Below are 72,089 nucleotides of genomic sequence, written 5' to 3'. Positions count from 1 at the left end.
GGCCAAGCTGTGCTGACCGCCTGACACGCTTGTGCTCATTTTAACTGGCTCTGTTGGCAAGCAAGAAAAAAACCAACCAACTTTGTTCTTGCAGGTCCTAAACAGTTTGCAGCCAAGGGCTGGAACAGAGACTTCTAACGGTTTTGAAACGTCTCCCGTCTGGGTGATTTTATTTGCAGCTGGTGCACGTTAATGTAGTACCGTTAGAGAATCGCTGTTTCAGAGCAAAACCAAACCACAACAATTCTCCACATTCGGCCCTTGCTGGGTTCAGTGACTGGGCATGTGTCTGTCCCCACTCTTGAAAATAACCCCCTCCATCTTTTTTAATCCAGCAGAGTATTTAGGGGCAAACCTGCGAGCAGAGAAGCGGAGAAGTACGAGAGCAGAGAGCAGAAAGCCTGTAAAATAAACAAGCTACAAAATGCCTCCAGGTTGCTCTAAATTATGCATCTTTCCTGTTGGGAGATGTTCAAGGTTGTCTTTTTCTTTGAACGGCTCTCCTCCTGGATATTCACCTTCATTTTCTGGGACGCCTCTGCTGTGGGTTTACGGTTACTTTTCCTTCCCTTTCGCTGCCTTTTAAACAATTTCTTTGCTACCTTTTAAAATTCAGAACGTGATGAGTGAGGTCCCCCTTCGGCTGAGCGGTGGGGGAATGGGAAAGAGATAAATGGTCTCTAGTAAGAGGTCGGTGCCTGCTGCAGGGCAAGCATCATCACAAGCCCCTCGCGGTGGTTTCCTCCTGTTTGAGCCCAGGACAGACAGCCGGTGTGGTGTCTGCAGGGACCCTGCACAGCCCTGGTCCATCGCTTGTGCAGAGCCAGGAGCTTCACTGGGACAGACGGGAGCTCCCTGCCTCTTGCCAAAAAAACATGGGGGCTGTTCTGGGAAAAAGGCTGAGCTGCTCTTTTCCTTAATGCAATTGGTTCTCGGTTCGGTTATGAATTTCATTTTTAAATTGTAGCTTCTACTTTTTTTTTTTTTTATTAAAACCTCTAAATTTCATTAGTTTGCACTTACAAAAATAAACCTGGCATCAACTAGTGAGCTCTCCTGAGATTGTGTCATCAATTTACCCTGCCACTGAAGCAGCCCCGTGTCACGCCTGGCACGGTGACAGCACCCAGCTTCAATACTGCGGCTGCCTGCAGTCACCTGCCCTGCCTGGAAGCGACGAGGTACTTTCATGGACTTTTCTGATTAGGAACTTTGGTTTCAAGGTTTCAGGGGGAAAAAGAAAAAAAAAAAAAAAAAGGAAGTTGATTGTAAATTTAATTCCTGCATCTTAGTCATTTCTGAACCACGGGTCATTAACCACACATTAGTACTGCTAGCCATTTTTCATAGGGGTTGCACCAGCGACACAGATTGCGGCTGCTGCATCCTGGAGCATCCTGCCTGCGACCTGTGGGCATCTCGGGGTGGTGGGGGGCACTCGTAGCCTGTGGGCTTGACAGTTTTTTACCAGGCAAATCCCAGAGGAGAGCCAGAACGGTGGCAGTCCTGAGTGCGAGTGTGACTGATATAGCATATAAACGTCCTGGGAGTGGTGACTTCTCCATATTTTACATTAAAACACCTCCTTGTCTTACAAAATATCCCAGCTCCGTTTCTTATCCTCTCCTTATTAACCCTTGCAGCCAGGCAAAGGTTAAACAGTTTCAGACTTCAGGCGTGTGGTCAAGGCCTCGTCTGGCCCTAACAGAACAAGCGCTATTTGTTGCCAGCATAAACTGAGGTTTTCTTTTAATGAAAAAGTCGCGTGTGTCTTGCAGCATGAAAGATAAATCTGTGAGCATGCGAAAGACCCGTCCGGAGACATGCTGCGCTGCCCGTGCTCAGCACCAGCCAGGGTTGCCCGAACGCTCACGATGTCAGTCTGTCCGCAGGCTTGACAAACAGCCCAAGGAAGCCGGCTCCTTTAATAGGCTTCAGGGTTTTATTTATAGCCCCTTTGAATAAGTGCAGCAGATACTTAAGATCGGCACATTTAATGACAGTGAGCTGGCGAAAGGCCAGGTCTGCAAATAGTGCCACTAAAAGTCTTCTCCACCATAAAATTTGTTTAATGTAAGAAATCATATCGTGCAGGGTTTTGCCTGCCATTTTTATAATTAGCGGGAGAAATCTCCATTTCGCTCCTAAGAGCAGCCAGCACTTTATGGGACGCGGCTGTCTTTCAGTGGCGGTTTTGAAATTTATCTCTGCGTTTGGAGGACTCTTGTGCTTTGTGTCCCACGGGAAGGGGACCTGGCCCACCCCGGATCTCCTCATGCTTCCCCAGAGATGTGGGGAACAGAAAAGAGCAGCAGGACCTGTGCCAGGTCCATGTGGTGGCTGATCACGGAGGAGGAGGATCACACCCCGTATGTGCCAACCCCCAGGACTGAATCCTTGCCGAGGAGCTGCCAGCCGGTGCATGACACCCCTCTGAGATTTGACCAAAACCCCATCAAACTAACCAGAAAAGCAGCTTCTGGGCTGGGCAGACAGGAACGGGGCAGTTTGTGATCTGTAGACATGCAAAATATATTGAAACCGCCACACTTTGGTCTCGCTTTGTCGATGTTTGATAACTTTGCGATACTTTTCTCTAAAGGGCCTTGTTAGATTTTTGCAGCTATTCCCACTTTTTACAGACCTCTCGATCATATACAAAATCCCCAGCATATTACCTCGAAATGAGTTATTTTATTCCCTTTTTTTCCTTCCTCTAATAGAACAGAAATAAGCTTTGGTGGTTTTCCTTACTAACCACAACAAATGACTCTAACAACATATAGAGGAGCGTACCACACCTTATGGCCTGGCATCGTCCCTGGCAGCATCGGCGCTGACGGCAGCGTGTCCCTGGGAGCAGTCTTTGCAGGTGAGCATCTGCCCTGTGGTTTGCAGAGGGACCCCAGGCTGTGCTTGGGGAAGAAGGGAGATCTCCTCTTCCAGCCCAACCCACAGCCCACTCCGCTTCACAAAAGGCTTTTTTTTTTGGTGTCGTACTGGTTTGCCCTCTCTGAGGGAGCGGTGCAAAAATGATGTATTTAGGATATTAAAAAGCAAGCCAAAGGCTAGCAAAAATCAAAGGGTTGGAAATCCCATTAGGTTTTGCATTTAGATGTACAGATGCATTTCAGGAGCTCTCCACCTGTGATCTAGATACAGTGCAACAGCAAGGAGGTCACCCACTTTCTCTTCACTTTGGTCACCCATCCAGCCTCCTCCATCAGCAGAAGAGCTGAGAAATAGTTTTTTGCTCATCTTATTTTCTGAGGGTCCCCTCATGGTGTGTCCTCTACCTGCACACCTCCAAGCAGCCATCACCACTCGCCTGGGCAGGTACGTCTGTCCCGAGGTGGCCCATGGGGCTGCAAGAGAATCTGGAGAAGCTGGGATTATTCTGGGCATCTTTATGGGAATAGCTTTCCCTGGTGTTTGCACTGTATATATCCTCTGGACCTTCTGCCATCTCAGCTATACATAGATTTTGGTCCAGCTCCCTCCTATTATAAAGATTAACCATGGGTGAGCCCCGGCCAGCTCCATGATTTAGATAACCCATTTCTGTAATGGACTGAGCACTTGCCTGGCTGCGAGATGGGCTGATATTTATAGACACACTCTGGATCCCAGATAAAATGCTGTGTCTTTAGTTGAAGATGCGAGAGATGATTAGTGTCCTTTCCATGGGATGTGATTTCAAGTTGAGGTACTTCAGGAGTGCCTTAATGCCTTGCTGACCTGGGACCTACATTCAGAGGAAGCTTTAAAATTAAAAAAGGCAGGGGAAGGAAAATAATTGGGTGGATTGTGCTGAAAAAGGTGCTAGGTACGGCTGTTCACTCTATCTTTTTTTAATTTTTAGGCTTTTCCTATCACATTTTCCCTCCAGGAGGATGAAAAATTGAAAGAGCCGGGCACACGGTATCTTCTCTTCAGATACAAGAGAGAAGTACACACACGGACATTTATTTACTGGAAGGAGGATAACTCCATCACACAGAGAAGTGAACATGTCTCCTTCAATTGCCTCTGCACACACAGGGCCCGGGAAGTCACAGGGGGAGCCGCCAGCACGGGGGTGGTTCAAGCACAGGGAAAATGAAGCTCGTGCCCTTACAAGACACCACGTGCCCTATTTTCAGGTAACAACCGGGTATGAAAGAGGCACCTTGTTGGCTGTACATGTGTTTAGACCTGAATTTCACGCTTCGTTAAGTCTTAGGGGTCCCTGGAGGCTCCTTCGTGCTACTTGGGGGGATTTGACCTTGGGAGAGGTTTGCTGGTGCTGTGCAGGGCAGCTGCAGGCTGCAGCTCGCGATGCCTCCTGCGATGGCAGGATCCGTGCTGTGCCCGCCGGGATGCTCAGCTCGGCTCTGCGTCGGCCAGGGCGCAGCTGTGAAATCCCCTTTGGGAGAGGTTAGCGCTGCTCAGGTGCAGCCGCTTTGCGGTGGCATTTAGGAGCGATGCTCCAGCACGGCTGATAAATGAACCCTCCCCTGACACTGTGCGGTAAGTAGGGCCAGGCAGTTTTGCTTTTCACCAAACGCCTTCCTTCCAAATACACGCGAGAGGTGTTTGTAGTGATGTGATTAGCAATGGAGGCTGGCAGCTGTATTTTGAGCCCCATAAAGGTCTTTCAAGATTTTGAAATGGACTGCCAAAATTCTCCGAGAGACCTGACCCCCGAGTGACCGACGTGTAGCAGCTTCAGCAACCCTACTTTCAGGACACCGACTCTTTCTCCTGCTCTCAGTTAATGCTACAAATCCAGAGGCTTTTCCCCCAAAATGTATTAATTCAAGTGAGTTCCCTGTACTGTTCTCACCCATGATCCAAATCCAGCGATCAGGAATGTGCTCTTCCCACCCCGTGTATACTGGGGCAATGCGAACCCACCCGCAATTGCTCTGGATGGGAGCGGGAGCTCCCAAAAGGATTTCAGGAGCTTTCTGGGGTGCAATGACTGATCCTGCACCCAAGGAGGACGATGTCCCCTGTCCCTCTGTGCTGTCCTGCAGCCGACATGCACCCAGCAGAGATCTCCGACGTTTGGTTACTCAGTCACTCTGGTACATGCAGACTCACGGGGTGATTTCAGCAACTGGGGACTGTACTGATGTATAAAAATTGAAACTGTCTATTTAATGGAGGGCAGAGGGAGCAAGCCAATGGATTATTCACAAAGACTCAATCCTGGTTGAATTTTGACAGAGCCCTGCAGTAGCCCTGTCCCACACACCCGAGCACTTCTGCTACACAAACAGATATCATAAAAATGCGTCTGCAACATGGCTATCAGTACGGGCAGTTGAAGTGAGCTCTGGTCGCATTGCTACCCGGCAGAGGAGGAGGAGGAGGAGGTTTGAACTCTGAGCTTCGGACACCGGTCTGAACATGCCTGAGCTGCTCATCAGGACGTGTGCCCAGGGGCTTATCCCTGCGCAGACACCAGCGCATCGCATGTCCCATGCAAGGCACTGGTGCAGGCTGAGTGTTAGCGATAAATGGTTGCATCGAAATAACACATTTGCAAACCAAAAGTGATTTTGCTACAAAATCTACAATTTCAAGCAGTGAAAGCATCTGGTCAGAGCATGTTATGCTTTGCTAGCATACAAATCATGAGCAGAAGAGGGCATTTCACTCCGTAAAGCTGCAAGTTTTGAAATAACCTGAACGTTTCTGGCCCAAATTACTAATTGCAAATTATTCACCCAGTTCTGGTAGAATGTCCTGTTTTTGCTGAACTAAAACCAACTGTGTAATACCCTCTTAGCCTACTGGGCTTATCTCCAGAGCTCAAAGCTGTTCAACTTCCTTGTCTCTCTTTTCCCTCTCATTTATTTTCCATATGATAAATAATAAAAAAAGGATTTTTAAACCAGAATAGGAGAGAAATTTTCTTTTTTAGTGCACGGTTTGCTGGGGCATGGGGGGAAGGCTGGAGAACTATTATCAAGAATGCCACTCAAATTACAATATAATTGTCTGGAAAAAAAATTCTGGCAGCTAATTCTGATTGCAGTGCACATTTCTGTGCTTGTGACAAATGATTTCTAAAGTTAGACTCAAGGACACCAAGCTTCCAAGAGGTCACTCATCTACGGTGTTTATTTTATTTGCCATACCAAAAGAAGTTTTAAAACAGCTAAATTAAGAGGAGGGAAAAAAAAACAAAAAAGGGAAGAAAAGCATGGATGACCTGAAAGATTGAAGTGTTTTGTTTTAAAAGGACTGATGCTCGGAGCCATAAAGTATGAAATACAGGAGGGAAAGCAGATTTGGGGCTAACCTACAATATCACAATAGACTTTAAAGCTGTTCCAACAGACTAAGCATTTGAGAAAGAATCAGAGCTGTTTGTGATAAGTTGCTCCTCTTATCGGCAAACTGTCATCTGTCTTGAGTGAGAACATTTTGTCCACCCTACCAAAACAAGTCAGAAAAATTGGATAAAAACAAAAATATAAATCAGAACGGTAGCTGGGAGCAGAACTGAAATGATGGCAATTTCCTGGCAAGGATCGCTGTACAGCTAAATGTCAGACGTGGCAGAAAGAATTATACTTTCGACTTGAGGTCAGGAATGATGTGCGAGCGTGTGGTGGCCAGACCCCCGGCCAGCGCAGCCACCGTGGGACCCGCGTGGCCTCCGGTGACAGCCACGGTGGCCCCGCGGGCAGCGGTGCCGGTCCGTGTCCTGGTTGCAGACCGGCCGCAGCTCTCTCCCATCACAATCCCACCGGAGGCTTTGCTCCTTTCCTGGCTGTGGCATAGCCCAGCTCCGCGGCACGAACCTCCCATTGATTTTGGCAGGGTCCGCGCTGCTGGATCAGACCCTTTCTGCTCACAGCCAGGAGCAGAAGGTCGTGGTGCCTGCAGCTTGCTGAGGGTCTCAAGGCAATCTTTGCGACTGGAGCTAAATGTCGCCGGAGCCACCCTGCCCCGTGCCTGGCTCCCTGCAGACGCTTTTCCATGGGATAAGTGGCTTGCAGATAATCACGAATTAAGTGCTCCCCAGGCTCTTTCTAAATCTAATCATTTCACTGCATTCCCAAAGCACCCCTGGAGCTAGAGCAGTGGATGGAGAATGGAGGTGCACCCTCTCCCCGGGTGTGTGCACGTGTGCGGGGTCGGGGGACCAACAGCACCTGAAGTGCCGGGCTCCTCCTCTCCTCTGGGTCTCCTGCAGGGAAACCCCACTCAGGTCCGGGGAAATCATCAGGGTACGACCTGCTCCTTGGCAGTGATAACTACGGACAGCCTCTCTGTCTGCCCTCCCCTTCTCAGCCCCGCGTGGGGAGGCATTTAGTTGCACCCACAGTTCTCAGTGCTTCATGTCCTCAGGCCAAGGGGACGGTGCACAGGGATGTCACGGGTGCATATGCGCCTCCAGAGCACACATATCTAAAATATCTAGGGACATGGGCAGGATATCATGGCAGCACCTTGGCATTTGAGCTGGAGGCAAAGCGGGGTGTCCGGCGATGAGCCGTGTTCATCGTCTCCCAGGCAGAAGCTCGGCAGCCCAGGAGGGCAGACATTGCTTGGTGCTCAAGGCATGCACCAAATTTAGACGGGCAGCAGTGGGAGGCCCAGGGACCTCGATGTCCAGGGCAGCACGGGTGGAGGGGAGCCAAGGTGCAGCCTGCCAGCCCCTTCCCCGCGCGGCACCTGATACTCCCAAGTGTTTTTCTCCTTCACTTCAACACCTTTAACACCGTGTTCCCGCCGCAGCAGCCAAGCTGATACCACTGGTGGCAAGACCTGAATCAGATCCTGAAAAAATCAGCTATTTGGATGCACCATAGCTGCTGCGCTCTTGGCAGCAGTTAAACCACAAGACACCCAATTGCAATTTGGAAACAGAGGTACAACGAGGGAAGATTTGGAGACATCCTTTTACAAAATCACCAAATGGGAAAAGAGAGATGCTGGGCAGAAATGAGATGTGTGGTCCGTCAGGTTGTGAGTGGTAAAGAAGTGGCGATGTCAAAGGCTTGCACAGCCTGGGACGGGGAGCAGCACCTTTGAAAGCAGGTGAGGCAGGAGACTGTTCTCTGCCCCTAGTAAACAAGCAGCTGAAGAGGAATTGCTGGAAAACTCCCCAAAACCCTTTGCAGGTGTGGAAGGGCGAGCTGGAGTTGCTACAAGGTCTCACAGACACCAGCATCACTCCCTGCCCAACCTGCCCCAAGGTCACTGCACCCCAGCACCCAGCAAACCCCTTCCCCGGCCCCCGGCGCTGCAGGAGTGGAGCATCCGATACAGTGGGGTTGTTGGGGCTGTGTTACGGTGAGCTGCTCTGCTTTAATTTGGATTTTAAAACTTTTTTTTTATACTATTCATTTTGCAACAGTTTGGTGCTCAGGGCACTGCAAGTGCTTCTGTAAATCCAGATGAATGACCAATAGCTGAGCCTTTGCTTCAACCCAACTGGTAGCAAAACATCGTAACACAGGAAGGCTGGCTTACCGGGTACTGCAAAGCCCTGGTACAAGCGCTGACAGCAAGTGCCCATCTCAGAAAGACTAAGCGGTTTGTAACAGGGGGACTGGGATAAGGGACAACAATTTATTCCCTTTTGGAAATATCCCAACCGCAAGGACATCAGAGCTGCCCTTTAAGCAGAAGCTGCTGAGAGGCTGGTGCTAACTCCTCTCCTAAGAGTATCATTTAATGCACATTTTGTTGCAAGAGGAGGGGTGACTCAGGCGAGGGTTAATCAAGGCTGTGCTGTGCACCTAGCACATATGCACGGCATTTGCGGCAGTGTGGGTGCATATCTCTCTCTCTCTCACATATACAGGTATTTAGTTATCTATGGCATGTGGGCTGGGGAGCAGACAGGCTCTCCTCTCACCACGGTGGGGTGTGGGATGCCACACAAATTCTCTCCATTGCTTCTCTGGAAATCCTGGCAAGCCCGGGGGAGTCTGCAGTTAATCAGCGCTGCGTCGCTGTGCACCGCTGCGGGCAGCGGGACTTCACTGCGGCGTTTCGGGATGCCCTGGAGCAGCCATAGCCCAGACAACCACATTCCCCCCAGCACCCCAGGGACGGCTGAGTGCTCAGCCCCTCCTGGGCTTCATCTGCAGGGTCTTGCACTTGCTGACAAGACCTTTCAGTCCCATTTAGAAGAACTTTATTGGCTTTTTTTTTTTTGCATTGTAATGCCCTGACATCGTGGTTGGTACGAAAGAGCTGGAAGATCAGCCAGGTCACGGCCAGTCCCTCTCTACTATCAGACACACAACGGAGCTCAGCTTCTGCTTTGGTTGCTTTTGGTTGTGCTGTTTGTTTGCTTGCAAGGATTATTGTATTCTCTGCCTGTATTGCACCACCAACAATAAATCCAAAGCAATCGGGGCCCGAATTTTTGAAGAGGTTTCCCGAAGGGAATGTCAATTACCTTTCCCTTCCAGCACCGCCGATGTCCTCTGGCACTTACAAATCCCAGTTTTATTTTGAGAAATGCAGCCACTTGCTCTACTTATTCAGCCTGCACTCTGAGGCAAGCAAAAAAAAAAAAAAAAATTAGTAGGTGAACTTGAAAAGGCAAGGTTTAAATGGTGGTTTAAATTGGTACGGTTGTGATTCCAGGCATGAAGAAGTACAACCCCTAACAAAGACAGTCTGTGTGTATGAAATGGTTTGTGTGTGAAAGTATGGAAGGAGTGGGAGAGCATTGTAGACTAACTCTTGAGGTCTCATTTTGGGTGACGTTCCCTTCTGAGGCAGCTGGGATGGCTTTTGCTGCTGGGGATTTGGTTAGAGAAAATAATACCACAACCTGGATCAGTATTTCTCTCTCTGCCCAGCACAGTTACTACATTCGAGCCCACTGAGAGCCCTATGCTTTCCTGTGCTGGTGGATGTGACATCATCAGCTTTGGAAGGGGAAACTCGAGAGCCTTTGGGTCCAGAAGAGGATGGAGGAGAGACTTCCTTCCCTGACCTGCCATCACCACAGGGATCAAAGGGTCCTCCTGGTGCTGGTATGGAAACGCAGGGAATTCCCCAGGGAGGAACTGTCCTCCTCTGTCCTTGGGTGACGTGTTCCCCTCTCAGCACTTGTCCTCCAGGTGCTTCGTCTCACTCCATCCCCACCCCTTCCCCAGCTCTCTCTTCATGGGCTGCCACACTCCTTCCACATTTAGATGCCAGTCTGTCCTTGCTCATTGCTATTCTCCACCCATCTCCTTAGCTCAGCCTAGTTTCAATCGTGAATGCTTTGTCAAGGTGCCAGGATCCCCCGGCAGAGGTGAAGGTTGGTAGATCAATGCCATGAATGCCTCCCAGAGCATGAGCGTCTCTGCCTCTCTTGTGCCTGGAGAGAGGGACCAGCCCTGGGCCTTGGAGGTGCTGAGGACCCCCCCTGTAGCGGCACTTCCAGATTTGCAACCCCACCTCAGCTGTCAGCTTTACTCCAGCACTTGGCTTTCCCCTGGGCTCACCAGCCCAGCTATGAGCACTGTTGTATTTGGGAACCAGCAGCCTTAATTATCTTTTAAATCTCATTATCCTCTTTCCTATGATCTCCTCTTTGTTCCTCCTTCCACCCCTCTGTGTCCGCGGGCAGCGGAGAGCTCTGCCTCTCCCTTCAGTTCCTTGTAGCACCACCGCGTTCCCAGACCACTTGCACACGAGCCACATGGGATTTTCATCTAAATCACCCCAAAAGCAAGGACAAAATGCAAGGTTCATCGCTCCTGAATCACAACCAGACCACAGGCAGTGGCACCAACTCAAGAATATGCAAATGCCTTTGTAGAAATGCCTCTGCCAAGAACATGCCCCACTACTGACAAGGGCTTCCCAGGGATTTCCAGCCTGGTCCCATGGGAGAAAAAAGTGCTATCATCCTGGGACACAGACTCTGGCTTTTGTGGTTCGTATTATTTGTAAGGAAAATAACCCTGTTTTTGTCTCAGACCAGCTCGTTCTGAAATCTCAGAAATTAGGTGTCATTACTAGGTGTCATTACTCTGCGGGTGTAAAGTTGTACCTAGCCAGCAATCCAGCTATCTGCAGATAGACGAGGAGGATAATTTGATTCCATCTTTGGAAATGTCAGACTTTATGGGTGAATAAAATACATTCCATTTTCTTCTGTTTATCAATATTGGGCAAAATCAGACTAGAAATTGCTTATAAATGGGTAGTGTCAAGAGAGAGGCAATCTATTTGTTACCCCTAGCATATGCCCAGCACTGCCGCAGCCACCACTGTGTAGTGTGTAAGAACCACGTAAAGCAACAAAACAAGGCACAGACGGAAGAAAGAGTAACCTCTGATACCTCTCCATTTACAGCTATTGCTGTACAAGTAGGTCCAGGTCCTGCGGTCAATAATCGTGGTCACACAAAATAAGATGGTCTCAAAGCCACTGCAAATTCTTGGTTTTGAAGGGAAATTCGAAGAACCTTGTAAGGATGTGCTCACCTGAGCTCTGAGCCAAAGGCAAAGCAGAGACCTGAGGCTGAATAAAAGGAGCCCCATGCCCTGCAGAGCAGCCGAGCCCCCGATCAGTCGCCCGTAGCCGGAGCAAGAGGGGGCAGATGGGGCTGGTGCAGCAAAACGCAGGTTGCTCCTGTGCTTGAATTGCCGAGCCCAAGCCAGGTCAAAATCTGGGCACGCAGAAAGAATGCGGTCGCTGACAGCACGGTAATGGTAAAGGGAGAGATTTCAGGAAGGAGAATAGAATAGCGGTGAATGAACTTTTCAGATAAATTATAGCTAAAGAGGAATGAAACATTATAGTTTCAATTACCGCTGTGCCCAGCCACGCAGGTAGTAATTCAAACAAGAAACAATTGGTGGATTTTCACCCTCAAATCAGACACATACCATTTAATTCCATTTACTGAGGGTTCACTGACTGTATTTTGAATCAAATACAGCCATTAATGTGCAAAGATGTGAAAAATGCATGTGTCCCTTTTACAAATGTGACAGCGAGACACTAATTCCTGTAAAACCCTTTTTCTTCAGGTTGGGCTGTTCCTATTGCCTTTAGTTATGCAGATATTACTTATTAAAAGTTTTAGTATGCCAAGCTAGTTCTTTTGAAATGGCTTGTACCTTTTTGTTCAGGGCACACGAAAAGCACGGCCAAATCCAGTCTTATATTCCATCATCCAAACTTAGCAAATTGATTTGAATGCAGAAAAAGCTACTTTCATTAAAACAATTAAATCCTTACTATTATTGCCATATCTGGCTATTACAGCACAAATATAAATCATCAGTTACAGGAGCTAAAAGCTTTCAGATAGAATTGCTCTAACATCTGCCCCACGCAATGGGCAGGGGAAGGATGACGTGCACCGAGCTGCTTCGTGGGCAATGCTGCTGCCTAAATAAAAACCTGTCGTGTTCATAAAGGGAATGTTGTTGTGCCGCCCTGTTTTGCTCCAGCAGAAAAGCAATGCATGCCTATGGGCAGGGAGAGTGGGAAGAAAGGTGCTGGGGATGAGAAGAGCTGGCACCTTCCCCAGGTGATGTCTCCTTCCCTGCACGGCCGTCACGGGGTGTGTGTGACCCTGGCTGGGTTTTGCGTTGTTCGAACCATGCAATGGCACTACACAAAGCTAAATCTATGCCCTCCCTTACCCAAGAAACAATTTCATGGGTGAAAATGTCCTGTTCAATATGATATGGTGGAATGTTTTTGGCACAAAGATTTTGGGGATCACCTGGAGTACTTTCGCTTTCCTTTTTAAAATAATACCCGCACGTATCCCATGTGTCTGCACCATTACACGCTCTCCACGGGGCCATGAAGTGTGTTGCCTAATAAAAACAGACCTTTCCACGAAACTGCACTTGCCCTTCTGATCTGGTTGAGATTGCATCAAAGGGCAGATTGTTTAAACATAATTTCACTAGTTATCGAGCGGGTTGTCAGAACGGGATATGAAATTTCAAAGGCTTTTCTCCTCCTGCTCTTCACATCATTCCAGGTCACACTTCCCTACAGGTGCTCCCTGTTGACTCAAGGACACTTCCAGGCAGCAGAATATCAAAGGAGCAGGGATGGACAGGCCAGCTCATCCTACACATTTTAAATTGCTTAAAAAGACCCAGAAGCCTTTTTGCAAAGAGAGTCTGTGGCAGGGACTGAAATCAGTGCTCAGCACGTGGCTTAGACAAACAGAGTGGTCATTAGTGACTGTTGTCATTGTCACACCGGTGTAGACTGTTAATTCAGCACAGGAGTCATTAAAAACAAGCCTCAGTGGAGAGAGGGGTTTTTGTAAATTCTAGATGACTTGGCAAAAAATGAAGACGACCCTCAATATCCTACGTTGCTCTGCTTGTAAATTCAGAACAAAAACTCCCAGGAATTTTTTGGGGACAGGATTAGGCACTAATTATTTTCTTATGCTGAAAACTGTTAAAACCCAGCCCTGCTTTTCCTCACCCCATAACCAAGCTAAGCTCACTGGTTGTTCAACAGGTCCCTCTCTTCCCGGAGGATGTCACCACTTCCAAAGCTTTCACTCCGACTTTGCTCCTGGGTTGAGAAGGTGATACCACCGTCCCCAGTGCTTCTGCCAACCTGTGCCATCAGCCTGGGCGGACGTTTGGCTCCATCACACTGAGTGTGACTATTCCCATGTGTCTGAGAACGAAGGGCTCGGTCTGCACCCGTTCCTGCCCCAGCCTGAGCCCCGGGGCTTTAATTGCCTCTGAGCTTGCAATTAAAGAGCAGCATCCACTATGCTGCATGGGTGTCCCTCCGTTGGAGTTCCTCCTACCAGATAGCTTTTCATTTATTTGTATTTCCAGCAGTGATAATTGAGTTATAAATTTTGTGCTCTTTTGGGCCAGAAGCAAAGAGATCAGAGAGCTATTTTATACACCTAATTATAGATTATTTCCCATAGCTATAAAACCACAGAGAGACAGATCCAGAAAACGTGTTGTGAGGTGCTCTGTGTCCTCTTCATCCCTACTGACTTCTCCCTATTGCTCCCTTAGACTCCAGGCTGAACATCCTCCAGACAAAACAGTTGTCAAAAGCAAGGGATACCTATTTCCCCACAGGACAAAAACTCTCCCCACCCCAACAGAGCGCCGCTTAAAAATCAAATTCAACTTATACTTAAACGATCTGTTTAAGCCTTTAGCACCTCATAGAGTCAGGCTGAGATTTATTCCATTTCTGTGCAGTTTGGCTGTAATCTGGCTCATAACGATGGCCTGGGGTCCTGCTGAGGAGTAAGAAATTTTATTTTCTTTCCCATTTCTGGTTTTTTGGGGGTTGCATTTGGTGTGGCCCTTCACGCCCCCATTAGCTCCCCACTCCCCAGGTCCGGCTGCGGTGCCGCAGAGCCACCCTCCATCCCACGTGGGTCTGAGCTGCCTTCAGCATCCGCAGATCAGCCAGAGCTGCCTGGAGCACACTGCAGTGCGGAGCAAGTGCTAAAGTCCAGCAGAACCTATTTTTATATTTACGGAAAGAGATGGGAATCGTCTGTGTGTCGGTATTAGGTTTCTGGTGGTGACATGAAGAGGCCATCCAAGATGTATGACCTCGCAAATGTACTGTAATGCACACATCACATTTGTTCTCCGAGTAAATAGATATTGTCTAGGGTACATTACATCTGTGCTTTCATGTTTAATTTAATGTAAGTGAACTGCCTTAATTTCTCTAAATTGTAGTAATAAACATAATGCTAACAGTGATATTGCTAATAATTTATTTAGCAAGTGATTAATCAACAATGAACTATTTTAATTACCTGTTCTGAAATGCCAAACTCTAAATTAATTATGTGTCATTATATGAATTCATATGTATATATATATATACACACATTTATAGATGAATTCCAAGGCTAATTAAAATGAATAAACCATCAGATTTGGTGAATTCATAGAGCTGAGGGGGGATCTGCTCTCCCTTGCTCTTCCGCCTTTTTGCATTTCATCCTCAGCACAAAGAGAATTACATTCCGGTGCTTTAAGCAAGTCATTTGTGCTCCTGAAAAATATATTACCCGGAGAAAGTAGCAAACTCCCTGGGTCCCACACCGCAAACAGAAGTGCTGCTGCGTGGCGAGGGCAGGGCAGTGGCTGGTGGGAGCCGGGAAGCGTGGGCTGCAGCGCTTCTGCCAGGGGGAAATGCAGAGCGGGACCCTTCCGAGTGATCTCTGTGCTGGACCTCGGAGCTCCCTGGAAATAAAATCAAATGGGAACTCGAATGGGGGAGAAGGAGATGATGCAGATTCCCTGTCCTCAATTGTTCGCAACAATTTTTGGAGGGAAATCGGGGATTAAATTAACAGGTTTGGGGCACAACCAAAGAGTTTTCCTTTTTGCCTGGGAGGGGGGCTGCATTGAGAGATGCTGCAAGGCACAAAGCTGACAGCGCTGGGGTATTTAGCAGCAGGAGCATCCCCGGGTGCATCGAGATGAGGCTGGGCAGAAAGGGGACACCGTCTCTTTGCATTAAGACTCAAGCCCAGAGCTCATGGCCAAGAGGTCCCCAGCCATCCAGCGCTGGCCCGAGCCGCAGCAGTGGTCCCCAGCGGGTCAGTGCTCCCCGTGGCATGTGCAGCACAGAGGGGCAGGGGAACTGCAGGGGGGGGAATCTCTAATTTAGGGGTGGGGAGCGAGACAGTTCTAACGGCTTGTAGCACCGGCTTGAAGAACAGGATGATTAATGAGAGCAATGGCATGAAGGAACCAGAAACTAAGTAATGAGACCTTTATTTGATACATAATACCACTGGGACCTTCTATAAAGAGAATACCAGGAGTAGAGCTAAGTTTCGCTGGTTTGGTAATGCATCAGGAAGGGGGAAAGTGTTGCTGACTTTGCAGTCAAATGCCTGGGCTGTACACAACTGGGGCTGCAGTGTTGTTCAAAGTAAGCCTGGGACATGTTAATTTGGTCATATATTTTCAGATGGTGGAAAGACACCCTGACTTTTGATTTAGTGTGCTGCATGGATCTATGCAGTGTTGTGGGTTTAAAATGCGGTGTCCAGAGCCTGATTCAGTCACCTGATGGTTGAATTCCAGCTGGGAGATGAAGAAGCCATTATATACATAACAAGAACTTCCAGCCAAAAATTACTTATGATTTCAATTGAAGGAGAAGAAGTTGCTGATAGTTTAGGTATGGATGTCAGAAACACAGCAGTTAACAGCAGAGATGAATGAGAGATTGGGCGGTGATAACTTAGATAAATTGGTGTCTCATCCATATTAAGGAGACAACTCATTCTCGGTTGCTGCCAGATGACATGAACAGTGGAGCATATATGGATACTAAAATACATTGGTCTTAAAGTTAAATCCCCAAGAACCATCAGAAATAAGTCTCAGAAGCCAAAGTGAGATCTGATGCACGCTGCAAAAATATGCAGTCTGTCAGAGCACACTGCTCTCTCCATATAACTTCCACCGTTTGTGGGACAATTATAGAGAAAACGATACTGTGATCTGTAAAGCAGTTCCTGGAGTGGTTTTATTCACTAACTCAATGCTATGCATAATCATTGCCAGCAACATCTCCAGAGGTGTGTGCATAATAGAGAGACATCAAGTCAATGAGTCAAAACATCAGAAAATAAAATTCAGATGAACATTGCATTCAAAAATCATATCATCTGTCATTTAACACTGTCTGAAGACCTCCTTATTGAAATAATACATCTAAACCAAAAGTTACCCCAGGCAGCAATACCGTATTGCGCTGTGTTTAGGATCTACCAGGAATTCGGGTTTTCTGCAGCTTGAGCTGGCTGCCAAAGGCGGCGAGCTGGGGTTATAAGCCCTATGGGGATCTTCAAACTGAAGCACCCAAAAGACTTGTAGAGGGGAAACGCAGGGCGCTGGGAGAGTCTGTTCCTCTTGTGTGCCCACTTCAAAACCTGCCAAAGTCAGCAGTGACCCCCCAGCGTCACCCATTTCCTTTGCTGTGTGGATGTGTATAATAGTTTTTCTTTTAAGACCCAAATTATCCTCTAACAAGGCATTGTATCCAAATGCAAAATTAATTTGCCCTCCCTGACATTACACTTCACTGGATTAGATCCTTTGTTTCTCCTGTTCCAAAAGACCCATCGAGATAAGTTTCCCTTTTTGAAAATGCAGGTCTGGAAGACCTTTAAATCCCCTAACTAAACTCTTATCATGCCATTTTCCCAAAGCACCATGTACAGCATCGTCTCTGCACTACAGCTTGAAAGGAACAATTCCCTGCAGATGCATGCATCCGAGGCCAGGAATATCCCAGGTGCTTTGGCAGGGATATTACAGCATGGGCCATAAGGCATGTGTATATATATATAATGTATATGTACATATATACGCATATTTTTTCTAATATATATACACACACATGTGTTTCTTAAAAAACAAGGCTTTTATTCTAGGCTTGATTTTCTCTTAAACCACACGAAACCATAGCCTATCATGTTGTACTAAAGCATAATAAAAAATTGCCAGGTTGGTTATAATTTCCCACAAGTTCCTAGCTGTAGGCACAGGGAGAATGACAGTTTTGCTCCCCTCTTTTTGTCTCCGCACCAGCAGCGAGCGCAGGTCCCCGCTGCGGCGGCGGCGGTGGTCCCACCTCGCGTGCAGGCAGGTGCGGGTGGGAAGAGCAAGTGCCGCATAATGAGTCCGAGTTGCTCCAGGGTGTGAGAATGAGCAATGAGCATCTCTGCTGGAAGCAAAATCAGGAACTTGGGTGAACTTTGCCACTCGCTTAGACAACAAATCACTGGGTGTGCTTGAGGGTTCATTTTTCACTGGAAAACACCGGTGATACGAGTACTTTGCTGCTTATCTCTTTATTGCTCATCAGTGCTTCTTTGCCCTTCATTTCTTGGAAATGGCATGGTGCTTAAATGGGTTGAAGGGTGGACGCTGTGAAAGAATTAAGCCACCTCTTTAATCCCAAAGGCTTCGTAAAGGGTTCATTTTGCTCTCCGGGAAAATCTCTGTCTTCCCAGTTCACTCGCCTCCCTCTCTCCGCCATCCATCTAGGTTGCCTCGTCTGTATCTGAAGGCATGCTTGCCATCTTTGAAGAGGTAGTCTCCTCTAAAAAATCAATAGTTAACATTGTCTTTAAATAGTCTGACATTTACCTTTACTGCAGTTTTCATTTCTTTCCGGGATTGCTCAGACATTTGTATTACCCATGTACACTCCTTATTTCTCTGCCTGTAGCCACCAACCAGGAGCTTTGCGAGGTTGGCAGTCCTGGTAGTGTAGCTCACAGCCACAAATAAGGAGACTTTAGCAAGCTAATTGAGAGGACTGGAGCTCACTAATAGAAGCATCTTTAATTTATGGAAGACATCAAGTGAGAATAATTACAAGCAAAAGGGTAGCGTAAATCCCTGAAGAAAATATATCCTGAATGCAGTTTTCCCAACAAGCAAATCTGAATGCTGGCCCAAAGGTCAAAAATAAAAGACTGTGAGCTTCAACCTCCTGAGCCATCCACCTTTCCTTTCCCCTCTTGTCAAGAAATTGTCTGGGGGTTCATTTAGAAAGCTGCTTGTTCAGAGTAGGGCCGTTTGCAATCTGGGAAAGTTAAGCAAATTAGCAGAATTATTAGGTAAGAGGCAATTCTCCACAGCCTGCAAAGCAACCACTTGTTAAATTAGCTCACACGAGAGAGTTGCACTGATCGAATGATGGTTGCAGTGTTTGCAGAGAGAAGGCTGTGCAGGCATTTTCTTTGAAATAACACCGCTGTACTACAACTGAAAAATAAAAAAGGGGATTTTGTGCAGATTCCCTGGCAGGCTGGGACAGGCTCCTTGCACAAACGTACTGGAAGATGCCTTTGTCTTTTACACACATTCCTGCTACCCAGTTCCTTCTGCAATAATAATAACAAAAAACTAACAAAGAAGAAAAACCCAACACCTTCACGCTAGCTACTTCTAAAAATAGGGAGGGCTGCAGGAAAGCTGATGCCACGAGACCCCTGGAAGCAGGTGGCTCGTTGCACCCGCTCCCCTCTGGGACTTGCAAGGACACCTCGGGATTTGCAGCCTCGCTGTCCTGGGGCGACTTTGGGAATGGGTCTTTCGGCAGCAGAAACAGAAATCGGAGTCCTCCAAGAAGCCAAGGAGAGGGTGGCTCACACATGGTTTCTGATCACTCAGTCTCATTTTTATATACTCTTTGGCTATTGATTTGATATTTTTATACCTTATGTAGTGCACTTAGTACAGAAAAAAAATGGATTAACCAAGTAAATGTGCTTTATTAGCAGGTCTCTGATGGAAAATTATGTCAGTTTTCCATTTAAAAGATGCATCAGGTTAATCCACTCATGAATCAATTTGTCTGTGCTTGAAAACCTACTAACACCCCACATAAAAATTTCCAGTGTCAAACTGCATGCTGGATATAACAATCAAAGTTTTAAAATGAAGAAAAGCTGTTATTGGGAAGTCTCTATCACTTCCAACACAGCTGAGAATGAAATGCTCATCCCCAAAGTGAAGTGAGGGTGTTAGACCAGGCTTTACTCCAGCTTCACTCGCAGGAGATGAAACCATCTTAGTAAAGTCATGGAATTGCATCCATCAACATCAGTGCAAGCAGCAAACCACCGGGCTTTTCCAGCCTCACCCTGCCTATTCAGAAGTGCAAAAAGCACCCATAGCTGCAAGTAGAAGAGCTCTGGAGACCAACAGTGTCTAAAACAAGGGCCAAGACACCAGCCAGCTCCCTCCTAACTGCACCACATAGTCTGACAACCGGTTACAAGCCCGGAGACCTGGCAGTGCGGCTGCAGTGAACGTCAGCTGGATCCTGCAATAACTCCGCCGGCAGATCGATGGGGAGGCTTCAGCGAGCACTGGCTTCTCTGCAGCCCTGACACAGGCGAGGCTCCCCCAGACATCAAGGGGGGCATTTGCCCACGGGGAATCTGCAAAGTCAGGCTGGGCGTATTCACCAGATAAATCCTCTGCAGTTGCCGGCAATGGACCTGAGCCATGATGCAGAAGCTCTGGATCCAGATTCAACTTTCCTCCCAGATTTAAGAGGTATGGGGTCTGGAGTCGGTTTAAGTCTCTGCCCAGCTGTCAGCTAATACCTACTTTCTGGCTGTTCCCTGGTTTCCCTAAATCCCTCTTTTTTATTGACTACTTCACACTCCATCATCTGCTTTAAAATGAAGAAGGATATAACTCTTGAGCCTCTACAACGGTAGTTTTGGGGTCAGGATCATTAGACTTGGGAAGGGCCGGCTGTTGAACACTGCCCTGTGGCACAAATGGCGCAGTTATTTTTTTTTTCTCTTCCTGCTTCTTTCTATGACTGACAGATGTTCCAGCTCAAAGGGTTGTCCCAGGTTTTGTCCTTCCCAGGCTTGTTTGGCTCGTTGGGCCATGCTTCTCACCATGGAAAGATGGATTATGCCTTTACTTTCCAGGTGGTCCACTTTTCCCCCTAAATACTTAATAACCAACATGTTCCCCCCTCTTTTCTTTGTGTAAAAATCTCAAACTCTCCTGCAAAGATAGATGGGGCAAACTATCTACGATTACTGTCCATCTGGGAATAATGCTGCCATGGTATTTGACAAAAATCTACTTTTATTTCATTGCTGTGTTTCATTACTAAAGCACAGAGCATGCTGGAATTTCACAAAAGAGGAGTTTTAGCACAGAAAGGGAGAAGATGGCTCAGGGTTGGAAATTCCCCTTAAATTCTGCAGGATTCCCTGTAACGGAAAGTTACTTCATTAGCCATTTCCCAGCCATCGGCATTCGAAGCCAAAGCGATGAGCACACCTCGCTAAAGCAAACGGGCAGATCAGCTCAGTGCAGGGCACGACCAGCCACATAAACCACGCCGTGAGGAGACAGAGTTCTTTTTCCTACTCTTTGAGTAAAACTACAATGGCACAAAATGAGGGGCTTTGGCAGCCAACCTGCAGAGTGAAAGAGATTGAAAAGGAGGGTTGTGGTCTTTAGAGCAGGTGTTTGGGGAAACACAGATCTGTTTCCATCCACGGTCATGGGCAGGAGCAGACAGCATGAGGTAATTGTCCTACAGCAAATCGTCCAGCAATCAAGTGTCCCTTAGCAAAGGGATGACAGAGGCTGGGGGAAGGGGAGCCCGGGCCCAGGAGAATGAGCTGCCTCATGAAAGGGGGATAGAAATTAATTCCTTTCACAACGCCGAGGAGGGACTGCAGGATAATTCATTATTTGTTCCTGAGCGAGTGCAGCACGGGGCCACCTCTTACCCCTGGCAGGATATCAGCTCACGACTGAACACTTGCATATTTGGGAAATAGTTTCAAATCTCTCCCTCTCTCACTCTCACTCTTTCCCCCCCGCCCTTAGCAGTAAAAGGAGAAAGCAGAAGCTATCTGTCATTCACTGCACAAAATGATTTATAGGAGGGGGAGAGCAGAAAGAGCTGGAGGCAAATGTTATCAGAGGGAGGTGCTAAGTGATGTGAAATACCTGTCCCACATGGAGGTGGAAAAGAAGTCCTTGGTGTTCAGTCTTTTGTACCTTCAAGAGAAAGCCTGGCCATGCTCTGCCTCCATCGCTCAGTTATTCAGCTGGTTGTAGCCCACCTCTAGCAGATGGTGCTTCTGTGCTCAGCCCCAGCTCTGTGGTGCAATCCTGCCTTGCAGCCCTGGGACTACATGAAACATCGCAGTGTTTATTTTTGGTGTTGTACAATAAAAGACAACTACCTATAGCCAGCTGAGATGCCTGGGTGTACATTAGTATCACAAGCATAAGGGAAGAGCAGATGAACATTAAAATAGGGAGTCTGCCCAATCCAGGCAGACAAATTGCATAAGAAAATAATTTACATGGGGCATTGACAAGCTATTTTCTGTTGTAATTCTGTTTGCTGAATACCCCAAAATGAAGGATTTTATTCCTTGGGAGAAAAAGGAGGACTTATCCACACCCCAGACTGGGGTGTTACTACAGCTCAGCACTGCCGCAGTGACTGAGGTAATGCAGGAACCCGCCAAGCTGCTACGACCAGCCATGTGCGTGCTGTCTGGCCACGTCAAACAAAAAGTAAAGGACATTTGCTTAAACCTCAGCCAAAGAAGTACATGTGGACACGTTTTATCTCATGGTTGCAAAGAGCTCAGGCCGTGCAGGCAGTCGCCGTTGCACAGCTCACCGGGGCTGGGCGGCAAAGAAGCAGCCCGTGCGGAGGAGCCGAGGCATCCTTCTTCTGTTCTGGCTTGGATGTACAGAAGATACATCATCCAGCCCTTTATTCCTTTGGAAAACATGTGCAGCACATCGCGCTGTTTATGTTTAATCCAAACTAATGTCCTACGGCTATCATATGCATGATTATGGCAGTCATTTTTAATTAGGGGTTCTGTCAATAGTATTGACATTTTAATTGCTTTTGGGGGAAGTAGAGGATATTTTCCTGCAGGTGAAGTCCTCTCTTTGCAGTTCTCTATCCCTCCAGCTGCACCCACTGTATGAAAGGGCTGAGCAGCTTATTAAAAACATGCAAGAGTATTAAACCCATTCTCTGTGCAAGTAAATTACAGCGACTTACGCAACACCAAACTCAAGGAATGCAGAAATTCAAATTCCCTCCATCCTATGGCAAGATTTACAATTTTATTCTGAGTGCAGTATTTATTATTAACAGAAGCCCTGGCAGGACTGGGGAAACACTGGTGGCCCTGTGATGGAGAGGATGCATTGAATAGCTTACTGGGAAGTGGAGTTAGACATGAACGGCTCAAGCCAGTCATTGCACTCCGTGATAAACACCCTGCAGGAGCCATCATTCACCCAGAAAGAAAAGGGAAGGCAGATCATTACATTTATTGGTCATAGTTTTTCAAGAGTCAATAAAGACCCACTAGAAAAGGCATGGTGAGTAGCAGGAATATATATATTTTTCGTCTATCTCAAAAATACCTTTGGCTCAACAGCTGTACATAACACCAATAGAAGGTCTGTCTTCTGCCCAATATGTCAGGATGAATCTTCCTCCTAGATGACGGTCCTGGTGTAGATGGTGCTCACATTGTACAGTTTTTAATCTCTTTAACCATCTTTAGCTTTGTATCCTGATAGCCCCTTCAGGCTATATGTCAATGCCATCTGGGAGGAAAAGAAGAGACTTCTGCTCAAGCGCCGCGGTAACACAGATCTCTTGACTAAAATTGTGCTTCCTTCACTTGACAAACTGTCAGCACAGAACAATTATCTGCCTGTTGGTTTGCTTGTCCTTTCTTTTCTCTCCTCTCAGAAAAAAAAACAGATGAAGGAAAAGGATGCACATAAAACTCCATGGACAGAATCCAGCTGATCTGATTGCACCACCCAGAGATGCGCTTGCAGATGTATCAAAGGTAGAAGTGGGCCCCTTCTTTACCACCTCTTTTGCCACCTTCTCTTCCTACACTTGACTGATGAATGCTCTCAGGTCTTTGGAACAGATAGTGTGTCTGTTTTTATCTGTCTTAAGTCCTGTATAAATATGGATATTAGAGTATTAGTGTATTTAGGCTGATGTGTTTAGCAGCTCTGGATCATGAATTGCTTCTCAAAATAAAGTTTGCATTTGCCGACAAAGGTCTTTGTTACAGAAGAGGGTCAAGCAAAAAAGGAATATTCCTGCTAATTATTCACTGTTATTTAATATTTGCACAAAAGGTTTGCAGGACTGAGTCCTCAGGATTGCCTTGTTTGAGAAGCTAATAAGGTTTCCAGGAAACCAGCAGTGTCTGGTGGGCCATCAGAGCAGCCTCTTAGTGGATATGGAGGACAATTAGATTTGATGTAGTTAAGAGTGGTTGGCTAAAGGCTTATAATGACTTAGCTAGGACCTGATCCTGGGGTTTTCAAAGTCAGCAGTAAAACTTCCACTCAGAGCTGTGCTTTATGGGAAACTGACTGAAGCAGATCCAGATCCAACTTCCAGACCATGGGCAGGTTCCTAACCTGGGCAGCTCCTGGCTGCAACGGGCAGCCATGAGCGAACTCCGTTTGCTCCAAAACCCTGCTGTTGCATCAAGAGGGATTTGGGAGTGAGCGGGGCTGAAACACAAACTGTGGGGAGGGATATTTGTAATTTTTTGGCCCATGCCTTAGGTTTGTTCCTATATATTACTAGTCCCTAGAGAGTTCCCCTGAAGTCTACCTGCTGCCTTCTGCTTGGGCCTCATATTTCCTCGACTAGACCATAATAGGCTGTATTGTTATAGAAATTCCTTGCTAAGTGAATTGAATTTCTCATTCCGTAAAGATATAAATAGGCAATAAAAATACTGGCAGAAATCTTCAAGCATGGGTGCCTGAAGGTGGGATCCACATTTAAGCATCTAAATATATGGCCCAACTTTTGGGATCCCCATGTGTTCATATCTTCTCTAGCTTCAAGAGAACTGGAAGCTTTCCTGCTATTTGAGGCTCAGCTGGCTTTGGTGGTACCTAAATATGGACCAAACTTCTTTAAAAAGAAAACATTTTCATTTACATTCCATGGTTTTGTTCAAGTTGCAATACCTCTAGCTTCCCCATTTGACATTTTTTAGTAACTTAATCATCACTACCGAGGAAGAATTTTAATAATGGTGTTTACATTGGATGCAGCCCTGGGGAACAAGAGAGAATAACCCAGATTGCAGGAGCAGGAGGGAGGAGCGTGGTATTTTGGAAACCCAGGCCACAGCCTGCTGGAAGCATCTGTTTCTACTCAACCTTTTCCTCTAGAGTCCCGATATCATTCACAGCCCAGACTGCCAGCAATTAGGGACTTGTGCTGAGGATTCCCCTTCCCTTGTGCTTTCATCCTCGTCCTTCCTTGTTTATGAATCTCAGGACTGACAGCGATGGCGTTAAGGTGACGTTTGCTCAGCGACTGCTGCTCACACAGTCATTCCTGTCTCAGAGGATGCCTTCGCTTTATGCTTCTGAGATGGAAATTGGGAGGTGGGATTGGGTAGCGCTTGGAAACCAGCACTGCTAATTGCAAAGCAAATAATCGGCTAGGAAAGACACTGTGTCAAGATGTGACTTGGAGCTACAGAGGTGGTGGCCACTTGGCTATTTTGCCAAGGGCAGAGCTGTGCTGTGTGGCTGCAGCTGGAAAGCCACGAGCATCCTTACTACCCATGGCTGCAAACTGGCTCCATGTAATGCGGGGATTTGTTGGAGCTGCTTGTTTTCCTCTGTTTGCAGGCACAAATGTCAGCAAATGCATATTGCAAAGGCTTGGGTCTCTTCTATTTGGCCGGGTCAAAGCCCTTTCGGATGCATTGTTGGGTGTTTGGAAAAATGTTGCATTTGTGAAAAATTAATAAATAAAAAACCCCAGTAATTTCTTTTATATGTTTCCAAGAAATCAACTGGTGGCATGAAGGAAAACATCCTTCTCCAAGAGTTCATCCATTGCTTCCCACTTTTGCATTTTTCCAAAAAAAAAAAGCAGGAAATATTTCTGATCAGTTCTGATACAACCGCTTCTCCTTGCTGGTGTATTTACACTTCAATACTGATGAACCGCAGAAAGGGAAGAAAGTAACAGAACAACTTAGTACCTACATCTTCCCGGCAGCAACCTGGAAATGTGTCTCTCATCACTGTTGTACAGATCCGGGCTCTAGCAAAAGGGGGTTTCACCGCGGAAGACGGTCTCACTGTGTGGCAGCTATAGATGCACTAGTCACCTTTAGTGAAGTTTTGACATCTTAGCAGTCTTTTCAGTATGAGAACTGATCACTGCATCCTCTCAGCTCCACGTGAGCTTCTCAGTCTGAACTTGTTCTCAGGCAGAAGTACCGGGTACGTGCCTGATCTAATTGAAGCATGTGGGGAAAAAAAAAAAACATGTAGACTTCAGTAGGATTTTGGCATGGATGTTTAGGCACTGTTAAAGTGCAGAAAAATGAGCTAGCAGAATTGGGTAAGCACTGTTTTCCTTTCAGCTGAGGAAAGGTGCTCCTGCAGTAACATTGCTCCTGATGTATTTGCCTTTTAAATACCCAGTGACATAAATATTAGATGCATGTTAAGCCTCAGATCCAGCAAATAGCTCCTTATCTTAAAGCACATCAATATTCTTGGCCCTAGTAAGAACATTTAAATGGTACCTAAAGGACCAGAGACGTGAGCTCAAATGAACCAAATTTCTGGTGTGTGAAAAGAGACAAATCTCTGCACTCTCTCATGCCAGGGGTTAACTTGGGCCAGGTGTTGTTGAGAAGTAAGGACATGAATAATCTCACATCAGACTTTTGCATCCAAATGGCTCATTATACCAGCAATATTTATAGCTTGTGATAGGCCTATAGATTTACGATGGTTAGGCAAAGATGACGCCCAGCTTACTTTCCCACCAATCATTAGTACATGGGAAAGTGAGTGATTTTCTTTAGGTCCATTAGCATAAAATTAGTGCTTATAAGGACCAGACTGGGGTAGACGCTTTACAAGTCTTTTAAGTCAACAAAGTCAAAGGGAGGACCCTTTTTTAGGAGCATAGCTTTTATCTCCCAAACAAAACCACATTGTTGGCTAGTACAGGCTGTGGATATTTGCAGTTTGGGGCAATTAGGAAGCAGCTGGTGTTCCCAACTCATTCCCAGCTCTGGTAGCCCCGTAACAACCCATTTCTTCGCTAGAGCCTATCGAACGAGCAGCTCGGCGCGTGGTACAAAACACAAGGAGGGAACTTCAGATCAAAACATTTATTCTTCGTTGCAGCAGATGAAACACTGAGGCACGGGGCTCCCGGGTGGGCAAGAGCAAATACATATGAAAATGCAGAGCATTTGCCGTTGAAATACACAGTCCTGAATTACAGCTGAGATCAATATAGGAGGACGATAGAGATTATCAATCTTGAGTGGTCTCCGTTAGGCAGAATTGACTGGCAACCACATAATGACTCAGGCTCAGCCCACCAGTTTAGAGCCCGAGTGATAGATCTGCAGATGCCAGTCATCATAAATTCCTTATCGGCGGCGTTCGCGTGGCCATTTGTCTTCTGCTACCTGAGTTGCCTTGGTCTGGTTCAAGTGTTTTATCCTCCAAGGTGCGTCTGAGAGATCAATGCACAGCTACAGCTGGTTGAAGGGGACCAAATCCATTGAACAGTTGATTTGGTTCCATTTTACCAGCTTTAGCAAAGCATTTGGCCTCATGGGCTGTGGCCAGCAAAGAGGGGAATTCCTCGGGGTCTTTTCTTTCCCAGCTGCCTGGACCTCTTCTGAACTTGCTGCCTGACATTGCACTGGTTCAAATAGCTTCGCTTTCAGGCAGTCGGGATTTATTTAAGCTTCTTAGAGGCTACAGCTGAAGAGCGGGTCTGAATTAAAGAGGCAGGTTTAATAGCAGTGGAATAGTCTGCAGCAGTAACCACCAGCCTGGAGCATTTTTAAACCTGATATTTGGCTCCGTCTGTTTTGAGAGCCATGTTGCTATTAGTGTGACATAAGTAAAGGCTATTGTTTTAATCCAGATACTTGAATCGTTACCTCCTGCATTCTTCCTTTCAGTGTTCTATGGTCTGCTGTCCTCCTCCACGCCCTGTGTTTTGGTATGTGAAGTGCCACCTAATACGCAGCAGCAGGTAAAGCAGAGAGATGTCCTTTGCTACGACCAGCCCAGCCCGCAGCCAAGTAAGTCAGGGCTGCAGAGCTCTTCTCCCCTCAGGGCTCTCCTTGGCAAATGGGAGGGAAAAGGCTGAAATACCTGAAATCTTTTTTAGAGGTTAGCAAACTCTGCCTCCCTACCCTGCAGCCTCCTGTGCTTTCTCATCTGGCATTAAAATCAGCGGTTTCAGCGATTTTAAGATCTGCTTGAGACAAGCAATGGTTGTATTTGCCATCACCAGAAACCAACAGGAAAGGGGTAGAAAGGAAAAGAAAGAGGGGGGGAAATGGAAAAAATGCTTTTCTTTTTTGCAACCTCATAATCAGGCAATTTGCCCCCGAAGGGCGAAAGCGAGCCCCTGCCAGGCAGCCCTGCCACACCGCCGCTGCCCAAGTCACTCGCGCGATGGTTCGTGTTGCAGCGCTGGGGCGTTGATTTCTCCTGGAGAGCCCTGCAGCGTGAACACCCCACTGCTAAAAATAACTCGGTAAATCAAATTTAAAAATCACAGCAGCTCCGATCATTTCTGCAGTGGGAGCCAATAAAGTCAGGCCTTTCCTTCTTAACCTAGAGCTACGCGCAGATATTGCACATCGCCATGTGCATAACCTATTTAAAGAATTTATATGCGTCATAAGGCAAAGGTGACTTTTCCCCCCTCTTCCTCGCAGCCCACCACGCTGCAAGAGGATACTAGGAAAAAGCACCTGCGCTTATAACCACTGCACGCAGAAATATTGCAAGTGGGCCAGCGTTATAGCTCCCCAAGAAATACAGGCTTTGCATTGTAACAGTAAGTACTGCAGATCACTTAACTGCCCAAACCCGTTACTCTAAGCTGCCTATAAATAAATGGAGAGAGAGACGGAGAGAGAGAGAAAGAGAGAGAGAATAGCTTTTTAAAAAGAGCTCTACAATTAATTTAATCGAGTTATCTCTAGGTACCTTTTCAAGAGACAATCAAGCCAAGGAACTAAATGGAAACTTAGACAGTGAAGACCTGGAAGTATTAAATTCATCCTTCGGTCAGTTACAGGAGGCAAAGGAAAGTAATTATTTACCAGTGATTGAGTGGAGGTGGAAGTGCCATCGGTGACCGAGGCTGCACTGAGCCTGCAAGCTAAACCCTGATGGGCACATGGATTTTGGGTTAGCGTGCACCAAGCTGCCTAAGCATCACCACTGCGCACTTAAAACATGGTCTGCTCTCCAGGTACGCTTGTTCTGTCCTGGTCCCCTTGATTTGGGGAGAGTCATTTGAAAGCAGCACCGTGGGAAAGCAGTGCGGGGGTTACACCGAGCATCTCCTGCCAGGGCTGAGTGCTGTCCCCACTCCCCTCTGCTTTGCTTCGGGGAGTGCCCAGGAACACATTTGAAATCAATGCGAGTTGACGTGGATGTTCTGTAACATTTTGTTTAAATTCTCTGCAGTGAATTATGGGTGAGGTTTTCCTTTTTAGAAAATTAGGTTTTCTCTTCTGGATGCCATTAATCAAAACTAATGATGTCTCTCTGATGGTGAGGCTTTCCCAGCAGCCGAGAAAGAGCAGCCCACATTATCGGCTGGAGAGGGCTGCAACCCACCGGGGCTTGTAGCCTCCCGGCAGGGAGAGCACAGCTCTCCACCAGCCCCGGTACCGCCAGGCTGGGCTCTGAGGCTGTACAAGCCATCCAAGCAAGACGAATTACAGAGGCTTCGCTCAGACGTGTTCAAAGGTCTGAGCTGTGTTGAAGCTCCTGATCTCTCCTGTGAGGCAGTGCTCACCTCCTGAATGCCTGTGGGCCCCCACCCCTGTGAAATGTGAGGGTACGGGGTTCACCTCTGCCTGCTCAGTGCTGCCAGGTTCAGCAGGGAGGATCTGGCAGGAGAGCTTTGCCTAGCCCTAACAGCCAGGCAGGGGTTTGGTGTCGCTCTCCCTTCCTGCCTACGCTGATGTTACAAGTGCAGTCTGCGACAACGCCATGCCCCACGTTCGAAAACTCAACCACCCGACACCGCCAAATTTAGGTTTGCTGTCCAAAGTGAAGCCAGGTCTAGTCATTTCCTCGTGAAATTGGGTATCACATCGGAAAGGTCCTTTCTGGCCCCCAGGGCCAGGGTCAGGCGCTGGTGCCACCCTTTGCAGGACCCTGCTCCTACCCCTGCCTGCCCATCGCACCGGCACATCCCCGAGCTGGGCAAAGTCTACGCATGCTTCAGGATGGCGTTGGAGAGCCATGCGTGCACTGAGCGAGCGACACGTGTTAGAGCCAAATCAGAGCCAAAATAACAAAACAAACCTGTGCATCGCTTTTCCCTCTCTGTCAACCATTGCGTAGTGCCTCTGTTTTGCTTTTGGCCCGGGTGTCAGCTACGCTGTTAACGATTACAGGCATGAGAACGGGCAAAAGCCCCGCGTTATCAAACCACTGCCATGGCAAGTAGGATCAGTAGTAGGCAATGTAAGAGGATCTGCTCTATTGAAGACCTTTCCACTTTAGCCTCAATATTCTAATAAAGACGTGTTATAGACAGTACCGAAAAGCCAAGGAATTTATCAGCATTTGTCGATATTCCTAATGAAGCAGAAGATTCAACATGCAATAGAATTAGCCTACAACGAACCCTTGCATAGGGCCCATCCTTCTGAGTCCAGAAATCTCCTGCCTATTCCAGTCCGATACCCTTTTGAGAAATGAGCATCCCTCGAAGCCATTATCATTATAAGCTAAAAGGCCAAATGAGACAAAATACTCTTGCTCTTCATCTGAATAAACAAATCATTTTTAGATCAAATGCATTAACAATTTATCATTCTAAAATCCAATCAAAAGGAAAAAACAACAATACAGAACATCGATTTCCTACAGCTTTATCTTAATGAAGTGCACATTCCTTTCATAATTAGCTTTGGAAGGTTTTTTCCCCTTTCCTCAAGCTAATGTGTTATTTGATTTCCGTCCAAATGTTACTAAATCGGAGGAAATTTCCCCAAAATGAAGTGGCTTTTGATAACATAGGAAAATGTCTACTCTCTCACTTCGCTATTTTTTCCACCAAACAGCCATACTTGTACTGCAGATGATTCAACTTTATTGCATGGTGTCTTTGCGAGGATGCTTAAATCAATGCCACAGTCGCTGTATTCTGCACAATGTGCCATTTGTAAACCAGAAAATACAACCTCACTGCTTTCATCCTTTTCCTTACAGACATCAAATGTTAATTTAACCTATATTATTACAGGGAAAAGTGGACTGTGTTTTATTAACATTTCTAAAATTATAGATATTCAACCCAAAAAGTAGACTCCAGACAAGGCTCGAGACTCTTCCGCTCGGATTTTATTTGACTTAATTAAAAAGCACTCAGTTCCTTTGTGCACAAAAGTAGTTGCTGACGTTGCAGTAGCCACTCAGTCTTTCAAACCAAAACTATTACCTGAACTTAATAAAGTGTCTATTTAATTTATACACCCCTATGAACTCACCTGTCTCCCACAGTCACAACGTGGTCCTTGCTAAAGACCAGCAAAGGCAGCAAGTTGATGGCAAACTCACCAGCACCCCAGGGTAACTCAGCTGCCCAATAACATAATTTCCATCACCTTTTATCTGCCTTCTCTGCCATTAACACCGTTATCCAATATCCATGATCCAATGATCCACCGCGCATTGCTGGAAATGCTTTTTGCCAGGCCACCTCTCTGTTCCTCCCCTAAATCTCGCTTTTAAATCTTTTCTTCTTTAAATGATGCTGAACAGAGGACTATTGCTTTCATTCTGCTTCACTGGGTATTTGCTGAAATGCAACGGCTAATTTGATAGTCCAGTTTTATTTGGATGTATTGCCAAGGTACACGGCAATATCTATGACAGAGAATAAAGCCCCAAACCCTACAATTAACACCTTATTCCTTAGTTATACAGAACGTCAAAAGTGACCTTATCAAAATCTTGGCTCTGAATACGAGAATCTCTGTCTTAATCCAAATTTTGGTCCTAGGCCTCTTGTAAAAATAACGGTCCTATTTCAAGCACAGACCTGATCTGTTCTGGCAATGCGGAGCATCGATACCCGGAGGGAGCTGCAAATGCTCTGGCTCCATGCGGGACTGAGACGGACCCTCCAAAGCTGTTTGCCTGAACCGCAAGGCTCTGAGCAGGTCTCTGGGAGCTGCATCTCCTGAAACCAGCGGTGGAAATAGTTGTGGGGTTGGATTTTTTTTTTTTTTCAACTCACACACTCAAAAGAGAACAAAGCCGTTCCCTAATACAGTTTGTGCATTTTATGGACCAAACAATTAAATAGGTTTTAAAACATGTGCTGACTGCATAATTCCATACAGGGGAGTGTACTCAGCATTTTTAAACAGCAACTGATACGAGATACCACTTAATAGTACAAAACACCAGCAGTCCCGTTAAAATCAATAGAAAATTAGATGCTATGAAAATGCAATATGTGTCCAATTAGTTATAATTGGAGCAAATGGTGATGCAGATAAACTCCTGGAGGAAGACATATTTGTCCAGAACGCTCCCTGCCTGCTTTCGGCACGGCACAGTATCGGCAGTGGCGGGCTCTGCTGTATCCTATAGCATGAATGATGATCCATCTAATACACGTATGTTAACTCTTATCTAATTATGGAGTTGCTCAGAGCCTGCAGGACTGCTTTGGTGCACCACTGTGCGTGGTGAAAAATGATCCTCTGTCACACGGAAACCTCCCTGTTGGACTTGACAAATTATGCCAGCAAACCTGTTTAAGAACTAAAAAATCCTTGGACACGGTGACAGGCAGAGAAAGATGCTGTTTGGGGACAGTTATTTATTTATTTATCCGGCAGAGTTTAAGAATTGCGGCTCAGTCCCACGGATACTCACTTTTTTCGCTGCCTGTCTGTTGTTATATCAGTTCAAACTCCTTCTAACCGATTATTTTTCAGGCTTCTTTCAACTCCTAAAAACTCGGCTGCATGGCAAAACGGGAACTAGGTTATGCAATTCTAACGCTTTATTTTTAACATCTTTGGTGCAACATATTGGCCTCCTCTTTGTTTCATCTTATGACTAAAGAAAAAGAGCAAAGATCCCATATCGCAGCGGCACAAAGGGTACATCCCCAACCAAGCTTCGCCCCAACCCCTTCATGCCCTTGCAGTGGATGGAAGCACATCACGTGTGGTACAACAAACATTATTAATTTGGGGGGCATTTTTCCATATAAACACTATAAAGTATCAGTTATTTTACCAAAACTATTGGCTCAGAGCTAAGATGCAATAACTTTCTCCAGGGTTCGTATTTTATTCCCGTTTTAAGTTAATAATTCAAATTATTAAAGACTTATGGCCACAAAAAAGAAAAACTCATGTTTACCCAGACCTGAAACCTTTTTGCATTATCATCAGACACTGTTACTTACACTGTTAAGGGAACTGTCTCTCAAGAAAGGGAAAAAAAAAATCAAGAAGTGGCAGCTTTTATTTGTTACGCTGACTCAGCCGAACGGTGGAACAAGAAACGTTAAGACCCAATCCATAACTTTTGTGGCCGCTCAAAGGACGTATTCTTCCTCGACACTGATAAAAGTTTAATATGTAGTTGCCCAGGTTTTTAATAAACTTGTCAACAAAAGAGCAAGGCAAATTGATGGGGACCTTCCCAGGAATAAATTCAGCTTCAAATAGGCCAAATGAGCGTGGAGGACAGGGAGGGGACGGCACACGGGTGACTTTTGCTGGTCTTTGCAAAAATGACACAATAGATTTTAGCGGGTGCGTCTTATTGTCTCAAAGACACGGCTTTAGGACAAAGCTGGCTTAATTTAAAGAAAGCAAAGTGGTGCAGCTCCCTGTGCATCACAGCCCTGACACCGGTGAGGAAGGGAAGGGACAAAGCCCGGGTATAAATACCCCTCTCGCCCTGCCTGCCCGCGCATCCCGGTCCCCGTCCCGCAGCAGACCCGCTCAGGGACAAGCTGCAGCGTCACTCCCTGCTTTTTGTCCCCAATGCCCCGTTGCACATATCTCAGGCCATCCCCTCCAGGTATCGCCTGCACAGCCATCTCCTCTGTTCAGCCAAACCATCCCCGCTCCCTGCTCCATCTTCTCCCTTCAAATACTCAAGGCTGAGCTTAATTCAAGCAAAACACACTCCAATTCCACTGCTGTTACAGGAGCTGGATTGCACTCCTGCAGCCTATAGCTACACATACCCCTCACATATAGGGACCAGTTATATTGCATCCACGTGGACACACACTGTCCACCTTCTGCAAGGTTAGGAATGAAATCACTACATGAGATTCATTATTTTCTACTAGCCTCAATCAAGTTGGTGCCTTAAATTATTAAGACTTGGGTTTTTTTGTTAATTTGTTTACCCAAAGTAAACACAAATATTAAATCAGAGCTTCCAATAATCTCACTGCCAGCAAATTAACCCCCGGCGTCCCAGAAAGGCACACCAGTCTCTTCATCTCAGCAACTCCTTGTGACACTTTGCTTCCCGTATCGCCAGCTCCCTCCCGACGCCTTCCTTCACTTGCACCGAACAGCTTCAACAGCCGAAGGCCAAGCCCTGCCTCCAACACCGGGTCACTTCTCAGATTGGAAGCGCTGCCCCGGCCGTCGCGGTGAACTTTATTCTTGATTGCTCTTAGGTCACTGGATTCCTGCTCCCGTAGCTTTATCCGACTCCCCAAATGCCAGGGTTGACTTGCCTATGTAAGGGCTTTGCAGGGATGGCTCCTGTCCTTACAGCTGCTGGGTGACTTCTGCAGTCGGTGGTCACGAGTCCCGCGCCTCTTGGCTGCCCAGATGCCACCTAATCCGGTCCCACCAGAAGGGCAGCTGAGAATGAACACTATTTATAGCAGTTGTTCCCCGGTCCCCCTGGGCTCATCAGTCTGCCCAGGGCTTTTATTGATAGCGGCACAGGTCCCAGCGCAGGCCATATCTGGGCATGGCGAGGCATTTACAGGCACGGCCCTGCGCTTCAAGAAAAAAAAAAAAAGGGAGAAAAAAAAAAGGAAAACCCTGCATCTGTTGGAGATATCAGTCGCCCTGCTTCCCCCGAGCCCCAGCGTGTAGCTTGCCTCCTAAGTACCACCAGCTACTGCTCCAACTGCTCAAACTTTTGACTATTAAATTCTGCTTTATTCAAGACATATCTATGTCTGAAAGCCTTCCCCTTGTACACAAGGATATCCACCATCGGCCTCTGCTCCTCCGTACAGACTGCTTTGCAAAAATACAAACTAAACCAGGGATGCACGCTGATGCTGGTTAAACAGTGCAAGCAAAAATGCCTTCAGAGCATCACGGGGCGCAGCAGTGGTCAGGAGGAGGCAGCCCACGGGGACGCTGCTCCGCCTGCACACACAGGTACCCGCTGAGGTGCTCACGGCTGTGCACGGTACGGCTGGGCGAGCCTGGGGGCCACGCTGGCATTGCACAACCTCCCTGGTGCTGGCAGAGTCACCCGACAACGCGGCACCGTGCAGTACTGCACCCAGACTGGCAGCCAGCATCCGTGAGGCAGCGAGCAGCCCCGTGGTGCTGGAGCATCTCATGGACCCCATCACGCAGCTTACTGCCGCTTGGATATCCCGCAGACAGCCACGGCCCCGCAGGGTCCCGGTTGAGGTCCAGCCTCGGCACCTCATGCCCTGCACTCGCTCAGAGATGTTGGGGAGTCCAGACAAGTCTTTGCGTTTCTGCATGAGGGCAGAGGGGGCACAGTCCAGCCAGGCTGTGCCATCTAGCCAAAACACATGCCGGGCATCACTGTGCAAGCCAACACAAAAGCAGGGAAGTCCTTACAAAGCCAGAACGAGCTTGTCCTTGGGTAGTTGTATCAACCTGCCTTGGCCTCCTCCAGCTTTAGCCTCGCGGTGTGAGCAACGGCATCAACAACTCCACAGCGAGCACCTACTCTGCTTCTGGGGGAAACTGAGTCAGGGAAGCTACATGAGTTGTCTGCAAGCCCAGCAAGCTGGCGGTGGAGCCCGTGCCCTTGGCTCCCATCCTTGGAGCACTGGGCTGCTCTCACCATGACCCCCTGCATCCCAACGGGAAAGCATCTCGCAGCATCACTGCCCGCTTGGCCGAGGTCAAGAGCAACTTCAGCGTCAAGCAGCAAACATTAAACCTAGCATCTTCTCTGGGAGGCAATCGCAAGTGCGGTACTTAAATCAGCCCTGGGCTTTCAGGGGAGGGATCCGAGCTGAGGAGCGAGGATATTTCTCTTGCGAGGAACACACCACCCCCTCGCCCACAGTCACTGCTAAGTGCAAGATGTGGTGAAAGTCTTTAAAAATAGATATATTCCCAAGCAATTCATGCCGCTTGCATCTGGCAGGGCAAACCTAGCATGGAAGCTCTTTCTTACTGACTAAAAAGGATCGTTAGCAGCTCGAGGCTCATGCAACCTTGACTCTCTCCTCCTCTCTTCAGGGCCTTCTCTTGTTCTTGGCCTAAACCAGTCCTGGGAAACACAAGGGAAGCCCTGCCCAGCTAGGCTGGTGTCAAAGGCAGGGAAAGATACTGCAGTGCAGTGCTGATCTCTTCTGCAATCGGACGTGCAGACTAGCCCGAATGCTGAGTCAGCACAATTTCTTTTTTGATTGGTTGATCTGAGTAACATACTTTCAATGTATGCTAAAGGGGTAGCAATTAATACATTTTCCCCCTTTGCCCACCTTTCCAAACTGCTTCGAATCAAATGCACAAATCTCACCCCCAAAGTCACTCTCTGGTCCTAAATATTCTGAGGCTTTTTCGTTTTTAATTTAGGGCATTAAAAAAAAAAAAATTTGCAATCTAAGCGATGCTCACTTTGATCGACTTGTGCTGCTGCAGCTAAAATATCTGTCCTGCAGGTCAATCTAATCATGCTTAATAGCAGTTTATTCTTCAACGCAACATTTTTCACGTTGGGTCGACAGTTTTAAATGAGATTGCTGATGCACCCCTTTACTAATGCTTTTACCAGGGCCAGCACATCCCTTGAAATACTTGTGCAATAAAATGCTTTATTGCTCTTGATGAATGCACTATTAAACTTGAATTGCAAACATGCCCCCCCTTTTTTTTTTTTCCAAAAGAGGGTGCTGGAATTTATGGGACCACCTGTCTCCCAATATTAAGTAATAGTAACAACAGTAATAATAGATCATCAACATAACAAACACACAAAACTAAAAAAAAAAAAAGCCCGCCAGGGAAAATCGCGTGGCACAAATTCGTCCCTGTGCTCTCGTGTGCACGTGCAAAATATCCATCTTATACCTGCCGGTAGTTCCGCTTACATGCGGAGAATTCATCTCGAGAACGGCTGGATTTTGTGAGGCATAAAATAGAAAAATTTAACTAATTTGGTCCACTGGATTTATGGCTTTTACAATTCTCAAAGCTCCTGTTTCCGCGCCTGGCACTGCACAGTCCTTGGTCTGCAGGATGGATGGGCGCCCCTGAGCATCCCAGCGCTGCTGCATGGCAGCGGGTCCAGCACGGATGCTCCTCGCAGTGCGCCCACGACAGCACTCAAGGCTGGGAGATGCTCAGCAGTTTATAAAGAGCAAGAGAGAAGTGGCTTAATTTTAGCTACCAAATAGAGTGGACCTAGTGCAATGTAACGGTCGCAGTTTTAATCCAAACAGGCGTAAGAGGGAAGAGGAGCTGCCACAAAGCAGAAGAACAGCGCAAACTGGTTGCCGAAGGCCTGCAGCCATCATCTGCTTCCATCGACGCCAACAGCAAGGGGCTGCCGTGGCTCTGGGGCGGGCCACACACCGCCATCCCATTTCGTTTTTAACATCATCCAAGCCCAAGTACCTCGGGACACGTGCCATGGCGAAGCATCCCCTGCCACCTCCGCTCCCATGCTGCGAGACAGCGCTCAGAATTATAGCTTTGAAAATATTTACATAAAAAATAAATCTGAGCACTTAGTGACTTCCTAAAGTTAGCAATTCCATGTGATTAACAGGCGTATTAATTCAGAGAGGGGGGAAGGAGATAAAAATTGCATTAGGAATGCAGGTATCTACTGTAAATCAGACCATGAGCACCTTCGCGAGAGCAACGCACAGTGGCACAGGAGTTTTAGTAAAACCTATGCTGAGGAAAGAAAGAAAGGGTAGAAAAAAGAGAAAAAAGAAGGAGAGAAGGAGAGAAGGAGAGAAGGAGAAGAGGTGGGGCAAAGGGTCAGCAAGGAAAGGCGGGAAATTTTATACATAAATTATATATAACATATAATTTTATGTTATATCTAGAATGGTGAGAATTGTCCTCATTTTTCATCCAGAGACTCAAGCTATCATCGGTGATTTACAAGGGAGCGAAACTGCAACCCCGCTTGGGCACCAGAGCTTTCCTGCTTGGGCTCAGCTCCACCAGCTTCATATTTAAATCTGACCCCAAAATGGGGCTGGACACCCACAGGACCCATCCTCGCGGGGACCTGGGGGCTGGGGACCATCCCCATGCAGGGTGGCTGCTGGTGGGGCTGAGCCCAGGGGACGCCGCATCCCTGCAGCGAGGCCCCGAGGGACCCCGCCGCGGCCAACCGGGAAAGCCTTGGCTTTCCAGGGCCCAGCATAACCAGAGCATCCTAAAATGCAAACGGGATGATGTGCAAATCAGCCGCCCTCCAGCGCAAACCTGGCCTTCCCAAAGCCACCTGGCAAAGAAAAGGCTCCTCCTCTGCTGGGAAGGGGCTCAACACTTCCCACGCCTCCATCAGCCACGGTATTTACTTTAAAAAACAAAAAAAAGCTCTTAATAAACCCCACCAAATCCTACACGTAGGAAATCTCCCCGATAGCCCAGCCTGCCTTTTCTAACCCGCTATTCACAAGCACCTGCTTACAGTTAAATCCCCTTTGGCATACGTGTAACAAGTGATGACGGCGCTCGCCGTGAATAGAGCCGGATCAAGACTCCACAAAATCCAAACTCCGAGTCTCGCCCGATCCCCGTGCCTGGGAGAGGATGCTGCGATGGGTAAGACTTGATTAACCTTGGCATGGGATGCTGAGGCATCACACCTACCAAACGATGCCTTAGCAGCCCGTTAGCCAAGTGAAGAGGGGTGTTGCGATTGCAGGGAAATCGCTCAAAAGCAAAACATTGCTCTCAGCTGCCCCGCAGAAATGGGATCGTGAGTTTGGGTGGCTGGGGAGCGGCTTTCTGAAGAGTTCGGCTTTGCCCGTCATTACAGGCATCACAGAAGCGTGAGGATGTTTGGGGCTGAAAGCTTTAAACCCTCGGACGCGACTCCCACCTGGGCAGAATGTTAAACTTGTATTTAAACCCGGTTTCTTTCATCTTGCCTCATTATTGTAGGATCCTGGAAAAACAGCCAGCTATTTTACATTGGAAAAGGTTAAAAAGGAAAAGCGAAAGCCAGTGAAGGCTTCCAGAATTAAAGAAGCTAATGTTCTTATTTTCCCAAAGGAAAATAAGACCCCTATATTCAGAGCACTCCTCTGGCTTTAGCTGTGATCTGCTGACTCGATGGCTCGTCACACCGACAAGGAAGATCTCCTTCTCTCCATTTTTAAGCACAAAAAGTTTTAACGTGGGAAAGATTCGAAAAGCAGAGTTTGCACATTAATTTAAAGCTAACACACTACACGCCTGAGTCACAACTGTTGTATCCTTTTTCTCTCTCTTCTTCTCCCCCCGCTCCATCTCCTTTTGTTTTTCCTAGATTTAAAGATTAGCCAGCTCTGTTTGCTATCTAGCCTTATTTTGGGGGAAAAAAGGGTTGACGGGGAAGCAGGAGAAAGGAGCGATTGGCCTGCATCCCTGTTAAAACCCAGGAGCGGACAGCCAGCTTTCCTCTGGCATCGCCTTTCAAAGCCCATGCCGCAGTCAGCATATTGAATATTTAATGTCCTGATGAGCATTTCCACCTGCTGACACAGGCAAAGTGACAGAACAATACACGCGCTGGAACAAGATCATCAATTGACTCCCCAGTTGGTCTGCCAGGTCAGGCAGTTAAAAAAAAAATAATAATATAAAATAATCTGTCTGCCTTTCTCCCCCGCTTTGCCTGGGGTCACACATTGCTCCTCTGAGAAGGGTTCCCACCTGAAATACATACTTCTTTACATTCCATAGCTTGCCAGGTTCATATGGGCATATAAAGAAGTATGTCTCTCAAGCAGGTAGTTTCAATATGCGCATTTATATGGTCACAGGAGGAAAAATAACGCTGATTTACAATTTACATCCCGAGAGTGAGTTACGGCTCAGTTTAAACCAGCAGACTTTCCTCCTGCCCAGCCCATGTGCAGACACACACACCCACCCCCGGCTCCCGCTCCTCGCCGGTAATCCCGGGCTTTGCCCTCGGCAGGTGATGGATTTTGGTCCCTGAGAAAAGGAACTGGATATTTCACCGGACACAAAGCGGCAGCGGTCCGGTGGCTGCCCTGGCAGGGGCTCTTTGTCACATAAACGGCACAGAGTACAAGCCAACCTCCCACTCCACCTAAAAAGTAGGTGTTTCATTCCAAATCATAAACTTCCAGCAATTAAAAAGACCAAAATGTGGTTTAGTGGAAGGGATTTGCTTTATATGCATATAGCTATAATCTTAGACAAAGCCATGTGGGGGAAAGTTAAATATATATTATTTCCCAATTGCCTCCATCCTGCAATTTGGAAACAAAAAGCCAATGTGTTTTCAGAAAACCAAAAATCAAATGGCCAGCTACTGATTTACAAACCGACACCGGGAAGGACTGCTCCATTTGCCAGAGTAAGAAAACTCATCAGCCCCAGACAAGCAATTGCTTTCATCAGTAAGTAGAGATTAAAGCGTAGGAAGAAGAAAGCATCTTACCTAGTGAATCCAATGATTTTTCCTCTGCTGGTCACTGTGAGTGAGACACTACCTCGCAGATAAGCAAACCCCAAAAGATAGCACACGCCTTTTGGGGAGTTCAGGGTATTTTAAAAAAAAAATAATTAAAAATTGCTTCTAATAAGTCATCCGGTTGAGCTCCATGCCAGCTAAGGGTTTTTGGCGAGACACTTGCAGATATGCAACATAAAAAGCAGCCAAAGCAAGGTGTCGGGAGCTCGGGCCGAAGTCTTTTTGAGTTATTCCCGCAGCCCCCGCGGGACGCGTGCCCGTGCACGCCGCCGTGCGCTTGTGCACCCATGGGGCTCAGCCCCGCGTGCAGCCGCTGGTTCTCCCCCTCTCCCTCGCCTCCTCGCAGCCGTGCTGAGCTTTAAAGCTCCCCGAACAATGTGGGCCGAGTGGCAGGGCTGCAAACGCCGCCCGGGCTGAATAGGAGACTATTATAGGCAGGATTTAGGCAGGGAGCGACGGCGGAGGTCACGCTGGGCGCTGCCTGCTCGCTGCCTGCTCGCTCAGCAGGGCGGGCAGGGCGCGCTCACCTGCACCCGCCGCCCCTCGCCCCGTTGCTGCCGATCGATACCAATTTACAGGCAAATGCAGAATGGCTGCCTTCGTGTTAATGAATTTTACCGATTCTCACAGTCTTCTAATGAACCCTTTAAAGAGGGTTTAAGTAAACTTAGCAAGTGGCAAACTAAGCACTTTGGAATACCTAATTGCATCGATGCTTTTCCACTGCTTTTTAAAATATCACTGCCAGCTGGGGAGTAAATATTTCCCTGCTCCCCATCGACTTGCAGCACCACCGAAAAGCAAAGGCCGCGTGGAGCCGGGGTGTAAATCCGCTGTGCTCAGCCCCCAGCCCGCAAAATGGCTTTCCACCACTCATGCAACACCAGCACATGCCTCGGTCCTGGCTCTGTGCAGCTCCCCTCCTCATTCCCTGAGTTTGTTGGCCCTTTTAACCATCATTATTTGTCTCATTTCAAGGCAAATTTCCACCTTTAGTTTGGATCAAGGGGAAGAGAGATGGAGCTGTGGCACCATTGTAATGCATGACTGCAGTGAAATTAAAGCAAAGGGAGAGCTGAGGAGTGTGAGGGAAAGTCTGAGTGCTTAAGATTAAAAAAAAAAACAACAACAAAACCCAAAGTGCTGGGGGGGGGGAGTTGCACAGCCAAGGCACTCCAGGATGTTGAATTTCCTTTAGACCGACAACAGTAGGACAGCTACTGGACTTCTTGGGCCATTAAACATCTGCAACTTATACCCAATTTGCTTTCTTCAAATGCATTTGACATAGGCAGTCCTGAATGGTCCCCAACTTCTGCAGATGAGTGGGACAACAGCTGCCGGCCGCTAAAGAGAGCACTGTGTAAGAGCTAAAAAAATGACCTTTTAAATCCTTAATAAAACTGAAGACAATGACACTAGCGTGGCAGCAAAGTTCATCCTGGAGATTTAAATTTGCTTTGAGGCTATGTGAGGAAGCTCATGCTTTCCAGGGTTGTGCCTTTTGGTGGAGGAGCAGATAAATGGCGTGACGGTGCTTTTAATGGTGATGCCAGAGGCACCCTGTGGTTCCCATCCTGCAGCTACCACCAAGAGTAAGTGGTGGTGGGTGAGCGTCATCCAATGTCCTCAACCCGCCTAGGCTCGCTGAGCTCCTGGGCTTGCTCTTAGCAGAAAAACATGCGCAATAAAATTGTGGCTGTTCTGGGGAGAAAAATGGATGGAGATCTGGATAGCGCAGAGGCCAAGGGGCAAATAAAAGGGAAGGGAAGAGCCTGAGGTATTGCCCGGAGGTGGAGGGGGAAGGAGGATGGTGGGAGGGATGGAAAGCAAGGTGCTGTATATCATACCCCTGCTCTGCCCCAGACTCGAGGTGCTGCTCAGGTCCAGTCAGCAAAGTCAAGCCGGAGCTGTGCAGCACAAAACTTTGGGGACTTTGGAGACAGCCCGTATTTAGGGCTGGGCACCGGAGAAGGGAAAGGCAAGCGGGGCCGAGGCAGAGGCATGCCCTCGCCCCAGCGCAGCCCGCGGCAGAGGGGCTGGGCTAGGCACGGAGCTCAGTCCTTGGGAGACACAGACACAACCACCCGCTTGAAAGAAACCCAGCAATTAAACTGACAGCACAAATCTCAGATTTCTGCCTATACAATTACACACGATTGCTGAGTGTACACTCTCTCCAGCACAGACACATACATGTATCCATACTCTAAACACAGCCTGGTGACGCGTTGTATTTGGATGATATGTTACACCTGCTTATATATAGCATTTATATACCTATGTATAAAGATGTGTAAAATATACATATGCATGCTGTAAAACACACCTAAATTTGTGTGCGTGTGTGTATGTACCACAGTATCCATCTCACAATACTGATGTCTATATATTTATGTTACTAGGTATCACCACTGTCATATAAAATATAATGACCATAGTCAACTCTGAGCTGCAGAAGCAATAACAGTCAATTGATGTATGAAGTGTAACCTGAATTCCAAACCCTTGCAGGGAAAACCTAACTTCTCCTCCTCCTCCTCATATTCCCTTTCTGATCGTCCACAAACCATGTGCCTGTAATTAATGCTCGTTTCTCGGCATTTTAACAGTTAATCACCGCAGCACTGAGATCATTGCAAGTTAGGCTAAGTTTAACCACATTTCACCTTTTTGCTCTGGCTGGTATTAGCTCATAGCACTAGTTTGTTGCAAATAAATAAATAAAGCCTCAATCCCCCCAGGTGTCATTAGCCAGCCTGTGTCTGAATTAGGCATTTAAAGGCCGGTTTAACCTTGCAGAACGGTTGCATGTCAAAGTTCTAACATTTCAGTTCAGATTATTCTAGTGCACTGCTTGCTCTGCAGTTTGTTAGGGTTTTTTTTTTTTTTAAATGCGGAGTATGCCACAGCAGAACAAAAAAAAAGGAGGGGGGGGGAAGGTCTCCTAACCCATCCACAGATTAAACACACACCCAGCACATCCCCGCACAGACACACACACGCGGCACACACACACACACATACATTTGCCGGATGCAAAAGCCCACATTTAAGTCCCCGGGTAAGTTGGATGGGCACTCAGTCCTGCATTGGCCAGAAAAAGTGTTTAAAAACAAGCTGAGCTGGTAGCGGTTAAAGGCAAGGCAGGGAGCAGAAGAGGGGAAGGGAAAAAAAAAAAAAGACATACCAGTTAGGAGCTTCTGTTGCAGCAGAGGACTCACCAGAGCACTAGCTGAAAGCTGAATCAGCTTTCGAGAGTTAGGGATGCATAGAGGAGGGTCATGGAATCACAAGGTAATAATGCGCTTCATGCTGCAGCCGTCAGCCTTCTCCTTATAGCCAATCTCTAATGCAGGAAGGGAAAAAGAGAGCAGGCCCAGGAATGGTATTAGTCCTCACTTGGAGGAAAAAAAAAATTAAAAAAAAAAAAAATCATCAGGCAAACCCTCCCCTCCCCATCCACCCTTACCTCACCCCCTCCACCCAGCACCACTACAACTCCATCCCCGCTGCTGCATCGCGGCTTGGTGGGTGGGGGGGAGGAAGGCGGGAGGCAGCGCGGTACAGCGGGGGCTGAGCGGCGGAGCCTGAGCCGGGGGGGAGCGGGGCTCCGGGGAGCGCTGCCGGCGAGGCAGGAGTTAAGGAGATGCAACCTTGCCCGCCCGGATTGCAGCACACCTTGATGCGAAAGGGCTGCGCCTGCAGAAGTGTCTGCGCCCCCCCCCCCTTCTCCTCCTCGCCCCCCCCCCCCCAACCCCCTCCCGGGGGTCAGCCCGGGCTGGGGGTCAGGCTGCCAGGAGGGATGCTCACGCACACCCCATGGAGGGGTGGGGGGTGGGGGGCTGGTGGAGGGAAGGGGAGGGGGGAGCGCTGGTCAGAAAGCGAGTCCACCTTTCCAGTGCTTATATACCCAGCGAAGCATCCGAAACACGCACTCCCGGGCGAGTGGCCCCTTCTCCTGCTCTTCCCTCCCTGACCATATTTAGTCAACCACGGCAAAAAATAACCTGTCAGCTGGAGGCTGCTGAGCAGTATTTGGAGTTCAATCGCTCCTCGCAGCCCATTGACTACTGGTCCTGCAGGGTCCTGACTCTGCCTTTTTTTTCCCCTCCGCTATTTTTAGCTAGGCCAAATAAAGAGGGAGCTCATCTTACTACTCTCCGCCGGCCCGAGGTTTCACGGGGCCCTGGCTATGTTTGGTAAGCGCCGGTGTTGGGAGACGCGGAGCAGAGACGTTGTCCGTGCCGGAAGACCTTTGGCTCCTTCCCATATTTATTATTTTTCTCTTCTTTTCTTTCTTTCACTTGTGTTTCTTCCTCCATGGTAGAAAGGTATCCAGGCGAGAAGGTGGGGAAGAAGCTCAAGGGATTCTGATTTTCACCTTACAGAGGGAAGAACCGGGATTCAAAGACCTCATGCTAGGGCCAAGTCCCTCACCATGAGGTCCTGGGCACCTCATTGCCCGGCCATGTCTGTCCTCCTGTGTCTCCAAAGGTGCTGAAGGCTGGGAAGGTGTTGGACCTTTTGCCCTACATGGGGAGCACTGGGGAGCCCCATCGCCAGCCAGGGAAAACCCCCCTACCACGCTGGGTTAATGCAGGTCACCAGCACAGCAGCGTCTCCTGGGCCTTGAGGTCACGGGAGCTTTCCAGCCTCCAAAGCTTCACCCAGCGGTACACCAAGGAGAAGCGATTTTGGTAGCACAGGCACTGCCCTTGGCTTGCACCCAGAGAAGGAGGTAAACGTCTCTAGAAACTCAACTGATACCCAGCTTCAAAGAAAAGATGTCCAGGACAGCAGAGCCCTGGGGAGGTCACCTTGGGAGAGCAGATAAATGATGGTAGACGTGGCATTGGCTGCATTCAGCCAACCTGTCCTGCTTGTTTGCAGCAGACCCCCATCCTGGAGCACCTCCTGAATCCAGTGGCCCCCCCTGCCCTGCTCACACCAGGTCTCTACACTATGCCGCCTTGTCAAGGCTCACCCAAAAGGACCACGACACCTCCTCACACCCCAAGGGCACCTCATGCTGCTGACGGACCACCGCTGTGGGCGAGCTTTGGGGGATCGGGGCTGGAGGGACCAGTACCTGCCAACACATGCTTGGGTGGTGGTGGCTGGATGTGGAGCTGGGGTGGGAAGTTTGTATGAACCCCAATGAGGTGCCCAACACCCTCTGCTCCCATCGGCGATCACTGAACGTGGAATGACATGTGATGGAGACGCCCACCCATGGGGTCTGTGCACTGCTGTGCAGAGACCCGGCAGTGCCGACCCCAACGGATACCTCCACTTAGGACATCTGTGTGAGACTGTCAGGCAACACTCGTCTGAGGTTGTTGTGCTTGTTGGGAGCTGATAGCACGTCATCTAAGGATGGGAAACGCCCGCAGGAACCACCCCATAGTGCCACGAGGTGGGAAGGGCTCCCAGGAGGTCCCAGCAATGCTTTCCCATGCCCTGATGTCTGAGCTCCCCAGCTCCGAGGATGATGCCAGAAATAGCCGCTACGGCTGACACGTCTGCTCTCTGTCCTGGGCTGCTTTGGCTCTTTTTCTGTCTCAGCCAACAGCTCTCCTGAACCCATGCTGGGAACTTGGATTTCCCTCTGCCCCCCTGGTCCCAAGGACAGGCTGTTCCACACCGTCACTGTTCGAATAGCCCAGGACAGGGTGTGTGGCAGCAAAACCGTGAAGTCTGGTGTCCCTGAGGTGCCAGAGCCATCTCTGCGGTGGCCACAACATAGAGCAGCCCTCAGACACGTCTGTCTGACCCCAGGGACCAAACCTGCCACCTCCCACGGGACTGGCAGTGGGGAGAGAGCCTGTAGGCATGCTTCTCCCTCCTCCCCACTCCTCTGCCCCAGCGTGGTCCTTGTAACCACCAATGTCCCCTTTGCACCTTCAGCTCATTTCCCTGTAGAACAGCCGGGAATTTCCTGCAGTGGCATAAACCACATCCATTGGTTTTTTCTCCTTCTCTTTTCCATCACCACAGGGATGTCCAAACTGCTCCTCCTTGGGCATCAGCCAGGACTTTCAATGCTTTCCCAGCCCATGCCCTTTCAATAACTGAAGCCATGGAAGCCCTTCTCCACCCTGGCTCACCCCAGGGCCACCCCATATTCATCCAGGGAGGCCTTTACCCAAAACACCAGCCCAGCCAGCAGAGGGGTAGTTCGTTGCCTGTTACCGTCTTGGGAGCATCTTGGGGTTTTTGAGAACCCGAGTGCCAAAAGCGACAGGTTCTCATGCTATTTTCAGCCCCATCCGAAATCACGAAGTCCCCGGGAGAAGCGGCTCCCCGTGCCCCGGCAGGACTCTGCACCAGCGGCAGGGGAGCTGTTAAGAGCCGCTCGCTATCGCAGGCGCAATCGTGCCCTTCTTTGGATTGAGTGAGTTGTTATCACATCCCTGACAGGTTCTCCAGGGTTGAGAATCCATCCCGACACTGAGATATGTTGGGAACAGGAGCAAACTATAAACGGAGATGAACCAAAAGCAAATGACTGAGATGTGAATTAAGAGATTGTTTAAAACCCAAACCTGCTTTTTGCACACAGATTTCTTCCCTTCACTAACACCACACTCACCCTGGAGCTCGCAGGGACTAAAATATCTGTGTTCCTCTCCAAAATGCATGGCATCTTTTTATCAGGACTTGGTTTGGAGCTTGCTCCATGTGCCGATAACACTGGGAGTTTGGCATGCAGAGAGTGCCAGGAGAGATGGGTCCTGAATGTGCAACCACCACAGACTGCTAGACTTTAGGTATGTGTGTATATATATATATATGTTTGCATACACACATGCATATATACGCATATACATATATGCATGTGCGTACATAATAATAACGTATGTATGTGTGCACATAATAATTCTGCATTAAAGCTCCTTCAACCCAAGAAACCTGAGGAAGATGCACGGCAGACTGTAAAACTGAAACAGTTCAAAATATTGTGTGAGAGATTGCAACACTCCAAACAAAATGCAAGATGTTACTTTAAAAGAAGCAGGCTTGGGCTTTTGAATTTATGTAACCTAAACTGATTTTGTCTGTTTGAAATTGTTGTTGCGTGTTGGGAATCTCAAAGAGGCGAGGAGCAAAGCTGCAGACGTTTCCTTTGGAGTCCAAGATTACAAGCCCCTTTACTTCTCCTTGCAGCTCCAAAGCTGTTAATGGTTTGCTTCATTTTATTAACAGCAGACAAGAAAAAAAAGAATCCCTCCTCGGAGCATGTGTGAGGTGACAAGTTGGATAATAACAGCTCCTTTGGAAGCTTTTATAGTACATTAGGCAAACATAGGGGATGTTTATAGACTTTAAAAAATGCTGATTATATAAAAATGCATTTATAGCCTTCTAAAATACCAAGCTACTGTAATATAAATATTTCCAATAATAAAAAACTAAAAATGCAGATTATTGACCCAATTGGAGTATTTTTTGTATTGATTTCTGGTTTTCTTTGGGCCAAAATCTGATCTCGAACCAAAAGACGGGACAGTACCCTGTGATAAGAGTCAGGTCAATCAGGTTTTCGCATTCTGCAGAAGATGCTGCACTTTCCTGGGACGAAGCCAAACTGACTGAACCATGCACCCCATTCACCCTCCCAGCACCCCCAAACACCTCCAGCTCGAAGGAGCTCCTGGAAAAGCCGGGCACCTCCCGGCAACCTGCTGGCCCAGCCACCTTCCCACCTCGCTGGTGGTGAGGAGGCTCTTGGTCACCCAGTGGTTGGTCTTCCTCTGCTCTCCATAAGAACTTGTATAAATAACTAATTTTTTATTGGCACAGAAGCTTGAATGTGGCTCTGTCCTGTTCCTAGCTGATAAGGTTGCTGGGGATGTGCCTTCTCTCTTTTTTGTCTCTTTTTCTTACTGTGACCCGAAATTCCATCAGTAGGTGGAATTAGCTTTTGCCAATGGCAGTTATCTCAACACAGATAAATTCTCTCCAAAAATTAAGGTCTTGACAAACTGGCACATCCCTACCAAAAACCAAATACCCCAAACACCTAGTGAAAAGATGAGTTATTCTTTATTTTACAAAAGCAAATCTTTTCTTGGCTTTGTCCTTTATTAATGAGTAGGAAAGACCAACCCCGGGCTTTGGAGCTGCCTGCAAAGTCCCCTAAGTCAGCATGAGATCTGGCTTTTACATCACACAACTATAACACCTGATACCCAGTTTGACCCAAAAGAAGAGCGTTTGTTTCAATTTCATCTTCCTGTTGGTAATTTAAGTTCATTTTTTGTAATAAAAAGCACCTTTTCTTGCGCAGGGTCCCACCTCTCCATTAACTGAGCCCATTGCAAAGTTTCACATTACTTGAGAAAATCTCAGCCCCACCAGCGAAGACAGACCGAGGGCAGCAGCTGCCTTCAACTCTCCCACCAGATGAAAGCAGCAATTGCATCACCATTCTGCAACGTAATGGCGTTTGAAAACACATGTCTCCGAACTTCTCTCAGAGGCCAACTCCAGCCTTTTCCACTGTACACGGATATAAAACGTCTGTGTGACATACAATTCATAATTCATGTGGTATGATGCAAAAGGTGCTCCCCCCCCCCAAGCTTTTTCCTTTTGTTTGGTGTTTCTGGCAAGAGAAAGAAAATTGTTTTCAAAACTAATGACAAACAGAAGCGGTGTGCATTGATAGCACACTACTAACACCCTTCCCTCTCAAAATCCTAATGTGGGAGGCAGCGGTGTGATGCTCTCCCTTTTTTAATTGGGAAACTGAGGCAGGAGAAGGAGTTGCTTTGCCTGGGGAGCAAGGGCACGGCCAGGGGCTGCCGGGGTAGCCCGGGCTGCTTCCCCGCATCCTCCCGGTGAGCTCAGCCACCTCTGGGGCTTATCAGCATCTCGCTGTTGGAGGACGAAACGGTGACATTAGAGATAACTTAGCCAATTACCCACCAGCTGACTTGAGTTCATTCACATGTTGCGAGCTTTTTTTGTTCAGCAAGATGTAAGGGTTGGGTTTTTCTTCGACTTTTCAGAAGTTGTGAAATACAGCCGTCAGATGCTATCATAACGATGAAATACGGCTGTTTCACTGGCTGGCTGGGAGATTTTCGGTATCTCTATATGCACATATACGCAAACCGAGCACGTTGTTTCTGCAGTTCGCGTGTGTAATGTAATGCTTTTTGTTTTGGAAGATATTTCTCTGAAGACACTAACCATCTCACCTCCAAACGCAAATGTTTTTCAATTATTAGAGGGTTTTTTCCTGCATTGTTGGAGCAATACTAACAATGGGCAAAAATGCAGCAGAACAAAAGATTTTCATAGCGGTCTATCTGTTTAAGTATTTATAAAGCACCAATCTCTCAGGTACCTGGCTCTTATGTGGTTTTAAAAGATTATTATGCTATCATATTATAAAGGAAAGAACAAAGCACCACTCATAAATTTAACCAAAACCCCCGTATTTTCCAATCTGCGTGATCTCTCTGAAACCTGGGATCTTCTTTTGTGTCAGGGACATTTATGTCTTCTCCGATGTCCTTCCAACAATAAGCATTCCAGCAAGAGAGATCACATTATATACTGTGGTTTTGTTTGTGGCAGAACAAAATTAAATGAGTACATAAATTACTCTGCTTCTCGAATAAAGAAAGAAGCAAAAGACCATTTCTTTAAAGTGGCTTTTTTTTCTGATAGGATGAGTTAGTTTTCCTGAAACCATGTGCAAATTAAAAAGTTCACAGTTCAGGCTTATTGTGAAAGCTAAATCTCAGCCTCATTTCGAGAGGCGGCGTATTTAGGAAGACACATTTGGATTTCTATAAGAACTTGTAATTGGTTTCCCACATCTTCCTTGAGCGAGCACGCCTCCCGCTCCCTCCCAGATTAACATTGGTGGTGCTTAACAGCAAAAAGGACACTCGTGGCTTGGTGCACGCTACAGAAATATCTCCTGATTTTAATGGAGCACTGCAGCGTTCCTCTGCGAAGACCCGCTACCTCAAATAACTCATACCCGAAATGCAGCGGTGCCCTTTGCACCCCCAAACGCAGCCTGCTGCAGGGTACCATCCTCAGCGAGGTTTTGAGGAGCAAGAAGAGCATCCTTGGTGGGATGACGGCTGTGGCAGGGACACCAGTGGAGATGGTCCAAGTCCCCTTGAGCACCTCCACACCACCCCATCGCACACGAACCTGCTCTCAGGTTTCTTATCAAGCTCCTCCACGGCAAATAGGCCAGGAGTGCCTGGGGTCACCGCTGATAGCTGGCCAGAGCCAGGGTTGGACCAGACTGGTTTGGAAGCAGAGGAACTGGGGGAGGATGGGAGAGAAACGAGATCAGGAATTGACAAGAGAGAGGTGCAGGCTGGTAGGAAAAACAAAGTGCTGGAAGGGCGCTGCACTTTTTTGCTCAAACACATCTTTTCCGTGCGTACAGGATAAGGTAACAAGATGCATGATTTATTTAGCACAGAGAAAGCAGCTGTTCGGAGGAAGTGTGGGAGTTTTTAGGCAATCATGTTCAGTTCCTGAGGAGTCCCATTTACAAACGCTCACCGCTTCATTTTACCCCCTCCCTTCCCCTCGTTTCCCTGCAGTTATCTCCCCATCAGGCTGTGCTGCACAGATGCTTTAGGCTCTCACTCAGTCTTTACTTCTGGCTTCACTTCAATTCCCTGAAGTTGTCGGGACTGCCTGGCTTTGAGGGTCACCCCACCACCTTTATCTAATCTATAAGACTGTTTCTGAGTTTCTGACAACTTATGAGCCAAGGAAATGCTGCAGCACTGTTCCAAAGGTGTTAAAAACGAGCAACCCACTGCAGCCAGGGGCATCAGTGAGGCTCCGCTGCCTGCCCGGGAGCAGGCGAGACATCCTCTGAGGGACCTGTGCCAGCGGCTTTGTGTCCGATGCTCTGCTGAGCCAAGCCCTTACTCAGATCAACCATCCTCTACAAGTTTACCTTTCCTACGGGGTCTGTGTTCTCCCCCCAAAATGCATTACACAGGACTTGTGCTACTGGATGGGGGGTCAACCTCATCCATAAGGTTAATATCTCCTCCTCTTTTGTCCAGGGCTGGGAATGAAACCGCAGCACTACTAGATACAGTGTCGGTGGTGCAGAGATCACCAGCTCACCAGGCCTGGAGGCTCGGGAGTCGCCCTGGGAAGCACGGCACGTACCCGCAGCCCTTCTGCAGAATTTCTAAGCGGTCTAGAATTAACTGTTCTCCTGCAAGTAACTCACTAATAGATGTGATTAGCAATTAAGAAAAACATTATTATCTGTCACATGGGATTGAGGAAATATTCATTGCAAGCCTGTGCGTGACAGCTGTAGGAAAAGGGTCCAGGAAGGCTAAGAAAATGTCAGTAAGACAATGTCACGGAGGTTATCATAGGCAGACGTAATGATGGGAGAGGAAGCCAACAAGATGATCCATGAAAGATGGTAATGAATAGCAGTGCCAGCCAGCAGAGTGTGCACTGTGTTGCACTTACAGGAGAAGGTGATTTATCATCAGATATGGGTAAAAGTTCTTCTGAAAGATCCAAGAATCCTTCGATAAGTCAGGAGAAAAATCGACAAAAAAACCATAGGCGAAGCAGTGAGCAAAAATAAGTTAGCAAAACAAGGTGCTCTGTACTCATCGTGATGGGCAGTTCAAAAATTTGCTGTTCTTCTTAATCTCTGCCTTGTGCAAAGCCTTCCACACTGGTCTAAAATATCTGAGGAGCTTTTAATGCAGTCCCTGCCCCTGCCAGACCTTCAACAGCAATTAGGCACCAACCCATGCAAGCAGATGGGTGCTTGGTAACATTTCCAAAAGCACAAGCAGTGAATTAGATGTTTACTTACGGCAAAGCACTTCTGAAATTCAACTGAACTTCCTCCCACATCTTAAGAGACCCAAGTACCTTTGGAAATCTGCTCCTTCCAGGCACACTGCTGTGCCTCCAGCTAAGCACGATGTACCTGAACTAGTTGTGATGAAGCCAGTTCTGGAAGACCCACGTCAGAGATGCCATGTTGAGAGATGGTCAGATGGCATCTAGACCACACCTAGACCCTGGTCAGATATCTCCAACTGGAGCTTTCCCAGACTACTGGGACACAACAGCTTGATGGGAGCAATTCTGTGCTTGCTACATTTCAAATTTATAGCCACAGCCTTAGTTCCTTGTCCCTAAAAAATATGGAGCCAATATAAGGGAAAGTAAATGGTATTTTTTCCTCAAGCTGCAAAAGTTAGGTTAGTTTTTCATGCTCAGACTGCATCAGGATGCAATATAATCAAGAATAACTAATTTCCTCTTGGGATTATTGGAATAATTAGAGCAAAGGCTGCTCTTTAGGAAGGACACAAGTAACCCTTAGCTGTGTTCTGACTGAAAAGGATCATCTCATCTAAAATTGTAAAGAAATTCCCTTCTGGAACACATCTGGAAATGAAGGCTGTAATGCAAATCTTGTTGAACCGACTGGCATTGGAGCCAAACCTAAGCGGGCTGGTTTTTGTTAGGACATACCACTCGTGAGTCATGAGCTTATGGTAGCACCGACAGGCTTTGCCCATTCCTTTCGGTCATGCTTCTCTATTTATTTAACATTAACCAATTTATTCAAGTGTAAGTTAAGAACCAGTGGATTATAATAAATATTTATTGAAGTTTAACAAATCTGTAGGACCTGTATGTATATTAATCCTCATTATAAGTGCTGTCAGTTGCCACTTAACCTACAGTAGCTGTCTTCCAAATTTATTATATTAAATACATATTTGAGATGACTAATTTACAGCATTAGCAGAATACATTTATGTCACATCCCATATTCCCTGCCTTTGCAGGCTCCTTACGGAGAATCTCTCAGGAACCAGCCAACACGTCCCAAAGCTGGCAGTGAAATGAACATTGTGAAAAGTCCACCGACCACCTTGTAAACCAGGAGCCCTGAGAGAAGCAAACCCAAAACCTGTGGAGGACACTGCTAAAGCCAAAGGTCTCCCTGGAGCTTGAAGCGGGGAGCAGATGCCGCAGCCTTCTCCTTCATGGGGCCAACAGGAGTCCATGCCTTTGCCTCAGCCACATGTTTTGCTGCAGCCTGCTAGAAGTCAACGACCTTCTGTCTCCTACTCATCCCATGAATGCGGTTGAATTTGGCTTTCAGGTTCAAAACTTACTTAAATGCCCACAGATCGTGAATGCCCAATCTGCCTTTCTTTAGGAATCCATGTCAAGAAGCCTGAGGGTCCTGATCCAAAACTCACTGCAGTCAATAAAAGGCTCATTTTGATGCCGTTGACACAGACCCAGATTTTCTAACAAGTCCAGCCACTAACAGCATCTGTGGGTTTTGCACACATCTGACCTGGGGCTGCAATTTTCCAAGCAAGCACTGGATCTCTCCTTGATTTTTGCGCTCGAATCGAGCATGCACCACAGTGTGTGTGCAATGAGGTGTGTGCCCATTCGAAGGTAGAGGTGAGGTGTGTTGTTCTGCAGTAATGGCATGGTAACTCCATTAGAAATAATGGTAATTATATTGTGACTCACCTTAACGCTACCCCATTATATCCTAATGACTGTTCAGTTAATTCATTTTTATTGGCTGTGTCTTGGAATGGAGCTTTGGAGTGTGCCGCTAATGCATTGGAAATTAAGAGTGTACACAGGCCCGTGGGGTGATTTGTACCCAGCTGCATATTGGTGCTCCTGCCTGTAGCAAAGAGATTGTGAAATCAAAAGGGATTTATGCAGGGAGTAGGAAATGCAGCCCTACCATGGGTCCGTCAGCAATGTCACCCTTGTTGAGAGGCAGCGGGAAATGCAAACAGGGCTCCTGCTGCAAAGAGCTCCCTGGAAAACTCAAGTAGGTGTCGTTGGACGCAGGAAAAGTAGAGCAGTAAATGAACCGTTGCCTGTTTTGTAGGGGAAGGTGACTGTGGGAGGCACATTGGCAGCATGCACCAAGAGAAACTGCCTGGGTCTGCCCAAGATGCAGCCCCAGTCTGCCTGCAAGGATCTTCTTCGTTAACCTTTGCGCTAATGAGAGATAACGACCAGGCTCTTGGTTGAAGCTGGAGCCTTCCCTCCTGCTCCTTTGTTTACAAGGAAAGGGCTCCTTTTGTCTGTTGTCTTTGTGGTGCATTATGACCGTAATTTATTTGGGGACAGTGTTTTTGCAAGGTGCAAATTACCTTCCTCCAGGGAGGACCTGGCTTCAGAGCGGAGTCTCCACCTTTCCAGTTTGTAGCTCTCCAGCCATCCAGACTGATCACCGCAGGTATTTTTAGAAGGTCATTCTGAAGCAGTAATTTCATCTAGTGATTTTATCTTCTGCCTTTTAGCAAATATTGTTATTTTTTCCCCCTGCTGTTTCAGATGGTGACAAGTTTTAATGTCAACATCAAATTACCCCATATTTCTCAGCCCAGTTCCTGAGCCAAGACCTCTGCTGACACATGGAGTCACGCTGGTTGTCATTCTCAGTAGAGGGACCAAGACCGTGTGAGCCTGGAAGAATAAATTTCTTTCTTCCCTTTAGAGGTGGTCCCTCGAGACCATTTTTTCAAGCAGAGGGATTTTCCACTCTGCAGGACAAACAGTGCCATTCATAGAAAAAATATATTAATGGAAGGGAGCTTCATGCCAGAATCTCTCTGTGTGTGTATCAGCCTCAGCAGCAATGACAGTGCAGCTTGAGCAACAGGCTGCTTCAGCTAGCCAGGCTTGGAAGCTGCAAAAGAAGAAATGACTGTGTTTCTGTAGACCCTAACAAAATCAAGAGCACTTTTCTTTCTCTTTTGATCTGGCTCTTTTGTTTTCTTTTTTATTTAATTGCAGGCATCAAATTTACAAGGGCAGAGTGTCATTTTCCTCTTAAAAAAAAAAAAAAAGACATCTGGATTTCCAATAACTATCCCATTTAATAACAGCTATTTTAAGGTAGGTCAAACCTGTGGCCCGAAAACCCTTGACAGTGTCCCTTTGATATATTCCATTAGCCAACAAAGGGTTTGATGTATACTGACATACATCTTTTAAAAGAGCAAACTGGATTGCGACAGCTGATAATCTCATTTTGTTGAAGGACTTCTATCACGTTACCTTTAGCTCGAGGCTGAGGTCTCCAGCAGGAGTTGGAGACAGCAGCAAGTTGGTGAGGAGCCCTGCTCGGGGCTGGGTTGGAACGTGGGGACCATGCCAAGCCCAGCAGCCACATCTTGTGGGGCAGCAAAGTGTAGCGATGCTTTTCAAATCCCTGCAGAGACAGACAACAAGTCACCCAACTAGGAGCTCATTTAACCCAACATAACTTAATTCTGCTCTTATTCTCATATTGGTGAGAACAGCACCCGGAGGCAGTCACAGGTGACGCAGGAAAGACTGAGTTTTCTTGGCAAGGTCAAAGAGAGCCAGGCAGGTGAGATACTGTTCCCCTGCACCACAGCTCCATCCAGGCAGCGTGAGAGGTGAACCAGCCCTGATGGGGTGGTGCAGACGCTGTAGGTGGCCAAGTGGTGATGAGCTTCTGACGGCAAGCTCAGCCCATGCCTGCCCAGCCCTGCCACCCATCTCTCCTCCCAGTGCTGCCGTGAGCAATGTGTCTTGGTGTCACTTTGCCCATGAAGGAAGGTGCCCTGATGGAGGCAAGGAGGACTGGAGGACATCGTTGGTCCTTCCGGCAGTCATGAAGTCAACAGGTACTACTATTGACAGTGACAGCTCCTTACTCCATGCGGGGCCTTGTACCACCAGAAAGTGGGGTTCATGCCACTAATGAGACATGTACCTTGGTCCTGGAGCCTTTTTCCAGTCCTTGGAGCACTATTAACAAACAATTTTGTCCAACATGTCCTAAAGGTATTAGTTACATTTACTGTTCTGCCAAATAGCTGTTTCTTTCTGGTTTGGCATGCAGCATCTCATTCAGGAGAGAAGATAATTGTCTGGCTCGATAGCTGATCTATTTTCTACCCAATGATGGTTTCCCTTTTTCAAAATTGATGATCGATCAGTTACATTAAGGATCACCAGGTGTAATATGTTTACCACAGATTATATTTATTCCAGTGTGGGAGGAATGCATTAGGCTTCATATCATTCAAAGGGGATATTTCTGATGTAAAACTGTGCTGTATTAATGAAGCTAACCATCAAAATGGATGGGTCAAATTAAAATAGAACAAATTGCAGACTCCTGCTTAAAAGTCGCACTGGAACTGCCAGCCTATGTAATCTGTAAAATTCAAACTGAGCCCATTTTTGGCTCAGGCATGTTTACATTCTTACTGGAAAATATATTAAACTGTATTTAATGATATTCATGTAAAAGGTTGTATAATTTTTTTGCTTGATGCTACCTAAGACAACTGAACCTCGAGCTCAAGACTTTAAGATACTACTGTAATTCAAATACTGATATTATCTCTGCAAGATAGGTCTGGGCATGAAAGCAAAGCCTTTCCTCTTTTCCAAAAGAATCACAGTGATTTAGGAATCATTGCACCTCCTTTTGTTACATTTCAAGTTTTACATTATATTTTAATAAGTCTGTCATACTGTACAGACAAAAGGATGTTCAGCTTCTGCTGTAATTAAAGAATATCACTGCTATGGATAACATCAACTCAGCAGATTTCAATGATCTTGCTTTCACCGCTCCAAACTCCGCTGCTCCTTGCATACTGAACTAAAACGAAGCCAGTCTCCAGGCTGCTGCTCTCAGGAGGATTCATCTCTCCCAACTTCAGCTTCCAAAGATGGGCACTAAGTCAATCATTCAGAGTCTCACTGTGGGATAATTTGTCCCATGCTAGCTTAGCCACCTGTGTTAAGCCTATTAATTTCTTCTGCACTGGGAGCAAACTGGGCAGGAGGCCGGCAACGTGTCTCCAGCAACAGAAGAACTATCACTTTGATGTATCCCAAGAAAATCCCACAGGAGAATTATGCTTTTGGTGCTCCCATTAGCATCCCTGGCTGGTATCCAGAATTACTCCTGGAATTTTGAGCTGCGATCAGCTTGTAAGACCAGACCCACTCCTGTCTACAAACACCATCGCCTGGTCAGAGCATCCTCCTGCAGATGTGGAGGAAATCTTTCCAGTGCTACATTTCATAGATTTAAATAGGCAGCGGAGCTCCCCTTTAAGATTTTATTTCTTCCTCTCCCTTAGGCAAGCTGTGGAAAAAATCACCTATAGTTAAAGTTAGTCCACTGGAAATCGTGAATATTATATTGTCCTTTATGCAAGAAAGGAATTAAAGAAATGGATTTGGCCTTGATTTTTTCATTTGAACTTCTCTGCTTGAGCTGCACTTTTCTATTACCTCTGCGACTCTGCCTTCGTTATGTTATTAAAAGAAAAGTAATTTATGATTGCCAGTCTTGCAGTCTCTAATTATTTCTGGCTGTGCATCACAATTATTAACTTGAGTATCCACCCTTTTTCTAACAGGATGAAAGACATTCAACCTCTTTGGGGTGAGTTGCTCGTAGGTAGCCATGCATCCATCCTTGCAAACCACTGTGTCTGGTCAATAATGACACTTTCCCATTTTGATATGTTGTTTATACTTGGTGAAAACCAAACATTGGATTTACAGTGAAGATGAAACACAGTCACAGGTTACTTGAGGCTTGGGTTTAGTACCTGGGTGTACTAAAGCATCTTGCACTGTTCATAGTCTCATTCAAGACCAGGCAATAAAGTACCACTCAGCATGAACTAGAATATCAACATATCACTGCTGTTCTCCTTTTTTTCCCTGGATTGCACTGGTTTTCCATTTACTTCTGGCAGGTAATGAAGACATCTGTTCTCATCCCAACAGCTCTCTGCAACTTGCTTTCTGAGAAATGGAATAGCACTATTTCAGCGATTTTGATCAACTGAGAAAATACTGCCCTGTATTTATGGAGGTCAGGACAGTCCTTATATTCAGGACATTTCTATGAAAAGTCCCAAGGAATGGATGATAAATGGGAAAATCAGATTTCTGAAACTAGTTCAGATACCTCAGCGATGTTTCACAGGCGGATCTTGGGTAAGAACATCTCAAACAGAAATGCCCTGGCCAGCTGTAGTGCTTGTGAAAAGCAGCAAAATTCAAAAAAGGCTGGCGAAGCCCCCACCTTTCACAACAGAGACCCCAAAGCCACTGGGGAAACTCATTTTGTGTCGGTGAGTGTGCTTTGCCCAGCCTCCGCGGCCCCCCAGCCCCTCCGCTGACTCACGCTGGAGTAAAAGCCAGGGATGTGCTCTGTTGAATTCCAGATTTCATCTATATCAATCATTTTCCCATGTACCAGGACAAAAATATGTTACCTGGCCCAAATACAGCAATCAAAGTGCTCCATGCCAAACAACACATCTCTGTGAGTGAAGCCAGGCTGGACTGCTTTTTGGGTCCAACGTCTCACTTTTCTGTAACAACACCATTTGTCTATAAAGCACACCTCTTTTTTATCATCTTTAAGATAGCCTTTATGGTAGGTGTAACTACATGCAAAGGAAGGAGGGGGGGAAACCTTTAAGTATTTTGCATTTATAGTTATATGTAGCTTTATTGCATAGTCAGTAAAAATCCCTGCTGATTATGTCATTGCTGAGGCAATCAGGTGCCAAAAATATTTTTTTTTATTTCATCTGAGCAATAATCATTTTCTGCCTGAACAGTAGACCCAGTTATTGTTTCTTCCCTTATGTTTTCATTAATTAGAAGGAAGTGGAGAGGTAACAAACGACTCCCTGGATGCTGAAGTGCACATTTTTCACTGTCAGGTTATAAGAGGCAATGGGCAAAGACAATATATCCTGTCAGATGTGAGTGTACTTATTGTCAGCATGGTTTGTAAAAATAGAAAGTGAGGTAGCTTTTCTGGATGGAGTTGCAGCTATCTATGGATGGAGTTTAATCTGACTAATTATAACTAAAGGCTTTGGCAAACAGCATCATGTAGCTGCGAGAATACTGGATAGTGCTTTTTTTCTTATCAAGTCCGTGTGAATGTTAATGTGTGTAAGTGTAAAATCGACTTCTATTAAATCTTCTAAATTGCCATGCACTTCTTCACCCGCAATGCCTCACTTCTTCGTAACTGCGCTGCGGAGTTACTGGTAAAAGTATTAAAACTCTTTGAAACAGTCATATATCTTCTGGTTTACAGGAAGTGCTTCAAGTGAAGGGAAAAAAAAGAATAATTGCCGAAGAGCACTTCTCTCTTGCAGCAGAGCAGAGAGGAGAAGGGAGTTTCATCTACAGCTGAACGGCTGGCCAGGCTCCATTTTATCGAGCGGCTCCCTAAATCCCACTGCGATGAAGGCAGCCCTTCTGGAGGAGGTGGTGTTTCCTACTGGAGAGGCACTAAGGAGCAAACCCTGGGACCCGTGCCTTGGCGTGGGAATTTCAGGGAACTCAAGGAGCTTCTTCTGACCCTCTCTTGCCAAAATGCAACCCCTCATACCAATACTGGGGCATGCAGGAGCCCAAGACAGCCAAGACTCCCCAGCCTGACCCCCAGTTAACTGGGGATTCATGGGGAGCCTTTGCTCCTGGAGCAAGAAGTCAGGCGATACACGGAGATGACCACTGCGTGGGGATGAGCGCTGCCCTTTGCAAGCTGAGCATTGCCCCAGCCCCTGCGCCGGCTGCACTGCCCTCCCCGGGGCCACCGCACCGCTTCCCCAAGGTCCTCTCTTAAGAGCTGGCAAGCTAGCGCAGAATATGAAAACAGGCAAGAAAAACCAAGCTGAAGTTTTCCTGGCATGCAAATGATAAGTTGAGCTCTGCTTTTTTTCTGCACTGGCGAATCTTATCTTAATTGCATCAGGCTGTTTGAGATTCCCAGATGCAGAGCGCTCTGTAGCCAGGCAATCTCTGTACCCATAACCATTCCCACCTTCCTTAGCCCAAATACTCTGTTACAACCACCATTACTTTGGCAAGGTCCGAGCAACCCACAGGAGCCAGGGACAGGCTTTTGTGCATGGTGTGAGCTGTCTCACACGCTTCTCAGAGCACTGTGAGAAGGACCCCTCTCTAAGACCACCCCAGCATTCAACAGCCTGCAGCGCAGCCCGCTTTCACAGAGGACTTCTCTGGTGTACAGGCAGAGTAGTGCAGGCATCTAGAAGTCTAACAAGCTGAGCATTAGCAATGCAAAGCATCGTGCCACAAACCCAGCTCCAGGCCTGGGAAGAGGAGGCAAGAGAGGAAATCCGCCGTGCATGGCTGATGTGAGCTGCACCGCTTAATGCACACCTGGTAAGGTGCACTTTCAAGGGTCGTGAATAGAACGGAATAGAATAGAATAGAACAGAACAGAAATCATTATATGCAGTTATTGTGTATCAATCTGTGCTTTGCAGGTTAACGGCTTTACAGATATGTCTCCCAGATACCCATTTTTAAGACATCCTATTTTCTGTTCTAAGAACAGCAGCCATGAAATCCACTCTGGACGTCCCAGGAAGACGATGATGTTTAGGCAACTGAAAAAAACTCACTTCATTTTATTCTGATGATTCACTTTACCTGTCTGAGATGGATCTGAGACCTTTTCTTATTTTCCTAATTAATAGATAGTTATTGACGTAGAAGCAATGCTAATATGTGTGAAACAGCAACCAGTTTACAGCTCAGATCCTCACTGGTTTAATTTGACTTTTCTTCACTGGCTTCAGTCAGGTTAGAGATTAACCCAGCCAAAATCTGGCCCAGCTTTCTTGGCAGTGTCTGTCCATAAATGCTATGGTAATATTTCCAGTGTAAAGCTGTGGGTATTTCACAATTTCAAATCCCAGAACAACTGTGATGACTGCTGAGAGCATTTGCTTGATGGCTTTGCTGCTGCTTGGATGAATCTTGGAGATATGTGTATTTCAAAAAAAAAAAAAAGAAAAGAAAAGAAAAAGAAAGAGAGAGAGGATGTAGTAAAAAGAAAATTAAAATTTATCTGAGTTGAATGAAGATTTTATCTTCCATTCTGCCTAATCCTAAATGTGAAAGGTCAGTAATGACAGCGTGCTATGAAAAGGAAAAGGCTGTGGGGTTGATATAAAGGAGACTACCAGTAAATTGCAGCAGTTTTACATAAGACTGCGGCTCTAGCATGGGGAATTAGATGACTCCAACCTGAGGGGCAGAGTCATCGCCCGCGATGGCCAGGGAAGCCTGGGCTCTGGTCCCCGTGCAGCTCCCAGCGCAGCCTGCGGCTGGGGATGGAGGCTGTCCCTTGGGTCGCCCGCACAGGGTCCTGCTTCCCCCTTAGAGCATCCCTTTGCCGGCATCGGGGAAGACTGGTATGATCATAAAAAACTCTCCATTCCCAATACTGTGCTAAAATTGGTGAGAGGGGCCTGTCCTTGCTGTTATATCATAAAACACATCTATAAAATGAAGAAGGAAGAAAGAGAATAAAATGAGGAAAGTGGCATTGTGTGCAGTCGAGCCTTTTGCCCACCTGAGAAATAGTCTTTGGAGTTGCCTTTGCACCATACGTGATGGGTTTTGAAATGAAAGATGAGGACTGAGCAAACCGTGTGGCCATCAGAGTGCTCTTCGCCCAAGGACATCCCTCCTCAAACCCACACACGCCGCTGGCAGCTGCCAATCACTGAGAAGAAGATATTTTACGGTGACAAAAATATGAAGTCTCTTGCGACATTCTGCAGTTTTTATTTCCCCTGCCTGATTCTCGGTGGCTGCTAAACACGATGGACATTGAAGGCCTTTTTCCAGCGCATGCTCAGCATTATGGCTCCCAGAGCCAGCACTGCATGCAGTAATAAAAGGTGATTGTTTCCAAAACTGAATATCCCCTTTGTTTGGGTCATTCTTTTAATTGACTTCATTAATAAAGGAAAGGCCCTATTTAAACATAACTTCATCTTCCTTGCAGAATATAAGCAGAAGTCATGAAGAAAACAACACGCACTGTTTTTAACTCAAAACTTTAATACTAAATTGCATTAACTAATAACATAAAAACACCAACCATCTGGCTTTTTGGTGGGAGGACTCTAATTCCATTAGGACTTTAATAAATGTACTGCACTGTAGAGACATTTTACTTTGATAGCCTGGGCAAAAATGAGTAGTGTTTACAAGATTAGTATACGCAGCAGCCCCAGGATCTCTCCCTTGGAACGGCTTTAGATGGAGCCAAGGGGACATCACTGAAGGACAGAGATGATGTAAAAAGTATCGGCACTGGGGGATGTATTTGGGGCTTTCACGTGCCCTTGGGTGCGATGCCCTGGCATGTGGATGCGCTGCTGCCCAGGGAAGGGGAAACGGCTCTTGCACTAGTGGGGAGTCCGGGCTTTCGGTGGAGTCGGCAGGAACGATGCAGGAAAGGAGTGGATTGCTCCAAACCCTGACATCTTTGTCTCTCTGCGGTGACCGTTGTCATTCCCAGCACGAGGCCTCGGCCGTGCCATGGTGGCTTTCTTGTGCCTCGCTCTACCTCCTGCCATCCCTGTGTGTCTGCCCTCCTGATACATCCCCTGAACCCTCCTGCCCTGGGCAGATCCCACCTTCTCATTTGAGGCAGCCCATGCCAGCTGTCTGTCTGTCTATCCAAGCCCTTGTGCCCACATCAGTCACTTCTTCTCCTTCCCTTTTAGGAAAAGAAAGCACAGCATAAACATTGTGCTATTGGCTGCTACATCCATGCAAACGGCACATTGATTGCATGGAAGGTGGAGCCTGAAACATACCCAGTCACCAGTAAACTGAATTTTTGAAATGGTTAATCACTAGTAGCATTAATTTCCCTCGTGCACTGGCAGAACGAAGGATGCAGAGTCCTATTTTGCTCTTAGGATGTTATCAAGGTGAATTAATCTGCATAAGCTGTGAGACGTAAGGGCAGTTCTGTGTCCTTCAGTGGGGTAGATCAACAAACCCTGACTAATGCAACGGGCTGATTTCTGGCATGCCAAGCTTCCCTGGATGAGTAACAAATGGAAATCAGTGAAGGGAAAACCTGACGGCATTATTTTTCACTGAGAATTAACATGCAACACAGAATTGTAGGTCCTCCCTTGCATCAATTTTGTTTTCCCCGGCTCTATTTTCTTGCAACACACTCAGAGCAGATCCTCACCTTCCTATGCACTCTGGCTCATCCCGCGGTGAGGAGTAAGCAAACAAGGCAAAGAACATCCATGCATCTTATTATTAATATTTTTAACAGAGTTTATTAATGATGGGCATGTTTGGGTTATTTTGAACAATATGTATTCCAAATTGGTCTTAACGCCAGATGACCCTCGTGATCACCTCGTCACAGTAATTACTGGAGCTTCTTTAAAAGGCATCCTGTGCCCAGAAATATTTGTGAGTGAAAGCGCATTTCCATGTAGGTATCTTTGGAACACAAAGTCCATTTGCAAGGAGCTGCAGTGTCAGATGAAGCTTTTAAAAAGTTGGATGTCTTCCAGATTTTAATTTACATGATCATTAATACTGACTTACTCCAAATATATCAATCAGTTTAAAAAACACCATGTCTCATTCCCGGTTCAGGAAAGAATCCTTAACCAGGTGAATGCTTAAGCACTTGCTTAGCTTTAGGCAAGTGCTTAAGTCTTATTGAATGGCTCAGTGTTAAGCACATTTTCCACTGAGAGGCGGTTGGAATTAAGTTTTCAAAATGCAACATCCAGACCTGGTTTGAGAACAGATTCCCTGGGAAACCCCTGCATGGGGCACGGGTGATGCTCTGCACCCCACAGCCCCCAAAATCTGAGCCTGAGCCACCTTGGGGCCAGTGCGAGGATTTCCAACAGCCTGTTTGAGCTTGTGTTTAGACACGCTGCTACAACCGAGCAGATGCAGTTCCTTTCGTTAACGCTCCTTATTATCAGCTGAAATAATATTTCCCTCCGCTGCCAGCATTTGCACAGCACGGTGTTACCGTCAGCCGGGAAACCCCGCAACGCCTTTAACCCAGCGAAGGATGAACCTGGGTTTTTTTCAGAATTGGAAAGCTATAATAAAGCCATCCAGAAAATGACAGGTTACAGGGCTCTGTGATTTGGAAACCGTTTCTATTAGGTTGCCTTCTTGTCTAGTGGCGGCGGGAGGGATGCTGACACTTATGCTGGGACCCAGCCGAGCCCTCGAGCACACTGCTGTGAGAGAGGCTAATGCCCCGTCTCTCGTGATCCTTGTACTTCTGGCTGTTAATGCCATTTCTCTGTAACACATTGTAAAATAAACACCCTTTGGGTTTTCTACCTAAATCCACCATACAAAAGGGGAGTTGACTTGAATTGCCTGGCTGAATCATTAGAAAATGAATGCTTTGGGGGGAAAAAAAAAAAAGAAAAGAATTACATTAGTGATCTCCCAGCTTGCCTTTGTGTCTTTTCTCTTTCAGAAATCTCTCATGTTGCTGCTCTCTGCATTTTTCTCACAGTATTGATACATGAAATAAAGCATAAATAACCTCCCTTTCTATTCTTAAGCCTTCGATCCCAGATCACTCCGAGCCTCTTGCCGATAAGACCATTTTCAGCATCTGCTGGCCTGGAAGTAGCCAGCAATGGTCAATGAGCTTAGCAAAAGGTCTGAATATTTGCCCTGTCACCATCTGGGATGTGCTGTCATCCCATCAGGCATTTCTTTGGTCTTCTTCCAGGTGGACGGTGGGAATTTTTTTATCCAGAGATGAGCAGTCATGGGATGTGCTCAACATTTCAGGGGGTTTCAAGGGTATGGGCCATGCTGACACGCTGCCAATGGGTTTCAACATGGGGGCTGCCTTGCTATTGCTGCTTGTGCACTGGTGACAGGCACATTTTGGTGAACAGATGTAAATTAGTGCACCCCAGAACTGCCCGCATAAATAGCTAGTTTTATATTAATTGCGTTTTCTTCTGCTCTTACACACAAAGGTTTCCATTTGCAGCAAGGTCACTGGTAAGGGTGTAAAACTGATGATATATAAAAGGGGAAAAGGGGGTTACTTGGTCCAAGCCCATCCCGATTTTACTGCTGTCCACCCTTTTTGGTGTTTATGTGGAGCTCCCAGAGATGCTGTTAGCCCTTCCAATGAGGTGATTGCAGAATGATTGCTTTTCAAGGTCAACATTTTAAGGTTTACCACTCTTTCTCCAAAAGGACAAAAGAGCAGCGGGCAGGTAGGCAGAGATGCATAGATTAAGCAACATGATCAGCTGTTAGTTAAAGTCCTTTAGGAGGAGGAAGAAATGACTTAACCCTTCCCATCACCAGGTGAAGCCCCTTGCTAGGGGCAGAGTGAGTTTTTCCTTTCCTTTCGTCTTATTCCTGTGTGTCAAAGCCTCTTATTTCCGTGTCACTATCGAAGTGTCTCGTTTGCTCTGCTCCTCAGTTTTCATTAGAAGTCATCAGACAGAAACTTCATTTTTACTCAACGTTTCCTGACCAGTTCAGTGTGTAATTGGCTCTCCGCTTCCCTTTTGGTGATTGAACAGCAAACATTACAGATTTTATATTTAGATATATATATACTCACAGTGTGTGTGTGTGTATATATATTTATAAAAAAACTAAATACAAGTGGAGGAGCAAAAAGACACAGGCCCATTCAGAGTTCCTTCTAGCAACTCTCTTAATCAGATATAACATTTCTGTCCTATTTTTTATCTCCCCACTGCTCCCAACCTGACACTGGAGGCTGCTTCTCAGTCCCACTGAGACCTGGACCTTCAGCTCAGGAGGAAGAAATCCAGAGACCTGTAACTGGGAGAAAACATTGCCGTTTGCTTGGGTGAAGTATTGCAGACTTACAGCAGCTGCCCAGTTGCCCTGAATTCACTCCCTTCTCTCTGGATGGACCAGTCACAGCTTCATTTTTGCATGGCTCTTGGGTTTTTTTTCTCTGTTTTCCTTGCTGCTTTCTTTGAGTTGTTTTTTTGATTGGTGAAACAAGCCAGATCTCTTGCCTGGGTGTTGGTGGTGGCCTGGAAACCAACCAAGAGGGAACAGTCCTAGACCCAACGGAGAGGACAGAGGAGGCGCAGGGTCTTATTGGAATTAGGGCAGGTGAGTTATGGAGCAGGGAAGGACAGGGAGAGGGCTGGACTGCTTTTCTCCCACTCAAAGTTGACGAGGGAGGTGCTGTGGCTGTTGGGAGAAGGCAGTGTTCTCTTCTCACTTTTGTTCTGCCTTTCATCCCCTACACCCAGGGTCCTTCCATGAAACGTGCCTGTTCCTGTGCATAAGGGCAGCTTTCGTGTGACGGACCCGCAGGATCAAGCAGCAGGGCAGGATGCATTTTATTCTCTCTGTAAAGCCCACAGGAAACTCATAGCATGGGCTGCGTACAATGGCGCTGAGAAACCATTTCAAACCACTGTGATTTATATGCTTGAGAAGACCACTGTGCTCTAGTTCAACTAGCATTGGGGCAGTAAATTAATTCTGCAAGGGTCCTGTCCAAACTTGCATTGATTCTGATTTTGTTGAAAATCATCCATTAGCCAAGAATTACTACCAGTGTTAGTGGAAATGCTGTAGTGTCATTAATTGGAATTAATGGATGGGTAGTTTTTATAGGAGATTTGAATGAAGGCAATATTCCTTTCAAAAACCATTTTATTAGAAATTTGCTTGCCAGCTGTAAAAGGTAATGCCACAACAAGCCATTCCACAATGCTTTATCCATGGCTTGATGTGTTTTTAATTAAGGAAAAGCAAAGCACTTCGAAGTGTTTTTATTAAAAAAAAATAGCCATATAACAGATAGCTTTTTATTTACTGCATAATGGGGAACTCGGATCAAGAGAGGCTGCGAAGGGTCACAGCAACACTGTCCCTGTTTATTTACTGGACTCTGAATATTCTCTTTCTTCTGGGTATTTGAAAGGACTGCCAGTTATTTTTGGTGCCTTATAAATTTTTCCGCTCCCACACTTCTCAGGGGTGGAAAAGAAGAGGATAACCTGCTCTAGCTCTTTTCTAAGGACGGGTTATAACCCTGGAGGGTTAATACTGGAACTGCTGGAATAGCCCCGGTCCTGGCTGAACTGGTTCAAGCCCAGCTGAGAATGACCCATTTTCTGCCCTTTCCAAGGGGGCATAAAACAGGACAAGAGACAAACTGATGATGCTCCACTGAAGTCAGAGGAGCTCTCCTGATCCATGATGTGTGAAGATCTTCTGCCCTGCCCTTCTCATTTCATGGGGATACAAGACGCTGTTTTATACGCCTCTTCCATGGCATTTGGAACGTTTTACCAAGGCAGGGTAAGACTGGTGTTCTCCCTTTATGCTTGAGGAGACAGAGGTAGAGGAGGTTGAAGATCTTGCTCGAGACCACAGAGCAGGAGCTCACCAAGCTTATTGCAAAAAAATCACCCTCCCACCAAAAGAATATGTGAAGGTTCCCTATAGCATTTACTTTAGCTTTTAAACAAAACCAGATTTTTTTTTTAACTGTTTCAATGCTACCACAGCTACTTGCTGTCTTCCTTTGCCTCTCTTTTCATCTGGGGTTTATTGATCTGCTTGCATTTCCCAGGACAAAACCTCCACTGGCACAGTATCAGCATCCTGTACCTGATGCTGGCGGCGGGAATGCATGTGTGCTTTGTATGACCTGTGTGCAAGGATGCTTTTTCTGTGTTTCTTTTAAATGTGGGGGGTTGTGTGTTTGAAATAGCAAAGACTGAAGTGAATGCATCAGGGTCTCGCAGAAGTCATAGCAGCAGGGTTTAGGCAGAGGTAAGAACAGCCCGCATTAAGCCATGTGTATATAAATGGGAAAATTGCACTTTAAAGCAGTTAAAGATAGTAGTTTGCTTATCATTTAGGTGGATGGCTCATGCAAACACAGTGCTCACGCCTCGAGTCCCTGACCTGCCCTGACCTGTGGAGCTCACCTGGAGCAGCAGTCCCCAGGCTCCTGCCTGCAGGGAACGGCTGCCGCACATCAGCGCGCTGTCAGAAACCCTTCGCAGTCACAGTCAAGGACACTCCACACAGCCGAGCCTACTTGGAAATGATCTTGTTGCCTTTCTCTTCCTATATCACTCTAGCATTGCTCTCCAAACAATCTCATTTTCCCCTAAACCTGTACACAAATGTACATTTTAGTAAACAGCGAGGAGCAAATAACAGCATGCCCCTTCAGCCGGTGGAAATCTCCCGCTCAGTTCCCTGTTGTTCGAAACAGGGGCTGGGGCTGATTTCTGCAAAGGCAGAGCTGTGTATGGGCTTCACATGCAGAAGGGGTGCGAAGGACACGCCGACTGTCCTTGGATGATGTGGTGGACACAGGGTGTGCAGGGCTCGGGCAGGCACCCGCGGGCAGGGGTGCCCTGCCTGCTCCTCTGCTGTGCCGCCAGCCGTGACCCTTTGCACAAGAGTTGGGCAGGTTTCAGAAAGCCAAGGGGAAGCACAACAGGAATGAAATGGGGTTGTATGATCAGAATCCTAATTAAGGAGAAAATATTGGAAATATGCCATATTAGAAACGCTATTACGATTAATAGTGACAATACCACTCTTGGGAAATAGGCAAATTTACACAGTAGCTATACATAAAATTTACTTTAGCATATTCCCCTCTCTACCTTGTTTGCACACTGTGATAACAAATTGCTTGTATACTGTATGATGGTATTCTTTTTATATTTAAATATTTGAGCCAGTGATTCATTTTGTGAGGAGAGAAAGGCATGCAGAGGTCTTGGAGCTACAGAGCAAAGTAAATGATGTGCTGTGATATATTTAGCAAGTGATAATGTGAAAAACACAAAAACCCCCACGTATATGTGGACAGGAAGGTAAACACAGTAAGGAAGAGCTTAGTTTGGGATTTCCCTAGCAAAAAAGAAGAGTGATCCTGCATGTAAGATGTGAATTTGTCAACCATGATACCACATTTGAAAAGTTATTTTATCCTTTTATCATTCAATTCTTCACTTTCCTTATTAAAAAAAAAACAACAAAACAACACGAGAAAGGGAGGGTCAGTGAAGTCTTTGGATGGTATTTCCACATCTAGCAATGAAAAGTATTTTTTGCTTGCAGAAATGACAGAATTATTTACTGTTGCTACTTCTTTGTGCCATTTGACTGGATCATTGCCCTGTCAGACAAAGCAGCCAACAGATTTCTTATGTATGTCTGTGTGCATATGTGGATACATGTGTATACTTTGTACATATACACGTTTATATACCTATGCAATATACTTCATGCATACATTCCTCTCTCTCACTTTCTCCTTCTCTCACTCTCCCCGTATATACCCATATGCGCATACAGAGAGGAAAGTGGTGTGGAGAATGACACTCAGTCATCACTAGCATGGGATAGCTATGGAGCTCTCTCCTTCCATGGGTAATTAAAAGCTGCTCTGTGTTCTGAGCTGTAGGAGCCAGGAGAGGCTCTCATTGGCATGCAGTCCTGCAGCCCCCGGCGAGCTGGAGGGCAGCGGGGAGCCCTGCTGCATCCCACCCCACGTGGGGCTCCCGGGATGTGCCAGGAAGGATGTTCAACCCCGCATCGGGCTGAGCTGCCGGCCTGGATTCGGTGCTGCACTACACCGGCAGGGATGTGGGGGAAGATCCTCGGCTCCAAGGGTCCTGCTCCAGACTGGTGCTGGGGTAACCAAATTTCTTCCAATTAGCGATATCGGTTGAGAAAGAAAAGAGAAAGAAAGGTTTCTCTCTGCATGGAGAACAGCTGTTTTAAAAAGCCCTTTAGAAAAAGAAGTCAAAGGAGAAAACAGCACGCTGGAAGCTACACCATGGTGCAGGCAACAAATAAATGGACTGCCAGGGCTTGCCCTTGGGATTAGCCCTGGGATGAGGCTTTGTCCCACATAACCAGCTTCATGGATGGAGCTGCTCTCACCTGGGAAGGAGACAAGATGGACTCCAGACCCTTTGAAAGGACAAAAAGATTACCTATTCCGTCCCAAGCTCCTGGGGTGGTGGTGGTGGCTCGCTGCTGGCACACGCCGGGGCTATTGCCCATCAACCCTTTCCCGGCCCGACATGAGGAGCAGCCCCAGCAGACACAGGGGGTCATGATGCTGCATTCACACACCGAGCAATTAGTCATGCAAAAATTGATTTTCCCTCTCTCTTGGGTTGTTAGGGGACATCCCCTTACCAAAATACAGCCAAAAATGCAGCGCCCTATTAATCCTCATTGGAAATGCAGGACAGATCTCCAGCTGGTGTAAGCTGTCAGAGCTCCCTGAAGCCTACAAAGGTTTTATCATTTGGATCAACTATAGATTGCCCCAAAGGCTTTAAAACCAACAATTCGCCACACCAGTACAATGCCTACAACTGATCATTCTCAAGACACCCACCTTCTTATTAAATAAAGCCTTTCAAGTCTCTTTGTATTTTATTCATAGGAGCTGTAAAAAATCCAAGGGCCTGGTATAAAGACTCATTTATTCTCTTCTACATAGCACTATAAATTTACACTGCATTTGCAAACTAAGAGCCCATATCTTAGGGCAAACCAGAGCTCCAAAGTGAGAGCAAAACGGCTTTCAAAAGGCCAATCTGTCCCAACTAGAGATTGTGTCGAGAGCTAAAATTTACAGCCACAAACCCTGAAAATGAGGAGAAATTAGATATAGAGTTTAGTTTCATTGTTAGAGCTGGTCTGGCTTTTTAAAAAAAAAAAACCCACCTTTTACTAGTTTGCAAACCCAGAGCTGTTTCTGCATTCATCCCTCTCATACATAAATATACAGTGAGGGAAATGGGGCTGGAAATGCGTAATATGGGGCAGAGACACCGAATGCCCGGGGCCATCAGGGTGAAACCCATTGCACATCACCTTGCATCCCATGTATAATGATGACATGTAGGCGTAGCTGGAGAAGTCCCGCATTACTTGCTGTAAATACACTGAGGTGGCTTAAAACACTATTCACCCCTCTTCCTCGTCCTCCTTCATTTTAAGTCACCAGAGAGCATGACCCAGGCGCCACGTGCACCAGCACTGGGGTCTCCAAAGGGAGGTACCTTCAGCACCCAGCCCTGCTTTGCTCCTTTCTGTCTTCAGCTCCCTAACAGGCAACGGGGCTGGTTCCAGCTGACCTGACCGACAGAGCCACCGATACCTCGTGCAGGTCCTGGCTGCCCTTTCTCTCTACTGCCAACCCCGCTGCATTCATGAAATTCCCCCAGTCTCTGCTGCTCCCGGCTCCCCTCTTCAGCTCATTCAAGTAAGCCGCAAAATGGCACAAATCCAATGTGATCGAATGCTTTCGTAGTGTCAGTCTTTTCTTTCAAAGGACAGAAAGGAAAGGGTACGTGGTGTGATATTTATGAGCCTGTCAAGCTTGCTGCTCTCACCAGAAAGTGCTCTCAGGTTTCCTTCCTCGCTGGGGAAGGGACAGAGCAAGCACCGGGGAAGGGCAGCCACGTTTGTGGGGGCTGAGCATCGTCTGCGAGGCGTCTTCACGTTCGTAACAGGCTCTGTGGCATCACACAGAGTCATCCCCAGCCACCAGCCTGGCCCCAGCACTGCTAGGTTGCAAATGGGGGGGGCAGTTTTGAGCAGAAAGGGTTTGGGGACACATCAAGTACCACTCCTACCCTGCATTCAACCATGGCATCCAAGCAACTTTCTGCAGG

At 46.9% G+C, this 72,089-nt stretch overlaps 1 long non-coding RNA gene across 1 annotated transcript; it reads right to left on the bottom strand.

Moving 5' to 3' along the window:
* Positions 1-17,344: 17,344 nt before the first annotated feature.
* On the bottom strand, positions 17,345-44,166 carry LOC127023263 (uncharacterized). Its single transcript, XR_007767418.1, has 3 exons — positions 43,958-44,166; positions 43,676-43,834; positions 17,345-18,067 (listed from the first exon to the last, which is right to left on the bottom strand). It is a non-coding gene; the product is annotated as an uncharacterized LOC127023263 (long non-coding RNA).
* Positions 44,167-72,089: the final 27,923 nt, after the last annotated feature.

This window comes from Gymnogyps californianus, chromosome 17 (genome assembly GCF_018139145.2).
Source record: "Gymnogyps californianus isolate 813 chromosome 17, ASM1813914v2, whole genome shotgun sequence".
Taxonomy (NCBI): domain Eukaryota; kingdom Metazoa; phylum Chordata; class Aves; order Accipitriformes; family Cathartidae; genus Gymnogyps; species Gymnogyps californianus.
Note: the sequence above shows the minus strand (reverse complement) of the source record. Positions and strands in the feature narration are given on the sequence as shown.